Raw genomic sequence first — 72,089 nt, forward strand, 5'->3', positions numbered from 1 at the left:
TGTGATATATAATGTGTGAAGATGATGAATAAAATTTTTCTATTTATATATATAAATTATAAAGAAATCTCTTAGCTAAAGTTGCCTCAATTCAGGCTTTCAAATCTGTCATTTCCTTTGGGAATTTGTTTCCTATTATCTTCTCAAAGACTGTCACCTCGAGTTCTTCAAAGCAAAAGATTTTAAGAGAGGTGTAGAGACTATCATTTTTCATTCTATAGTTGTGGATCGAAGAGATGGAAAATACGTTGTATGTTGCAGTGGGAGAAAATGTGAAAGAGAGCAGAGCAATCCTGTTGTGGGCATTACAAAAATCTGGAGGAAAAAATATTTGCAACGTGGCTGTCCCGACAGCAGTGCACTGAGAGAAAGAGAGCGAGAGAGAGAGAGAGAGAGAGAACGGTGAGAGAGAGAGAGAAAGAGAGAGAGAGACACTAGAGAGATGAAAAACGGTGAGAGGGATACCATGTGAGATGCTCACCGAGGCAGCAAGAGATAGCAACAAGGTGGTTGGGGCGGCAGCAGATCACGGAGTCGTTGGGCGTCAACGCCACTGGACATCCCCTGCCGTGGCTAGCGTCACCGAAAGGGTTGAGTGGTGCTCTGTTTTTGGCAAGTGAAAACAGAGGCCTCTTAGCTTGCGATGATGGCTTGAGTTTCACGGTGAAGGGTGGCGGCAAAGTGGGTGGAATCGAGGGAACGTGGAAGGCTTGCATGGTGGTGGTGGTGTGAACAAGGCAATGGCTGGGTCGTGCAAGTACGTGGGGGTTAGTGGTCTGCAGGGGGGTCTCACAATGACAGCGTGTGGTTTTGGGGTTGAGAGGGTGAGCAGTGGCTCGTGTGTCCATCTGCGAAAGCCACAGGTTGGCGTGATGGTGGCCATGCGGAAAGGTTGGCGATGCTGCAGCAATGAGTGATGGCCCTGGGCTACGATGTCTGCATGGAGGTTTGTAGTGAACGAGAGAGACATGGATAGAGAGAGTTTGTGAGATTTGATATAGAAATGCACAGCAAGTATAAGGCAATAAAAAGTAGAGAGGGAGAGACCTGAATGATGGACAGAAACGAAAAAAAAGAAGAGAGCTCAGAAACGGAAAGGGAGTTCAAACTGCCTAGACGTGGGAAAAAAATGGAAATTTGGGTGGAGGAATTTTCGGGAGTGCAAGAACTAAAAGTGAAAAAAAAAACCATCGGAAGGATAAAATGCATGCGGAAAGACGAAGCTCTTGACGTCGTGGCTGCGTGAAAAAATAGGGAAGAAAAAAAAAATTGGGGAAGTTTATCGCTGGGGGAGGCAGGAGGGAAAAGAAAGAGAAGGAAAAAAAATATATTCAAAGGGCCGGGGCGTTACAGATACATTTCATACTGAGATTGACCGTATTGAGAAGGAAATTCTAAAACTGATCTCCAAGCATGGGATCAGGGAGCTTGTTATGGGAGCAGCAGCCAACAAGCACTATTCAAAGTAAAGATCAAGCCAAGAAATTTTCATTTTTTGTGTACTTACTATCTTGTTCCCTTTTAGTTCCATTTAAGTCCAGTATGGATATCCAAACTCAACAGAGCGTTTGAATGGTTCTGGCAAATACGTTTGCAGAGTAATGCAAACTGCGTGGATAAGGAGTTCTTACTCTTAACACTTTCTACAATTCGGAGATAGATAGATATAATTTGGGAACTCTCATCATATGTTGCCCATTAAAATTAATTTACTGAGGATTTAAATTTATAATTGAGAAATAAATGGCAGACACGAGCGATCTGATGTCTGAGACAAATGGTTGGATGAATAATTAGACATATTTAAAAGGACTGTATAAGGCAGGGGCGGCTCAAAGGCAAGGCGACTAAGGCGCTTGCGTAAGGCCCCCACTCTTAAAGTCCCTAATGGTTAACGTGGTTTGTTGAAAAAAATTGATACAAATTATTTATATTCTTTTAAAAAATAAAATTGATAGAAAATAAATATTAAAAAAGGTTAGTATTGTAACCTACACATCTAGGATATTCTTTTAACATTTTTCTATGAGTTGTAAATAAATTAATAATTAATATTTCCAAGAAACACCTTAATTATAACATAAAAGCGTAGTTATTTCAGATATACAGTAATTAAGAATAGAATATAAAATTTAGATTATAATCTCAACTTTAAATAATATTAATCATGATCTGAAAAAGAAAAGTTTTATGATTTTTTTTTTCGATTTGGGGAGGTGGTTTTGAATTTCAGACCTCTATTTTGGAAGCTGAATGTTATGACAATCAAGTCACATGCCTTTAGTTAAAAAAAAAAATTAATCTTCAAACTTACACAAAAAAAAATATATATATATGGTATGTTGTACAATCAGAATATTTGTTGATTTGTATTATATTTAATTGGAGAGTTGATTGAATTATTATATTAAAAATTTATAAAAATAATCTCGTCTTAAATTCTGGCCTTAGGCCACCGTGTGCATTGAGCCGCCCCTGGTATAAGGAATAAAGACAAATGCATCAGAGGCAACTACAGATGCTTGTTTACTCTGGCCCTGAGATACACTGCACTAAGATGCTTGTTTAAGGCATGTAAGTACTTATGGTTTGATATTTACCAGCTTCAATGATGATTTTTCTGTACCATTAAATATTGTCCCATGTCGATCTTTCACCCATTAGGCCGAGATTGCTTACCTTATTGCTTCACATTGCAGGAAACGGAAGGACCTTAAGTCTAAGAAAAGCCATCTTTGTGTGCCAGCAAGCTCCTGTTTCATGTAGCATTAAATTTATCTGCAAGGGCACCTCATCTATACCAGGTTAGTTGATGCTTTTTTTAATTGTGATTTTTTTAATTTCTGGTACATACAAATATATTAACAAAGCAGATGAAATGCATGAAAATGTTTCGTTTTTATTTTGTTTAATTGTTATAAGCAAACTTGCATTATCAAGAAGTTGAAAGATATAAGGAGAGGATGAGAGCCTTGACAAAAACCAAATTACAGGTGTCACACCAGCACAATAAATAAAGGGAAATAAATGAGTAAATGGGAAATGGAGCCAAATTAATGGTTTTTGGCAACTTGCAAGTGCTGTATATAGCTGTGCCAATGCATTGGCCTCATATGCTAATGGAAATGAGGTGGGGATGGTTGGGGTGAGGCAAGTGTGGCAGTAGAAGCGAAGGATCCGGGTTGGTGCATAAGGATCACGAGCGACATAGGTGACATTGAGGTCCACACGTGACATAGATTGGAGTGAAAGTGATCGGAGATGTTAGATCTGCTGTTGTGGAACTCACCATGTGTAGCATGGTAAAAGCCCAAAAGCAATAGATCAATCCTCAACCATCCAAAAAGCATTAAAAAACAATAATAGCTTAAAGAATATGACACTTAGGCTTTGTGGGGGAGGGGGAAGGAAGAAGGTGTCCCTCCCCTATTTGTCGAGGAGTGGGGACTCAAGATTTCCTAGTGACAAGGTCTCCTTGAGAGACGAAAGTTGTAATTTAAGATGGACTACCAATGGTGTCAGACCATTGGTGAAGGGACCTGCTGAAGTTGCACATAAAGGATCACCAGAGGTGAAGCGACTTGATGTCATACCATCGGAGATGACTAATGGAGTTGTCGAGGAGGTACGGGTTTTGAACATGGATTTGGCATTGGTGCAATTGGATACTGTGTCTGGGGATATTATGGCTCCCCTAGTCTCTCTTCCTCTAATAGCGGATTGGATTCTATCTAAAGTTAACAAGATTCAGCAGTTCATGGGAATTTCACATGGAGGAGGTGAAGACCAATTTAAAGAACTAATTACTGCAATCGAGGCAAGCCACGTGCTTGAAACCAAATCAAGTTTCAAGAAAAGTAGGAAGTTACAGCTTCTTTTTTCGGGAATCAACTACGACGCTAAAGGTGTTGGCTCATCTAGAGGGAAATCTAAAGGGAGGGCATTGTGAAGAAGGGAAAACAAGGGGTTGGGGTGGGGTTTTTGGGTAGAGTTTTAGTTCTAAGGGAAGCAATGGGTTGGGGTCAGGATTGCTGTATTTTGGGTTGTTTTTCACGGGCTTTTTGGGTTATTAGGGGTTTTCTATTATGGGCAAGGTGTTCTCTTGTATACATTCAGTATACTTGGTTACTCCTTTTGATATATATATAATATTTTTACTTATCAAAAAAAAATTTGTTTTTAAGTGTGTGTGTGTGAGAGAGAGAGAGAGAGAGAGAGAGAGAGAGAGAGAGAGAGAGAGAGAGAGAGATGGTACACTTTCAACTAATCAACTAAAGCTAGCAATTCAATTCAACTTTGACTCTATGTTAATTGCTAATGCAAGGGTCATATCCATATAGGGAATGTATCCTAAATACTACTGATGCTGAGATCAGATCCTCGTGCTGGAAGTAAGTCAAAACACTAAAGATGGACAGTCCATGGAGTGGGCATTATCATCATCTGTGGGGCAAAAAAACCAAGTAGTTCCCATCAATCCAGACCAAGACTCATTCTGCATTGAAACTACCAATGGAATCAGGGCAGATATTTCATCTGCTAATTGTGCTGAAGAGCTCTCAAGTCCATGGAGCAGGTTGAATGAACAAGGGAGTTCTGATGACTGTGGTAGGCTTTCAAGTAGGTATCCTCCAAGTCCAGGTCATTCTGCAAGCCAATCATGTCAAGTTATTGACATCGATATGACTCCATCTTTGAGGGTTGAGGGGGTTGAGAATGGATTGAAGTTAAGTTCGTTTACTGAATCCAAAGAGCATTTTCGACATTCATCCCCTCTTACTGTATGTTATGTCAATAGCTTCCATAATCTCAGGTTAATTTTAGATTTTACAAGAAGTATGTCACCTTTCTCTCTAGCACTAATCATCTGTATTGATTTGGTGACCATATTATTTGGGAAGATTTAAGTTCTTAATTGTTTGGCTTATTCTACACTACAAGGAATAAACCTATTTTCGGCGACGACTTTCGCCGCAAATAGAGGAAACTATCGCCGGAATAAAGTAATTCCGGCTAACTAAGCTTGCCCCAATGCCGCCGCTGTTAACCAGCCAAGTAAGACGTTTTGTGCCGAGTTCGAGAACGGACAGAAATGCTTTACATTTCTGGCGATATATACTCGCCGGAAATATTGTATATATCGCCAGTAAAGATCTTTAGCATAGTTGCTCAAGTCTATTCCGGTGACTAAAAATCACCAGAAATACAATATTTGCTGCCAACTTAACTTCGCCGCAAAAGTTCCATTACTGGCGATAGAAACACTAGATGATTATTTCGGCGATGAAATAGTCGCCACAAATAATCCTTACTCGCTGCATTTATTTTCGGCGAGTTACGTTCGCCAGAAATGGTATTTTTTTTATAAAAAAAAAAAACCAATTATGTTTGCTTGTATTTTGTCGTCCTGTTATTTTTCCTGATATTTGTAATTTCATAACAGATAATTGCTTGCTAATAAATTATAAATACTAAATTTGGATAAATTTATATCTGATTGCACATATAAATTATATGTCAACATCATTCAAATAACATCAACGTACATATTTAAAATTCACCAAGATTTAAGTGTACGTTTTACATAATACCATCAAACGTATCACAATGGAATATAAATTTACAAATATTTTTCGTTCAAACTATAAATGTCTAACAGCAAGTTGCCTTCATGAATGCACCAGCTTCTTCATTGCAAGTGTTTTTCTTTCTAATCACCATATTCCAACAAGTATGGGAAGAACTGAATTTGGTTCACCGATTTGACTTTAAGTGCTTCAAAACAACTGTAAAGAAATGCAATATATTTCTGCAAAAACATAATATTCAAGGCCCAAGTTACAAGGCATTCAATTAATAAAAGATAGCATCTCTTCTTTTTCCTTTGCATCTCTAACTAAAATATATATATTGTATATATTATGTACATATATAGAACACGTAGAAACTCTCTGACAATTAATATAAGGGTCTCACCTGAAATTGGGGCTACCTTTTACATGATTCAGAAGACTAACGAGTCCATTTCAGAAAGTCTCTACGTATGCTAGCTCTTTAGTCTGGTAAAAAGCTAGCTTCCAAAATCACAGTACCCAATGTGAGAAAAATCCAACACTTGGCAATTTGATCCTACCAAACAAAGTACGCACTAAAAAGAACAAATTATATGGGTGAAAAACCATATGCACTTATGATTTTTTATATGAGAAATACATAATTTGCATTTATTGGAACTAATAAATACCAAGTCCGCTGCACTCACCCAAGGTGATTTCCTCTATGATATCTCGCATTCAACAACTTCATTTACCAAACAAAAAAAAAATCAGAATAATGATGAAACAAGTTATTTATTCTTAGTCATATAGATGTTGAAAGATACATAAAAAGCAACAATGTCAGAACAAGAATAAATGAAAATTTGCAGGTCAATCAGGTACTAATAATATTATTAAAAGGCTACGTATGTACTGATAACTTACCTTACTGTAGCAATTTCATTGTACATTGATGGCCAAGAACTTCCAATGTGCATGTTGGTGGCAAAAGCAACGTACATCTCCAGACAAAAGCTATAAAATATCCTCAAACCAAAAAATATACTACCTACCCCACACCAGTAACTGATGTACAAAAGAGGAGGTTCTGGAGATATGGGAGAGATTTTGTTGTTATATTATTTTAACTTTCATCTCCTTACCAAAATTGACAAAAAATTGTTACCCTCAAATTTAGTAACTGGCTATGCAGGTCCCTGAGTCTCTTTATGAGACTCTCCCTGGGTCTGCCTCTCTAACTCATATCTCTCCAAAAACTTGTCGTACTTATCTTGTTTCTCCATTAATAACATGACATTCACTCGTAAGTCATCATGTAAAGCCTTATAATGTGCAGTTTCTTTCTCACTTCTTTCTACACGTTCAGTTAATTCTACTATTCGAGCATTAGTTGATTGTCTAGATGACTAGGGAATAACCATCTCGCCAAGACCCGTACATACCCTGGCCTGTGGCCCAAAACTTCCTTAAATATTGTTGCAGCAACCTCCTTAGTTCACTTCTCAGGCTCCAGCTCTGCCATCTTTGATGCCCTCTCATTCTATCAACCATTGGAAAACATCACACAAGTTAATTGCTCGTAATATGTACTTAGCACTAAAAATATAGACATCAGTTTATCTCAAACATCATGGGATTTTACTTAATTAACACTCACATATTTCTCTTCCGTCATGGGAGTCACAAATTTGTCATTCTTCTTTGACCACCTGACTTATTTAAAGAAATCAACCAAATTCTCCTCATTCCCAGACTGCAAATAAAATAAATTACACACTAACTTAGATTGAATATATGAACACCATTATGGAGTACAAATTAAAAGAGTACAAGTAGCTAGCATTTATAATGGAACTCAAATCTGCAAGATAAAACTCTCATTCAAACTATCAAATTAATTGTTGGGATTAGACTTACAAAGTACAAACAATAACGATTGTTGAGTGTTTTTTCTGTTTTTTCATAACTAAATGTGCAAGTAATTATATTAGTCATTGATATATAGAGAACTCAAAGGAAATACACAACTTTGAAGAAGCCTAACATATCACGCAGCACAAAAAAATAATAATGTTACATATAGTCGGTGTGCATCTTGCAACCAAAATGGAGACTTACCCTCATCTCCATTAGCCGCACAAATGACCTTCGTCCAGCTGTGTGATTGTTTTGTTGCTTCTCCCTATTACTTTATTTCGTTCAGACATCCACTGCAATCACATAGGACATGATATACATCCATTGAATGTAGAGGTGTCAAGAGGATTATATGACTAAAAACATAAGTGGATATAGTTTACTATTTTAACAAAAACTAACCGTTCTAACTAACATTTAATACAGGTGACTATTTTACCAAAAAATTTCACAGCATGTTAATTAAGTATACGACTGCCAACTTATCTTAAAGTCATCACTTGAATATCGAGCACATAACTTTATCCAAGTGGCTGGTGTCACCGACGGTGGCACATTCGCAAGTGCTTCTTCATTGCTTTCATATTGCTTGTAGGTTCTATGTAAATCATAGCGAATATGATTAAACCGCTTGCGTAGTGTCTTCGTAACCGTATCACGATGGTTCTTCTTGGTCCAGTCAAGAAATTAATTAAGAGTATTAATTATAATCTCCCAGCCCCACATGAAAAGAAATTAATTTTTTAATAGTAGACCCCACTCTTTTTCAAAACGACTGCACGGCGTTTATGCATTCTACGACTGTATGTAGCATTGCTCATATTTGAATCTGTAACTACAAAGCCCTATACAATCCTCATATATAGGACATCTTCGTATCAATGAAAGTTAAGTTTCGCATCTTCTATAGGGTTATTGAATGAATTTTATTATTTTAGAGAGTCGAGTGACCACCTGTCGCATATATTTTGAGATAACTCGGCCAGATCCCATGTATGAAGACTGAAGAGAAATAAAATAGAGGAAAGTAGAACAAAGAGAGACGTTCGTGTGGGAAACACTCTAAGCCATCTCAAATCGACGCAGACGGATCGATGTCCATCTCGGATTGGATGGACACTCTAAGCCATCGGAACCAATTTTATCTTTTCCGCTATATCTCTCACATTTCCTTCAAGAATACATGTTCATTGAATTCTTGGCCTCTACTGGAAAGTCAACAAAAATTCATAGCATTTTGTCTTGAAATTTGTCATCTACGACTCAAGCTTTGCTGCGGAATCCTTCCGAAAGAATTTGCCATAAAATTTAAGTATAATCTATAACGACCTGTATCTAGAGGGTTAGAAAATTAGTTCATATCATTTAAAATCACATCCAAACTATACATGAAGTATAAACTCCAAAGACTCTATCACATAAAACTCAGTTGTTCAAATCAAACGTATACATATTTCTACAAGAACATCAATGACTACAACATAATTAATTAAGAACACGGGAAAGTACTCTCAATATCCCAAAATAATCATACAACATTAAAAAAAAAATCATGGAATCATCAAATTAAAGATGTAATTTTTTAAGATTAGGACGTTACTTAATTTGTAAATTTTATTGATAAGATACAACTTACTTATGATGGAGGAATATATATTGTATTTACAATTATAAGCTATGACTTTAATTGATATCAAATTCAGGTTCTTAGAACCACCTTATAAGTTAGTCATTATAAGTTTAAATAGGAAACTATATATATATATATATATATATATATATATATATATAAAGTGTACTTCATAATTTAAAAGATGGGTAAGCAAACTGATTATCTAGTCGACCTTAAATATAATGTTCTTAATTGAAATACTATATATGTAAATCACGAAGGTCCTTCATAATTAAATATTAAGCTCTTTTGCATTGCCCTTAGATATATATATATATATATATATATATATATATATATATATATATATCTAGTTAGAAGAAAAAAAAGCCGAAATGGAGCTATTGCTGCGAGATAGTGTAGCCGAAAAAAAATATTTCCCATTAAATATTATTGTCGATACTTAGTAATTTCGCCGAGATATAATCTGCAGAAATGAATCAATTCATCTATAATATTTTAGCTTTAACTTGCCGGAATGAATTGAAATATTTTTTCTGTATACAATTCAGCCTGATTTCAACATCATTTTAATCTATTAAACCATCTGATCAATTATATTTCCTAATAAGCATACAATATCATGAATTAATCATCATTGAAATATATATATATATATATAGATGGTTTAAACATCCCCAACATCATACATTACTGAAAATTGTTCAAATTGAAATTGATGATAGTTTAGTCTAAAGTACTACTTAACACCTCACAATATATCAATATTGTTTTACAGGTGTCCTCCTCTCTTCAATATAGGGTAACTAGAGTTTCCTAAGCAAGCCTTGATCATCCCTTGGAAGCTGCTGGCCTTCGTCATGATCTCAAAATTGCCTTAATCTCAAAACTTCATTCTTCAACTCTTCTTCTCAAAACTTGATGCATTCTTCATTGATGTTAATTGCTGCAAACATATACATTCTTTTTTAGTTCTCAAAGTCAACCACAATGTACATTCATCATTTTCTTTATTTCTATATACATTCATCATTTCCATAATGTACACTCACTTTATTAATGCTATAATGGCTGTATTAAATAAAGGCAGCTGGCAAGCTGATTACATTAAGTGAAACAACATTAAATGTATATGATTCCTAAGCAAATAAAATTAACACGAGCATGTTTTTTTTTAATGTAAAATGCATAAAGGAAAACATTAAGTGAAACAAATTTTGAACTAATGTTGTGAGATCTCAAGTTTTCAATTAACTTGTCTACTAGGTTTTTTTCCATGTCTTTTATCTACAATGTGTAAGCATAGGTGCATGTATACATTAATTTTTTAATATAACTACCTATAATGCAGTTAATTGGGTAACTCATCTAATCACCAAAAGAAATGATAACACATCCCATCTCAGCCTCTAGGTGCAGCATATAGATAAAAATAACCAAGTTAAAGCAATTAAGTTAAAGCAATTCATGTCTAGCAATTGTATCAAAGTCATCACAAATATAGAACATAAGCAAATTAGCAATATGGATTGGTGAAGTTTACATACCCTCAGCTTAGAGAAATTATATTGCACAGTCCTTATGAGAATAATGACCATCAGGGAACCAAGAGATTTCTGATGAAGGAGGCGTTATTTGTACCATGGAACACCAGGCAATATCTGTCCACATCATCTATGTTAATACAATCCCTTTGTAAAGCATAAATGACAAATAAATATAATCCATTTATACATTTTTCTGACCTTAACACCATACCAAGCATCTTGAGGTAGAAGAAGGAACACAATGGGAAGAGTTTGTTAAGGCCTTCCAGATCAAAATCATTGACACCACATAAACTTAACATGACAAAAGTAAAAGCAACAAGTGAAGGACATCTTGTGAGCAACTCCAAATCAATGGAAACTCTTCAAAACATATGTACTACCCCACAAAAAACATGTTTCCCAATATATATATATATATATATATATATATATATATAGTGTACTACCTCCCTAGTTCTTGTTTACAAAGAGGACAAGAAGATGTAATTTGGAGCCATTGATCTATGCACTTGAGGTGGAAGACATGGGAACATGGCAACCTCCTTAATTCTTCCCTGTCCAAGTAATTGGTTATGCAAATGCAGCATTCCTGTCATTCCCACCACAAACACAAAGAAAACACGACAATCTCATCAGCACTTCAACTTTCAACACGCCAATATATTACAGATTGACTTAGAATCTACTAAATTTGTTATGTCCTATGAAAGATATTAGCTTATCTGTAAGTGTAAGTTGAAAGAAATGAGACTTACTGGATGATCATTTGCAAGGTTGGATGCTGGGAAGCTGGGAAGCTGAGAAATTTCCTCCTCGGATGCTCCTCTATCAATTGACCCCGCATTCATGTTGTATCCGACAAGGTTGCTAATCATTGGCACGCAACAGCATAGCAGCAAAAATAGCAGGAATAGAAATGAATAGCAAATTGCATTCCAAGCTAGCAGGGAGATGCATAGCACATGTAGTTTTGGGGCTCGATGGAAAGACCCAAATCGAGAGTCAAATACCCAAACATTACCCATCACAAACCATAATGCAAAGAACCATTCTAGTGAAGTTCGGCATTTGCTCATTAGATGTGAGATCCTGTATCCATTATAGCAATCAATTAGAAGGCTTCGAAAAGCACTTGAATTGTCAAAAACTCTCTGTAACACTTCCACTAAATCTATGGAAACTTGTTTGTGTGTGAAAAAAATTAAAAGCAGGCAATTCATGAGTTTGTATCTTATTTTTCATCATTTAAATATTGCTGCCAATATAAAACTTTAAGGTGGCCTAGTACAAAATATAGTGACCACCAACCATTATCGAATTGATTTGAAGTTATCTGTTATAACTTGAGGCTTTTATCATATCACTAAGGGTTCATCACTACTAAGTTGTTTGCATAATTCCTCAATAATTCCACACAAAGAACAAAATCAAAGACTTATCCTCAATAACTAGTTGCATGATGTTTTATAACTAGCTCACAAATCAATGTAATGATCCCAAAAGACGAGTTGTCACTATTAGTACAACGCATGGAAACCAATGATTTTGTTTAAGAGAAAAATATAAATGAATCATAGAAGTTGAAGGGGCGAACTGTATGTAAAGCTAGCATACCTAGATTCTTCACTGCCCCTCTGTTGTTCCACATCAGAAAGGCCAAAACCATCTCCATGATTGAGATGGCGCCGGTAGCGGCCGTAGAGTAGCAACAGACTAAGAACACATCCAATATTATAACCAATAATCCATATTCTCATTGGCCAAACAGGCTTCTCCTTGAAAATGGCTATAGTAGATGTTATGATGCTTATTTGAATCACCAAAACTATAAATTCCATCAACATCCAAGTGCTTGAATTGAAAGGATTCGAGCTAAGATCAGATCTTGATTCATTTTGGTAGTGGAATACTCTTCTTAAGAAAGAGAATCACCTTGCTCTGGAGATTCTCATCGCCATCCTTACCAAGGACGAAGAAGGTAGAGCACGAGTAGGCCTATGTCGGGTATTCATTTTGGATGATTTGTTGGACTAAAAATCAAATTCCAAACATTTCCAAACAATAAACTACCATTAACCCTTTGCCCATTATATCATTGCAAACAATCGAAATATATAGAATACCAGCATAAGGAAACTTCAAAATCACAAAGATGATATTGTTGAATCATGAAAAAAGTGGCTTTTGGCTAATTCGTAGTGTCATGCAATTCATGAGATTTCACAGTCAAGAGGTTTAATCAGAAGCTTTTGGCAAAGATTCTAGCTTATTTGATCATGCATGATAATCTTGATTAATGTGAAAAAAGGTTTATTCTGTACTTTTTCGTCAAAAATTAAAATGAACCAAAAGGATTAACTCAACTAATGAAATTCATGTACTTTTAATTGTCCATGAAGTTGGTAATTATTAACATATATAAAAGTTGTGGGACTTTTACCTATCCATTATTAATGATCATGGTTGTAACTACTGATCAACTCATCTTTTTACTGGTGCAATTAGATCTAAGCTGCTCATGATGTATTGGAGAGGAATGGATCATTAACATTTAAATGACTAATTATTAAATATGTATGTATGTATGTAGTAAAATTGGTAACTCCAATCATATATATATATATATATATATATATTATATAAGTCATATAATATATATATATATATGATTTTGTTTCCAACACTGCAGATATATATCCATTCTTCCATTGTAATGCTACTTATCAATCTTCTTCTTCTTCTTCCTCTTATCTTTTTAATTAACTTCAATGCCTTTTTAATTTCCCCCTATTATTCTTCCATGTGCAGTTGAATTAGAAACAGTTTTTTTGGCAAGATGTTTTGTTCTCAACCACATTATAATCTAGCTACTTCAATAGCATTTTCTATGTATATGTGCAGAAATTAAACTAGCAATTCATGCAGAACATCCTCAACTACCTGGTGAAAGACAAGAAATGCATGCGTTTTTTCAATCGATCTTCTCATGCATGTATGTGAACCCACAATTCTAGATCACTGATATAATCAATATATATAATGTTTCAACATCAACATCAAAGACATTAATTTCTGTAGCTAACTCCAGCCATTTAGATATATATGACTGAATAATCAATAATTAACAAATAGAAAGAAAAATAGGTCATTAATTCATGATAAGCCTCAAACCCACCCAAAAAATTTAGTTTTATCTAATTACTAGGTAGGTTATATAGCATATATATATGTTTTTTCAATTAATTTTCATCCTTTAATGCTTATGAGAATTAAGGTACATACGTACGTAGGTCTGGTTTCAAAATTAAAATAACTAATTAATTAAGAACACTGGTCTAATATATATCATTTCCATGAAATTATAAATTAGCATAAAGCTGGAGTTCACTATAAAAGCGAATACGTATTGGAATATTATTGCAAAAACTAAAATAGTCAGTTTGAGAAAAATTAATATTGGAGGAAAGAACAAACCTTCATATTAAGAAGAAGAAGAAGAAGAAGAGAGGAAGTAAATGCATGGAGAGGGAATTTGGAGACCTACAGATTTTATGTCAACATGGGGACCTACAGATTTTATGGATTGGGATTATTTGCATATTTGGTGGTCTTGATTGACGTTCACTTGTTTGTATGTTATATGTTTTAACCAATTTCAATCTACTTCCTTTATTTTACTTACCATAAATGTGTGCTTAGCTTATTCTTTTTAAAGTACTCTCATAAGAAAACTTGGATATGGAGCTTGGTTATTAGTAGTAAGCCTTTGCCTTTCAAAGGGTAAAATGATATATGAATTAGTTTTAAGACAGAAGTGTTAGTTTTAAGGGAATTTGGAGAAACTGAAGGCCCTTGGAGGCAAAGGGCGAAGGTGCAAATTAAGGCAAAAAAGGCAATGATTACTAGAGTGAGATGAGAACCACTTGATTAAGCTAAACAATAGTTGAGGTTGTTGCCATGTGATTCTAGATCGACCACCATTAATTATATGTGACATGATCAATTATATATATATATATATATATATATATATATAGCTAGAGTACTAGTCCAGGTAAATATATAGAAGATATTTTCATGGTGGGAACAAGCGTGCACTGCATTTTATATTATTAGTTGACCTATAAAATCACTTACAATATACACCTATATATAAGTGAATAAATATAATAAAATCACTCAGTGTGCTACAAGCAAACTAAACAGCCAGCTTGTTAATTTCCATCCTAGCTATCATAGTACTATCACAAAATGTTGCATTATTATATATAATTGTTAATATAAATATTAATTTTACTTCATGCATGTCGATTAATCTTTGAAATTATCTAATAATTAATTTGTGTGTGTGTGTGTTTGAATTGTAACATGGAGGATTGATACGGGCATGAACTTTGAGTTGCAAGCTAGCCTTAGTCGTGCTAATTAGTAGGATATATATATATATATATCCATATGAATAGAGTCTCACCTGCATTTATATATATATATATATATATATATATATATATATAGCTAGAGTACTAGTCCTCAGGTAAATATATAGAAGATATTTTCATGGTGGGGGCAAACATGCACTGCATTAAAAATGGCTGATCATGATCATCTAGCTAGAAAGCGTTAGATGGAAGATAATCTCCAACTACAATATTAATAAACTTGCAGTAAACTTTTGTCAATGTGATGAACTCTCTCATCTAAGTCTGGTAGTGGTTGAGCATGCAGATGAAAAATATCACAGCAGTTCAATGTCAAACATATGTGCTGAAAATAAAAGCTAGACAATGATGATTTTAATGACTTCTTTTTTCTTTCTCTTGTTTGGGGCTCAAGTACACAGATAACAACTTCATATACATGGACTCCATACGAAATGCAGTCATTCGGACTATGGACTGGTAAGTACTTCAAGATAAAATGCAGTAGTCATTCAGTTTTATGAAAGCAATATTACACCCGGCCCAGAAACAGATCAGTGGCAGCTTTAGAGAGAGAGAGAGAGAGATCGGTGGAGCCTAAAATAGTGAAAGATAACTCACCGGCCTTGGCTAGGCGGCGAGAAGGCAAGACAGAAACCCGAAACAACGTCCCTGCGAAGCCTCGAGTCAGAGAGAAAGAGAGAGAGAGAGAGATAGATCGGTGGAGCCCAAAATATGAAAGAGAAACTCATCGGCGTCGGCTAGGCGGCGAGGCGGTGACAGCAACCGGAAACAATCGTGCGAAGCCTCGGGTCAAGAGAGCGAGAGCGACAGATGTCGCCGTAATAAGCAAGATGGATAGGATTTTAAGTTGTTGCAACAAGATTATTAGCGGCATCATAAAATCGCCGCAAATAATAATTTGTAGCGGCGACTTTTTTCTAATGATAATGGCTCTATTGCTATACATAAGAGTATTGGGGACAATCTTATTTCCGGCAACAATAAATCGCCGGAAATAATGATTTATTCCGGCGATTTTCATATGGACGCAAAATATTTACCGTAACAGTAAAATAGGTTATTCGCGGCTAGATTTACATCGCCGGAAATAAAGATAGCCGGAAATGACTCTTTTTCTTGTAGTGCTAGCAGGATAGGAAAACTGATGATGATGCTCTTTATGATCAACTTGAAAAATCCAGGGAGGAGGCTGAAAATGTGAGGCGTGAAGCACTTCACGTGGCAGCAAAGCGTGTAAAAGCTGAAAGAGATGCTGTTAAGGCCATTCAAAGGGTAATTTTCTAGCCACTAGCACTTCTTTTGCATATACTAGTTGCAGACGTGCAAGATATATAAAATGACTAAATTTATTATATGAGAAATACCATATTGTACACATAGGCTTTCAAAGTAGATCACTTTATATCTCTTATTCTTTCTTTTTTTTTTTTTTTCATTTTACCTTACATTTTATCATCTTTCATTGTAGTCTTGAAAATTATAGTATGCTTACACAAATGGGAATTGCCATTATACAGACTAAAGTGTTGGAAAGCTTCTATACTAAGGAGTCGAATCAAAGAAAAGAAATACAGGAAATGCTAGCAAAAGAAAAATAAAAACTTGAAATGATGAAGAAACAAGAAGATGAAGTAATGGAAGAACTCCATGTCGCCCTAGATCAAAAATCATTACAAGAGAACCAAATTGCAGAAACTGATGAGATGGTAAAGGGTCTGGGGATGAGAATTACCTCTGCAGAGGAACTGCTGCAAACTTTCAAGAAAAACCGAGATGAGGAGCAGATGCATGACAATGCTTTAAAACAAGTTGAAGAGCTGAGAAGAAAACTAGGAGAAATCTTAGGTACACCAGTGCCTCACTTCTTTTCTAAGTTCCCATACTCAGAGATCAAGGAAGCAACTCAAAATTTTGATCCATCAATGAAAATTGGCGAAGGAAGGTCTAGGAGCATTTACAAAGGTCTCTTACGTCACACCCAAGTGGCTATAAAGATGCTACACAATCGAAGCTTGCAGGCACCCTTAGGATTACATCGGGAGGTAGGATGGTTATCTCCAGCAAGTGTATTAAGATGAGAACCAAGTTGAATAATTCTTCTAAATCATATCATGGTTCATTAACTTTATATCTATTCAAAAGTAAGAAAATCTAAATTATCAGGAATGTATTTTAGTTGTCAGGTTTTAATCCTATGCTCAAATTGGTATGGCTTCTGCAGTTCGGTGTAGTATGCAAGTGCAGTATATAACATAACTTTAAAAGATGTAATAGTACATGATGAATCAAAATTTATAGCTATACAAAAGAAACAAAAGTTTTATTGTAGGACTCGCACACTACAAGAAATTAGACTTTTTCTAACGATTTTAAGATTGCCACAAAAAAAATCGCAGCAAATAAGGACTTTTTTGCTGTGATTTTTAAATCGCCGCTGAATTTCAGCGTAAAGTTGACGAATTGAATGAGAGTTTACTGCTTATTTTTTGCGGCTACTTTTTGCACCTTTTGCGGCGATTTTTGTTGTCGCAATAGAATATTGTAACTGTAGCTACTTTTTATTTCCAGCAAATTAAAAATCGCTGCAGCAGATACTTTTCCCAGTGAATAAAGTCACTGCAAAAGTCATTTTCTTATTAACGGCAAATCAGTAGTGCCGGAAAAACTAACCATAATGTACATTATGGTTACCCAAATTCTTAAAAGAAATTATGGTAACAGAATTGAAATTCATTCTTGAAATAAATAAATTCTATTAGTATCCATCCTCATTGCCTCGCAGCAGTAATTGGGTGTAAATTTGCAAGTTGATATTTTGAGTAAGCTGAGGCATCCAAATCTTATCACACTAATTGGATCCTATCAAGAGGCATTTGCTCTCATCTACGAGTATCTTCCCAATGGAAGCCTTAAAGATCAACTCAGATGCAAGGACAATACTCCCCCATTATCATGGCAAACTCGAATAAGCATAGCAGCAGAGCTATGCTCTGTCCTCATATTTCTTCACTCCTCCAAACCTATAGGCATATTGCATGGTGATTTTGTTATGGAGATATGATTTGGGATATGATTTATTGTATTTTTTTGTGATAATTTCCTTTCTAGCTAGATTAGACATTGATGTAAATACTTACCTTGTATAGCATATTAGACGCAGAGAATCTGGCAACAATCTTGTATATTCTCTTCTATATAATGAAAGCAAATCCTTGGTAAAGGGCATTCAAACCAATTTGACATAGTACCAGAGCCCATACTCCGATTATCGTTTCTCTGTGGTTTTAATTTTTGAGAGTGTTCTGAGTTGCAGCGATAGGATTTTTTTTCCTTCTCCGTTCTCGATGTTGGTGAGTTTCTAAGTTTTTAGTGTTCCCCGAGTGTTTTCTCGAACGTCTGTGGGGTTTTGACTTGTGGGCTTGGCATCTTGGTGGTTGTCGGCAGCTGTGAGAGCTATTTATATGCCAGTCGGCACTTTCTGTGGTGGTTGACGGCATCTGTGGGTGCCTTTGAGGTTTTCGGCCGGCTTTGTGTGAAGCTGAGTAGTGGTCGACCACTTATGGCATGGCTGACAACGGTGCTAGTCGTCATTTTCGTCTCTGCATGCTATTAGGTTTGCTAATTTCGTTGGTTTGTCTTGCGTCTGTTCTGGGCAGGTATCACTTTGGGCAATCTCTCTCCGTTATTTTGGGCTTCTTCTCATTGGGCTTCTTATTTCAGTTGTTCTTTACCTTGGCCCATCTGTTTGTCCTACCGTGACTGTCTGAGTTTCTTTCGTTGGGTCTATTGAGAATATTTACCTTGTCCGTCTATTCTTAAGTAACTTTCATCGTGTCTATTGAGAATACTATTGTTCGTTTCATTGGCAAAGATTTTCCTACGTGGGAATTTCAATTTAAAATGTTTTTGAAATGGAAAGAATTGTCAAATCATATTGATAGTTCTGCTCGAGTTCCCACTGATGAAAAGGAATTTGCTCTATGGGTGGTCAAGGATGCTAAGGTGATCTCTTGGCTGTTGGGGACGATAGAGTCTCATCTTGTGACAAATCTTCAATGTTCTACTACAGCTCAGGCTATGTGGGTCTATATGCATCGTATTTATTACCAAGACCACAATGCTCGGAAATTCCAATTGGAATTGGAAATTAGCAATTACACTCGAGGTAATTTGACCATTGAGCAATTTTATTATGCTTTTATTAATATTTGGAGCGAGTATTCTACTATTGTTCATGCTAAGGTTCCCACTGCGGCCCTCGTGGCTCTTCAAGCGGTTTATGCTGAGAGTCAACGCGATCAATTTTTTATGAAGTTTTGACCTGAATTTGAGCCTGTTCGAGCTAGTTTATTGAACCGTAATCTGATTCCTTCCTTGGATATTTGCTTGGGAGAATTATTGCGTGAGGAACAGCAATTATCCACTCAGATGGGTATGACTTCTGAGAAAGTCTTTTCTAAGGCTATGAATGTCGCCTATGCAGCACAAGGGAGAGGGAGAAACAAGTTGTAGTGTTTCAGTTGCAAGGAGTTCGGTCACATTGCTTGCAACTGTCCGAAGAAAGTTTGTAACTACTGCAAGAAAGAGGGACATCTCATCAACGACTGTCGTGTGCGGCCTTAGAATCGCCAATCCCAAGCCTTTCAAGATGTTGTTCAGTCCTCGTCTTCTTCTACGCCCCCCCACTGTAAGCTCTGATTCATCTATTCTCACATCTGCCATGGTTCAATAGATGATTGTGTCTGCTTTTACGGCTTTGGGCCTACAAGGTACAGATCCTACCTCCACTTCTTCTTGGATTGTTGATTCGGGTGTCTCTAATCATATGACTGGTAGTACGATGGGTCTCCATGGTGTTCGTAAGTATAGAGGCACGCAAACTATTCAAATTACTGATGGCAGTACACTTCCCATTGCTGCTATTGGTACTTTGGGTTCTTCATTTTGAAATGTTTTTATCTCTCCTGGCTTATCTACCAATTTGATTTCTGTTAGACAATTGATGGATAATAACTGTGATGTTCATTTCTCTCGTGGTGGTTGTCTTGTGCAGGATCAGGTGTCAGGGACGGTGATCGCGAAGGGGCCTAAAGTGGGACGTCTATTTCCTTTACAGTTTTCTATTCTTAATGTTGTTTCTTTTGCTTGTATGGCTGCTGCCAATAATAATAAAGTCTGGCATAAGAAATTGGGTCATCCTAATTCTGTTGTCTTGACTCATCTTTTGAAACATGGTTTTTTGGGCAATAAATATTCTTATTCTTCATCTCCTGTATCTTTTGATTGTGCTACTTGTCGTCTTGGCAAAAGTAAAACATTACATTTTTCTGCACATGGTAGTCATGCTTCTACTTGCTTTGAGATTGTACATACTGATGTTTGGGGTGTCAGTCATATTATTTCTCATGGTCAGTATCGTTATTTTGTAACCTTTATCGATGATTATAGTCGATTTACTTGGATCTATTTTCTCCGTTCTAAAGTTGACGTGTTCTCTGTTTTTCAAAAATTTGTTGCACTTGTCGAGACACAGTTCAGTACTTATATCAAAATCTTGCGCTCCGACTCAAGGGAGGAATACATGTCTCATTCCTTTCAGACTTATCTTCAGCAAAAAGGGATCATTTCTCAGCATTTTTGTCCTTATACCCCTCAGCAAAATGGAGTTGCTGAGCGTAAGAATCGTCATCTCTTAGATGTCATACGTACTTTGCTGATTGATTCATCTGTCCCTTCTAAGTTCTGGGTAGAAGCTTTATCTACTACTGCTTATCTGATCAATCGTTTGCCTACTGTCACTCTAAATTATGATTCTCCCTATTCGATTATTTGACATATCTCCTGAATATCAATCATTTCATACTTTTGGGTGTGTTTGTTTTGTTCATCTGCCACATGTTAATCGTCACAAGCTTGCTACCCAGTCTATCACGTGTGCTTTTATGGGATATAGTCCTACTCAGAAAGGATTTTTTTGTTATGATGTTCATGCGAACAAATTCCGGACCTCCCGAAATGTGATTTTCTTTGAAAATCAATATTTCTTTCAGTCTCAGGTTATTTCTAATCCTTCTATTACTCTTCTACCCGCTTTTGATTATGTGTCTTCTTCTTCTATTAAGTGATTTAAACCTGTGTGGTGTATCATAGACGTCCTCCTTCAACACATCTTCAAGACATTGATCCGTCATCTGATTCTACGCTTCCTATACCTCGATGCTCCACCCGGCTTACACGTCCACTAGATAAGTATGGTTTTTCTCATACCTTGCTTATTGCCACTCTCGACACTGTTTCTATTCCTCGTTCTTATACTCAGGCAGCAGGCCATGTAAGAAGAAATCCAAGCTCTTCAAGACAATCACACTTGGGATCTTGTGACTTGTCCCTCTGGTGTCAAACCTATTGGTTGTAAATGGGTGTACTCAGTCAAGTTTCGGTCTTATGGCTCACTGGACCGATATAAGGCTCGTGTCGTAGCCCTTGGGAACTGGCAGAAGTATGGTATTGATTATGACGAGACATTTGCACTTATTGCCAAAATGACTACTATACGGACTATTTTGGCACTTGTTGCGTCGCAGGGATGGTCTCTCCGGCAGATGGACGTGAAGAATGCATTTCTACATGGGAATTTGAAGGAAGAAATCTATATGTCTCCACCTCCCGGCATGTTTACTACACCTTCCTCAGAAGTTTGTCGACTACGCCGATCTTTGTATGGATTGAAACAAGCTCCGCGTTCATGGTTTGATAAATTTCGCTCTACTTTACTTACTTTTCACTTTACTCAGAGTTAGTTTGATTCCTCTCTATTTCTTCGCAAGACTTCTGTAGGAATTGTACTGCTTCTGGTATATGTTGATGACATTGTGATTACTGGCTCTGATACTGAGTTAATTAAGCAATTACAACAATATCTCAAGGCTTCTTTTCACATGAAAGATCTTGATCCCTTGCAGTACTTTCTTAGCCTTGAGGTGCAGATTACTCCGACTGGTACATTGTTACACCAGCACAAATACACACAAGAACTGATTTCATTGGCTAGTCTCCAATCGGGTAACTCTGTTCTTACTTCCTTGGAGGTAAATCTTAAGATTCGTCAGGAGGAAGGCGAACTTCTCTCAGATCCATCCTTGTATCGACAGCTCGTTGGGAGTTTGAACTACTTAACGATTACTCATCCTGACATTTCTTTTGTTGTGCAGCAGGTCAGTCAACTTATGCAGGCCCCCCGACATATTCACTTAGCCGCTGTCTGCCGCATTATCCGATATCTGAAGGGCACCTCTACACGCGGGTTATTCTTTTCTAAGGAATCTTCGTTACAGTTTGTGGGGTATATTGATGCTGATTGGACCGGATGTGCGGATACTCGTCGCTCTGTTACTAGCTGGTGCATGTTTTTAGGCAATGCACTTATTTCTTGGAAGAGTAAGAAGTAAGACAGAGTTTTCAAGTCATCCACTGAGTCTGAGTATCGTGCTATGTCTTCCGCATGCTCTGAGATCACATGGCTTCGTGGGTTATTGGGTGAACTTGGTTTTCCTCAGCTTTAGTCCACTCATCTTCATGCTAATAATACCAGAGCTATTCAGATCGCCGCTAATCCTGTCTTCCATAAGCGTACGAAACATATCGAAGTCGATTTTCATTCCATACGAGAATTCTTTGACAAACATGTGATTACTCTTCCTCACATTTCCACCGAACATCAAACTGCCGACATATTTACTAAAACTCTTTCTAGGCACCGGCAACAGTTCTTGGTTGACAAATTGATGTTTCTTGATCTACCAGCCTCAATTTGAGGGGGGATGTTACGGAGATATGATTTGGGATATGATTTATTGTATTTTTGGTGATAATTTATTTTCTAGCTAGATTAGATATTGATGTAAATACTTACCTTGTATAGCATATTAGACGCATAGAATCTGGCAACAATCTTGTATATTCTCTTCTATATAATGAAAGCAAACCCTCAGTAAAGGGCATTCAAACCAATTTGACAGATTTGACACCCTCCAGTATCCTCCTTGATGCAAACTTGCTTACTTTGGAATCTGCCATCTTCTGCGGCATGATCAAAGTTCAAAGAATACAAACCAAGGAACTTTTGCATACATGGGTCCTGAGTTCCTTTCAACAGGAGAGCTTACATTGAAGTCAGATGTTTATTCATTGGGTATCATATTGTTGCAGTTGTTGACAGGAAGGTCAGCCTTGAGAATAATATAAGAGGTGAAGCATGCATTAAATGCAGATAAATTGAAAGAGGTCCTGGATCCTTTGGCTGGTGATTGGCCATTGGAGCAGGCTGAACAGGTTGCTCACTTGGCATTGAGGTGTTGTGCTCCTAAGCAAAAGAACAGACCAGATCTTGAGTCAGAGGTCTGGACATTGCTTGAACCAATGAGGTATTCTTGTGGAGGTCCATCCCCAACAACCCAATTAGGATCTGCAGAAGAGCATCCTGAACCTCCTCCATATCTTATCTGTCCCATCTCCCTGGTAATTTCTTCTCCTTTTCTTTCTTAAATGAGAAATATTTTAATTACAAAAAATCTCTTTACAAGCTAAAGCCACTTTATGTGGTATGTAAAACTTTTATTTTTATTGTAAGGTAGATACGGTGTCTAGCATCACACGATTCACACCATGTTAATTGTAATTTTTTTTTAATTTTTCGTAGACCTAATAGTTCTCCACTATAATATAAGTATCCTTTGAGAACTGAACAGGAGAGGCCTAGATGACAGGAAGTTGTAAGAAGGTGATAACCAGTGCTGCAACAGAGCCAGACTTGGCAAAAACAGTAAAGAAAATAGAGAGATGAGTGGATGGAAGAAGAACTTTATTCCTCTATATTGTTCTGTTTTCGTATACAGAGAGTGCAAAACATATATACAGCATAAAGTTCTAACTAACTAACCGTAAGTTCAAATGAGCTAATGACATCTATAAAGTAGAATAACAAATCAAAGAATAATGAAAAAGATGACAGCTTATGTACAAGGGATAGTAGGGACTAAACGACTTGTAGTTTGGCCTGTATCCTCTAACATCCCCCCGCAAGATGGAGAATAGAGATTAACTATTCCCATCTTGGAGAGGTGTAATTGCAGAAGGTAAGAGGGTAATGCTTTAGTGAAAATGTCAGCTACTGGGTTTGAGAGGAAACATGAGCTGTTGTAATGGTTCCTGCTTGAATTTGATCTCGAATCAAGTAGCAATCGAGTTCAATGTGTTTCGTTCTCTCATGAAACACTGGATTTGCAGCAATATGGAGGGCTGCTTGATTATCACAGAAGAGGAGGGCAGCTTGTGGATGAGAGATACCAAGGTCTTAAAGTAAATATCGAAGCCAAGTTAATTCAGAACAAGTGGCAGCCATGGATCTATACTCAGCTTCAGCTGAGGACCGAGAAACCACATTTTGTTTCTTGGATTTCCAAGAAATCAATGAGCTGCCTAAGAATACACAACAACCTGTAGTTGAGCGACGAGAGTCTGGACAAGAGGCCCAATCCGAATCACAATAAGCTTAGAGCTGAAACTGAGATGAGGAGGAAAGAAAAATTCCTTGTCCAGGAGCTGCTTTGAGATACCTTAGAACCTTGTATGCTGCTGCCATGTGAGTTGAAGATGGTTTATCCATGAATTGACTCAACAATTGAACTGCAAAACATAAATCTGGCCGAGAGATGGTGAGATATAAAAGTCTACCAATAAGCCTTCTATAAGTGCTTGGTTCAGCAAGAGAAATGCCCTCATCTTTGCTGATTTTAAGGTTTTGATCAAGAGGTAGCTTGAGAGGTTTACAACCGAGCATACCAGAATCAGCTAAGATATCTAAGGCATATTTCCTTTCAGAAATGTGAATGCCTTTGGATGATCTAGCAATCTCTAGGCCCAAAAAATAACGTAGGCATCCAAGATCTTTGATTTTGAACTTGCAATGAAGAAAAGTTCGAATGGAATCAATAGAGGTTTGAGAATTGCTAGCAACTAAGATGTCATCCACATAAACTAACAAGGCAATGTAAGAGTCTCCATCTTGCTTTGTGAATAAGCTATAATCAGCTTTTGATTAGATAAAACCAAATTCAAGTAGATGAGAGGTAAGTTTAAAATTCCACTGCCTTGATGCTTGTTTAAGACCATAGAGACTCTTAAGTAATTTGCAAACTTGATGTGGCCTTCCCTTGGTGTACCCGGGTGGTCTCTTCATATAAATTTCTTCTTGTAAATCACCATTAAGGAAGGCATTGTTTACATCAAATTGATGTAAATGCCATCCTTTAATTGCAGCAACAGTGAGTAAACATCTCACAGTGACCAACTTAGCAACTGGAGAGAAAGTCTCATGAAAGTCTATGCCCTCTTGTTGTGTGTAGCCCTTGGCTACCAACCTAGCTTTGAGTCTTTCTATAGTGCCATCAGACTTAAATTTAATCTTGTAAACATACTTACAGTCGATGGCTTCTTTCCCTTGAGGTAAGTCAGTAAGTGTCCAGGTATGATTGTTTTCCAAGGCCTCAATCTCAGCTTCCATAGCTTTGCACCAATCAGGATCCTTCAAAGCTTGTTTATAAGAATTAGGCTCAGATTGGAGAGAAAGAGAAGAAGTAAAAGCTTGGAAGGAAGAACTGAATTTATGGTAAGATAAACATTTATTTAGAGGGAATGACTTACCATTTGGAGCAGGAGCATCCTTGGAAATTGATTGTTCAGGAGGAGCCAACAAAGCCTGATGACAGTGAAAGTCTTTCAAATATTGAGGTGCAGTTCTAATCCTATTTGACCTTCGAAGAATGGGAATGGGGATGTGGGGAGAAGTAGAATGAGAAGGGAATTCAGTGGTTAGTGAAGGAGGTGACATGCTGACAGTAGAGGGGGTAGAATGGGCAGGAGTGGAAATAGTTGAAGGGATGGAAGGTGCAGGAGAAAGGGGCTGAAAATTAGAGGCAAGAGGTGGGGAAGATGAAAAAATGGGTAAGTGTGACTCTAGAGAAGGAGGTGATGGGGAAAGTGTGGGATCTTGGAAGGGAAAAATGGACTCATGAAAAATTACATCCCTTGAAATGAAAATGGTGTGGTTGGTAAGGTCTAACAATTTGTATCCTTTGATTCCAAAGGGATAACCAAGGAAAACACATTTTCGACCTCTAGGGTCAAATTTCTTTCTACCATGTAAAAGGGTGGCTGCAAAACATAAGGAACCAAATACTCTCATGTGAGTATAAGCATGTCTTTTGTTAAACAGAAGCTCATATGGAGTTTTATTTTTTAAAAGTGGGGTGGGAAGTCTGTTGATGATATATGTGGCTGTCAAAAGAGAGTCACTCCAATATTCTAAAGGCAAATTAGCTTGGAAAAGTAGGGCACGAGCTACATTAAGCAAGTGCTGGTGTTTCCTCTCAACAATGCCATTTTGCTGAGGGGTTTCCACACAGCTTTTGTGATGAATAATGCCTTTATAATTAAAAAAATCTTTCATGCAAAACTCAGCACCATTATCACTTCGTAGGGTTTTAATTTTGAGTCCAAATTGTGTTTCCACCAAGTTATAAAAGGACTTGATGCATGCTCTAGTTTCAGCTTTGGTAGAAAGTAAATAAAGCCAAGTTGTACGAGAGAAGTTATCCACAATTGTCAAAAAATATTTAGAACCATCATGTGCAACAGTGGGACTAGGTCCCCATAAGTCACAATGAATTAGTTCAAATATTCTAGATGGAATGAACACTGTCATGAAAGGGCAATCGATGAAATTTTGCTAATGGACAAATATGGCAAGGTTTTTCATTAATGGAATATGTGTGCTTGCTTACAATAGGGTCAGAAAACAATTTTAATCTAGAAACAGACAAATGACCCAGGCGACAATGCCATAGATCAGCATGAGCATCAGAATTAACAATAGAAGCTGAAGAAGTAAAATCTGTGTGAGTGTTATGAGTAGAATCTGAGAGGGATAGTGCAAGGGCTGAAGGAGAGACGTTTGTGCAGACCAAGTAGTACAGGCCATGTCTTAGCTCACCCTTCCCAATCGTTTTCCAAGAAGGCAGGTCCTGAATGAAGCAACAATTTGAGAAAAAAAGCAAACAACAATTTAGAGAATGGGTTAACTTGGTTGCTGAAATTAAATTAAATGAGAATGAAGAGACACAAAGAACATCCCTCAAAATGATAGTATTTGTCAAATGAATGGTACCAACATGTGTTACTGAGGCTGAGCTTCCATTGGGAAGCTTGACTGAGTAAGCAACAACTGAGGTAATTGAGGTGAAAAGAGAAGTGCTACAGACCATATGGTCTGTGGCACCCGTGTCAATTACCCAATTGGAAGAAGAATTATGCAGGGAACCGTGTGTGTGTGTAGAGAAGGATGTAGATATACCAGACATTTTGGAAGAATGGACAGGAGTGTTAGAGGATTGAGGTTGAGTGCCAGAGTGAAGAACATTGGCTGCAATTGAAGAATCCTGAGATTGAATCAAAGACATAAGCTGCTGATATTGAAGTTTGGTCAAACCAATCCTGTCATCACTAACAATTTCAGATTCAGTAGCATTAGAAAGAGTGGCCTGGTTAGCAAGAAAACCAGGAGGTTGCTGCTTGACATGAAACTTGTGACCAGGTGGGTAACCATTCAGCTTGTAGCATTTGTCGACTGTATGGCCAGTTAAGTTACAGTGTGAACAAATGGGGGCTGCTGCATTGCCAAGTTTGAAGCAGTTTTCCAATAAATGGCCAGAGATTTTACAGTGGCTGCAATAGGGCCTGTCCTTTTTGGAAGAAGGATTTGTTTTGGAAAATCGTGAAGGAGAAAATGGTTTCTTAATGGCCAGTGCCATGGTTTCAATGGAAGGGACAGTGGAGATCATTTGGTGGTGCCTTTCTTGTTGCTAAATGAGGGAGAAGACTTTGGTGACAGAGGGAATGGGGTCCATCAACATAATCTGGTCTCGGATGGGAGAGTAGGAGTCATGTAAGCCCGTTAGAAACTGAAGAACACAGTCTCTCTGGTATCGATCTAAAAGTGTTTTCATAGTGCCACAATTACACACGGAAATAGGGTCATAGATGGAGAGTTCATCCCAGAGAGTCTTCAGCTTACCATAATATATACTTACTGAATCATGTTCTTGAAGAAGGCTAGCTAAGGCTTTCTTGAGTTGGAAAATTCGTGGGCCATTTTGTTGAGAGAAACGGTCCTGAAGATCTTGCCAAATTTCCTTAGCATCATCAACAAAAACAACACTAGATTTAATGGAGGGACTTACAGAGTTTTGTATCCATGAAACCACCATGTCATTGCACCTTTCCCACAGGTCAAATAAAGGGTCCATGGAATCAGTAGGTTGCAAGAGGTTACCATTGATGAAACCAATTTTATTTTTCGCACGAAGGGCACGGCGCATGGCACGAGACCAAGTGGCGTAGTTGTCTGTAGTAAGAAGTTCAGAAACGAGAGTAATGGCTGGGCTATCTCCATGATCCAGGCGAAAAGGATTTGCTGGATCAGAGAGATTGAGGTAACGAGATAAGGTATTTGTGTTAAGGTCTGAATGAGGGTTGAAGGAGGTATTTGTGTTAAGGTCTAAACTGGATTTGGGGGAGGTGGGATTTTCCATCGATATATCTCTCAGTGGCTCTTTGATACCATGTAAGAAGGTGATAACCAGTGCTGCAACACAGCCAGACTTGGCAAAAACAGTAAAGAAAATAGAGAGATGAGTGGATGGAAGAAGAACTTTATTCCTCTATATTGTTCTGTTTTCGTATACAGAGAGTGCAAAACATATATACAGCAGAAAGTTCTAACTAACTAACCGTAAGTTCAAATGAGCTAATGACATTTGTAAAGTAGAATAACAAATCAAAGAATAATGAAAAAGATGACAGCTTATGTACAAGGGATAGTAGGGACTAAACGACTTGTAGTTTGGCCTGTATCCTCTAACAGAAGTCGTAGGGACTCTCTCAGGTCGAGTTTGAGTAATAATCTAAAGCGAATCCACGTAGGTACCTACAAGTTAGTTAAATACATATCATCATGTCCAAAGATTCTTATGAACTTGCATGTTAATCTGTGAAGAAGATAGCTCTGATATTGTGATCAAGTTACATCTGATGATGTATTCTCATTTAGAAACCATGTACTGCCACAATCCTAGCTACGTTTATGCAGATGCTTTAATTTACAAAAACTTGCAGGAAATCATGAGAGATACACAGGTGGCGGCAGATGGTTATACATATGAAGCAGTGGCTTTAAGAAAATGGCTGGAAAGTGGTCACTATACTTCTTCACCCATGAAAAATCTAAAGCTTGAACACTGCTATCTTGTACCAGACCATTCTCTTCGATCTGCTATTCAGGAATGGCAAAACAGGCATAAGAAATTCAAATATTGAGAGATCTTGCACCTATAAATTTCTCTTTGTTTTTTTTCACCTACACACACACACTCCTATCCAGCTTGTTTACACCTTTTTTGCTTAAAAGATTTGGCTGAAATATATATAAAGATAAAATATATTTATAACTGTGAATTGTATAACTACTGCATAATCGTTTTGAAAAAAATGAATAAAACATAGGACCTACATAAAAAAAAATTAATTTTTTAATAATAAATTCTACTTTATTTTAAAATGATTATTCGATATTTACATACTTCATAATTGTATATTAAATTCCTCAAATATAAATAGGTATCTCAATTGCACCGATCCATGTCTTTTCATTCTTTAGTGGCGGAGCTTAAAATTTTACTAGAGCAACACCTGTTTGGGCTTATTTTGGTGTGGAATCTGGTTTTGTTGCAGTTTTTGGACCAGACTTGGGCAATAGAGCTTATAGACCCAATCGGAAGTACTCATGGACAAGTCCAATGGGAATCCCGGAAAAAAAATTTGGCTCATTTTGACTCTTGATCCAACTCGACCCGTCCATCTGATTCGGACTTCGTTATTATCATTTTGTTGTGCATGCATAAGCTCTGATAAATTACTAGAGATTTCCGAAAAACAACAAAATAGAAAGAATTATTCTACATACCTTTATCCAACAATGTTTTTGTCAGGTTATATATTGGATTTGTTTGAGAAATCATCTCATTTTATTTTATTATTATAATTTTTTTAAATTTTTACATAAAATATAACAAATAATTTAATTTTTTTAAATTCTAAAATAATAATAATAATATTAAAAAATATATTCTAATAATATTTTATTCAACTCATCTAAAATCATCTCATCTCATCTTACTATCCAAATGAGGCTCATAGATAATCCAAACTTCTAATCTCTTATTGAACAAGCAATGCATATATTGTTTATGTTTCTAATTTTTAATCACAAGATCATACATAGTGACATTAGAGAAAAATAAATTATTTTTTAACAATAATACAAACATAATGAGACATAATTAGCCATCAATTTTTTCGTAAGCCATTTATTTTCTAATCCTTTGGGGATTTTTTGTCCCCTCTGATGAACCCTTATCAATATTGACGTATTTTATTCATGAATGGTATTTAATATTTTTAAAAAATATAAAAAAAAATGTCAAAATATTTTCTTTCTTAATCAATAAGTAAAAAAATTATAAAAAAATTAAATAAATAAATAGTTAAAATAAAGAAGCAAAATAGGGCAGCAACATAATATTATTATTGTAAAAAAATTTCTTGTACGTGAATTTTATCTTTTTACGAAATATTTGCATGAGATCACTTATTATATACGGAAGGCACGTACAAATTATTTTCGTGTAATATTATATTAATAAAGTTTGACGTCCGTATTGGAATGGCCACCGGTGAGAGCTTAGAATCTCGATACGCTCGGAATGAGAAGATGGTGAAGTGATGTGGCGAAGAAGCCATGGAATTCACGTACAGCTTGGCAGAAACTCGTTATTCCCTACAATTTGGCAGGGAAGTCTCCGTACGCTTGAATATTAATTGTATGTGTCGTTACAGCTCAAGACAAAAACCAGAGTCATCTTACACCAAAAACAATGGACTCTTCCTTGCAATCTTTACAAGGGCTTCATCATCTTCCGAGGAAATCTTGTTCCGCTGTCTTCTTTTTCAAAAGCTTAGTGGAAGTTTCGCTTTAAAGGGTGTTTGCTCTGGAGACTCTGAGAGTTCAATAGAGGGGTGAAAAGAGTAATGTTTGTTGGCATGGATGTGGTGAAACCTACTTCTCCGATTACCGGTGTGGTGGAAGATATGTTATATGTTGCGCTGGGAGAAAAGGTGAAAAAGAACAAATTACTCTTGCTATGGGCATTGCAGAATTCTGGAGGAAGAAAGATTTACATTATTCTCGTTCATCGGCCTGCAAAAGTTATCCCCATCAGTAAGTTGGCAACATCTAGTACCATTTGTGTATATTTATGATTTGAAGTTTTGAACTTTGATTTGTGTTCAACTTTTGATTTTATAACTTGGGTTTTTGCTATTGGTCTTCGGGTGCTGGATAGTTTCTTTAGTTGACTAAATTTATGGCAGTCCAGACTCCAAACAAAGAAAATTGATAATGGCTTGCCTCTTGATGATAATTGATTTAAGATCTTCCAGGTACTTTATATTGTTTTGAAAAACAGTGTAATAAGATTTAACTATGAGTCGAATTGGGGCAAAAGATGGAAGAAAGAGTGGCAATGGTTGGGGAAAATTGGAAAATTTAATTAGAAGTTTCAAAGGTTTTGGTCAATCTGAATTATCCATGTTTTTGTTGACGAGTTTGTTGAAATTCCTCAGAAAAATCGATATACATTCACTTAGTTAGGTTTTTTATAATTAGCAAAGTGCCTATTCCAACTTGTAATTTCTCTAGTCTTTTTTATTGTTAACAGAACCGAATAATGGAAGTTATCATGTAAAAAAAAAAAATCCTTTCTTGTTTTCTAGTGGGAGTAAAATTTCCAGCAAGCAAACTGGAAAAAAAGGAAGTCGATGCATATCAGGAAATTGAAAGGAAAGAAATGCAAAACATCCTGGATGAGTATTGTCAAATCTGCCGCGAAATGGGGGTACAATCCTTCTCCTGTCTCTTTCCATGCATTAGTATTGCTGATTTGTTTTTTAATTGTTCCTGATCTTTAGCAAGAGATACATAAGACAATTAAAGCTATACTTGGCTTCTCTTTTGTTCTGAATGATATGATTCGAATGCACTGCCATAATACCACTAGTACACAGAAGTAGTTCATTTACAATTTCCTACAGCATGTATTGAAGTTATGTTACCAAGTTGCAGAGACCTTCAATTGAAAAATATGAGAGTTGCTTTGGAAATGATTGATTTCAGCATGTTCAGAACTTTGTTATTTATTTTGGCGTCAATGGCTTCCTGATGTAGGTAGAGGCAGAAACACTATATACTGAAATGGACCGTGTAGAGAAGGGAATTTTGCAGCTCATCACCAAGCACGGCATCAGCAAGCTTGTTATGGGAGCAGCAGCAGATAAGCACTACTCAAAGTACTAACCTCAAAGGATTTTTCTGTTTTCACTATTGATCTACTAACCATCACGTTCATATTCATTGCCATTTGCCTCTGCTGTGAACCTCCAAAGGTGGAATTCCCAATGGCTATGCTGTATGTTGTACAAATATTTTGCAAATTCAGCACTTGAATAGGCAGCAGGGCAGCACCAAAAGGATACTGAATAATAGATCTTCAATAGCTTAAGAGAATTTTTCAAACCAGATATCAGACTGATAAATAGGCAGCTAAAAATCTGTCATCAGGAATGGTATATAGATGAGGCATTAATCATGTTTGTTTGCAATGGCCTCAGGTTAAGTTTCACAACGGAGGTAGCATTGACTGATTGTTCATTTAACTAATTCATCTCCTTTCCAAAGAAAGATATTATTCGTTATTCTAACTTACGAAATTGGATGTTTACCAGCCATTTTCTTGATTCTAGAAGCTGTGGTTGGTTGATTTTGCTATAATTATGATGATTAATTACCTTGTTTCATATTCACCAATGTCTATGATGGCTTACCACCATTGCTTAACATTACAGGAGAATGATGGGCCTCAAGTCTAAAAAAGCCATCTATGTGCGTCAGCGTGCACCTCTTTCTTGTCGCATACAATTTATCTGCGAAGGGCGCCTTATTTACACCAGGTTTGCTCTATGTTTATGTGTTTAGAATGTTTTGCAGCGCTGATGTATGCTAATATAAGGGAATATATGTAACTATATAAAAATATATATTTCTGAAGGTGAAGCTTGTCAGTTTTTATCGACTGCTTGGTGAATAATTGCAAGGTTGATTGAGTATTAAATCAGGGTTATTGTCATAGTCTTCAAACTGATACAAATTATTTTTGTGCATAGATGAAATTTTTTTCTTATGTACTTGATATGAATTACCATTGCTACTAATGAAATTCTTTATCAACTAAGCCATTCTGCAATAAGTTTACTGACTACTGGATCATTAAACTCTGAGAAAGGCAAAACACTACAACTGGATCGTCAACATCTATGGGATCACCATCTGAGGAGACAAATATTAGTGTAGCACCCTCCAGTTCAGCTCAAGTTTCGTTCTGCTGTGAAGGTGAAAGCAGAACAGTCATTTCTTCCTTTGATGGTACTGAAGAGCTACCAATTCCAAGAAGAAGGTTTGATGAGGAAGGGAGCTCAGATGAATGCACTGAATCTTCAAGGAGGTATCCTCCTGATTCAGGTTATTCAACGTGCTCTTCTAGTGGAGCACTTGACATGACTCGGGTTTCATCTGCTAGGTATGAGGGGAGTGTCAATGAGCGAGAGGTAAGCTCACTCCTCATCAATGAGAATCTTCATCATTCATTGACATTTTTCAATGAAAAAATCTTGTATTTGATACATTTCTATGTTAAGGAGCGTTTAACAGTTTTCAAGTTACAAGTTGAGATCCTTGGAACTAATCATCTTAGTGATTCAAATGTTTGTGGCAAGGTTTCTAAACTTGCGTATTTGACTGATTCTAGCAGCATGGAAATAGAAATGACACTCTCTTTCAACAAGCCATGGCTGAGGCTGAAAATGGTAGACGAGAAGCTCTTCAAGAGGCAGAGAGGAATGGCAAAGCCGAAAAAGATGCAGTGGAGACTATGCGCAGGGTAAACTTACAGTTATCTTGCACTTATAACTTCTTCTATGTATTGGAGTTGCTTTGAAAAACATGATGACTGTAAACTTGAAAAACCCCATCTTGTTACATCGTTATCCAATCGTATAATTTACAGGCTCGACTGTCAGAAAGATCAAGTGCCGAGGAGTTGAAGCAAAGGAAAGAAATTGAGGAAGCCCTTGCAAAAGAGAGAGAAGAACACGGAAAGGTGAAAAACCAGCTAAACCAAGTCATTCAAGACCTCCAGGTTGCTTTAGATAGACAATCATCACTGGGGAACCAAATTTCAGAATATGATAAGATGGTAAAGTGGTTGGAGCTAAAGATTGCCTCTTCTGTGGAACTCTTGCAAACTTCCATAAAAGAAAGGGACGAGATGCAGGTAGAGCGTGACCAAGCACTAAAAGAAGCTGAAGCGCTGAGAAATAAACAAGAAGAGGTCTCTAGCACAGATATGGTTCAATGCCTCTCTGACCTTTCATTCTCGGAGATTGAGGAAGCAACCCGGAACTTTGATCCATCCCTAAAAGTTGGAGAAGGAAGACATGGGAGGGTATATAAAGGTATCTTGTGTCAAACCGAGGTGGCTATTAAAAAGCTTCACTATCATAACTCAGGATTTCAACTTCAGGTAGGGTGGTTGAAATTTTCTGTATTAATATGAAATTGAGCCATTCCATTAGTATTATCCTGATAAAGGTAGATTATTCATCATTTTCAAAATTTACTGGGTATTTCATTTTTCACAACTACTAAAAGGAATCATAAGAGAGAAAAAAAAAATATCCAAAGCTGAGCTTGAATTCAATCTAACATTGAGCACTAGGTTTTTCATTGCATCACATTAGATGGTTCTATTTTAGGTTGATGCATTGAGCAAGTTGAAGCATCCAAATCTTGTCATGCTTATTGGATCCTGCCCAGAAGCTCAGGCTCTTATCTTTGAGTATCTTCCTAATGGAACCCTTGAAGATCGACTCAGCTGCAAGGACAACACTCCCCCATTATCATGGCAAACTCGAGTATGTATCGCAACAGGACTGTGTTCTGCCCTCATCTTTCTTCATTCCTCAAAACCTGTCAGCATTTTACATGGTGATTTGACACCTGCCAAAGTTCTCCTTGGTGCCAACTTTGTTAGCAAACTCTGCGACTGGTGTCCACTATCTCAGGACCAAAGTTTAAACAAGAACATAACAAGGTTTTGGAGTACCGAGCGGAAAGGCATTACTTTCCCATATCTTGATCCTGAGTTCCTCTTTACAGGAGAGCTTACTTTAAAGTCAGATGTCTATTCATTTGGAATAATATTATTACAGTTGCTAACTGGACGGCCACCACTGGGGATACAAAAGGAAGTGCAATATGCATTAGACGCTGGAACGTTACAAACTGTCTTGGATCCTTTGGCTGGAGATTGGCCATTTGAGCAAGCTGAACAGTGGGCTCACTTAGCATTAAGGTGTTGTGAAATGTACCGGAAGAACCGACCACACCTTAGGTCAGATGTCTGGACTGAACTTAAACAAATGAAGGTTTTAGGTGGATGCACACACTCATCCCAGCTGGGTTATGAAGGGTACTCTGAACCTCCTCCATATATTCTCTGTCCCATCTCCCAGGTAAGTTCTCATTTGGTTTTCCATTGTCTTAGATTCACACTTACTATATGCAAACTGTTGTCATTACGACACTGTTTCCTGGGTATCTCCGGTGGCCAGAGGTCTTAATTTTCTGAAATTGTTCATCTGAGTAAAATAGTTTTGATATAGAATCTCTGTTTCATCTTTGAAACTCCTGCCACAAGCCTACTTTGCTGGATTGCTATCATAAAAGAAATTCTACTTTTTCTTTTTCTTAACTCTTTTTTTTTTTTTCTGTGAATGCTCCATCCACAAACTTGCAGGAAGTCATGCAAGATCCTCATGTGGCAGCAGACGGTTTTACTTATGAAGCGAAGTCTTTAAGAGAATGGTTCGACCGTGGACATGACACTTCACCCATGACAAATCTGAAGCTTGAACATTACCATCTTGTACCAAACCACGCTCTTCGTTCCGCCATTCAGGAGTGGCGGCAAAGGCATTGAAATCTGAATGTTTTCTTTCTCTTTAGTTTTGAATGTAGTTTACAATGTTTTTGGTTCTGATGCGCAAAGATTGGACCAATATTATATATCAAATCCCAAGCCCCACAAACTATACGGCCAGCTGACTAGCATTAAGCCAACCATACAAACACATATTAATGTACCTCATTACTCATGAAGGAAAAAGAATTAAACACGAAATGGGATTTTCTTTTTGTTTTGCATGATGTTTCTTTCTTTGTTCAACTTCTTAATTATATGTATCTCTTTTTTTTTTATGGGAAATAGACTTCAATTCCAGTTTGTCTGAAAATATAACAAGCCGAAGTTACAGCTATGACTAATAAATACAGCAAAAAAATCTAGATTACAAGCCAAACTATTCATCTGTTTGAGGCTTCCCGCACACAAATTTATTTGTGACAGGCATTGTTTTAACTTCTATAAGCTCTCTAATGACAAAACCTTCTGAGATATGAAACTCTGTAAGAACAGAAATTTCAATCCTAGTTTTTCTTGAATTATCCATTCTGTAAAAACAAGATAACCAAAATTCACCCTTCAAATGAGGAGAGGGACAACCACCCCCATCCTCCAAATGAGGAAAGGGAAAACCACCCCCAATCCTCCAAAGGAGGAGCGGGAAAACCATCTCCTGCTATGGACAACAAGTTCAATAGCCTATTTCTTTTTCTTTTTGCCTAACACAAGCAACAGAACAGAAAAACATAGGAAAACTGAAAAAAGAGAAATACAACAAAACATAAACTTGAAATACACTGAAAATCAAAATAACGCTGAGTAGGGAGGCTGTAATGGCGCATGAAGGACATGCGCCACGCAAGGAGTGTGTCGAACCGTCGATCCTGAAGCTACCAAGATCGATGACCACAGAAACGTCGTGCATGGCGGCAATAGAGCCCTCTGTGTGGTGGCGCGTGGAGGCCATGTGCATGCTTTGACCTGTGCGTGCGGATCACTAGTCGCTCATTTTAGCGAAACCTTCGGCAATCTAAAAGATCGGCTGTTTAGGAACCCCTCGGTGGGGCGAGTGGTGGTTGCTGGCCATTGGAAAACATCAAACGCCGCTTCTCTATGCTTTAATCGGAAAAAATAAAAACAAAACTAAAACACTGACTGGAAATAATTTGTCATGAATATGAATTTACAGTGATTGTTATGATTGATTCAGGATCAAATACGAATTGTATCCAAGAAGGAATTATACCTAGTAAATATTATGAAAAATCTACTGAAAGATTATTCTTGGCTAATGGATCTCAGATGAAGATCAAGTATGAGCTTAACACTGCTCATGTATGCCAGAATAATGTTTGTTTTAAAATTCCTTCTGTATTTGTTAAAAATATGACTAACAAAGCCAAATTATGGGTTCCTTTTATTTCTTCTTTATACACATTCCTTTCAAAAAAAGGATGGATTATCGGGTCTTGAGTGAAGACTACCCCGACCTTGTGGACAAAGTCTTTTGAGGGGGAGGCATTGTCATGTGTTGGGATTGGGCCACAGGCCTTATGGTAGTGGGCTTGGTCCGTATTGAAGAATGGTGCAGCGTTCGGAAGACAGGGCTCTTCTGGGTGGCCCGTTATCAATAGTTAATTGGTTATTTAGTTATCGTTATTTGTTTAATGTGTTATTGTTAAGAGTCCAATAAATGGGTAGTGCATTTTCTGCCGAGTCTTGGGCTGCAAATCAACCTTAAGAATCTCTCAAGATCATTTTACTGTTTTATCATTATTTCCTGCATATGTTTAGTAGTGGTCATGTATGTTATTAGTAGTGGTGCTAGAATTCAGCGGATGTTGGCTGGTGGTTATTTTTCTGAGTTGTATTTAATTTATAGTTATCAATGAAAAGTTAAGTTGATTCTGGCAAAAACATTGTGGAGGATTTGGTTCCCTCGAAGCAACCAAGTGTTCTATTTCTCTACTACCATTACATTAAACGTAATAATTGTTTTGCTAAACTTGTACAAATTCAAATAGAATCTGTGTCAGTTTGATTTTGGTATCATGCATATGCGTATGATGTAGTTAATTATTCTGCAAGAATTAAGACATCCTGCAATCATAGAGAGGAAAAGAAAAAGCATACCCAGGAGATGCCGAGATTGAGAAGAATGAGAATAAATTGGAAGCCCACCGAAAGGTTTGTGTGGAAAAGTGAGGAGTAGAAAATGAAGAGACGAAAAAAGATAAAGGAAACAATTTATGGAAAGTTAAAATCAAATAAGGACAAAACCGATAGAACCATAGAAATGTAGAAAGACCAAAAAGTTAGTCGGTAGAGAAATAACCAAAACAGAACAAAGAGAAAACCTTCTGACCGGTTGGGCTTATAACCCACTAAAAACAGCTCGCCAATAATGTGTTGCCACGTACGCATTTCATCTCTGTGATGGTGTGACCGCACCTCCCCCAATTAGAAGAACCAAAGCCTTCTGTATGATTCTCACAAAAGCTAGAGCCTTCTGTGCGATTTTCACCAAGAGCCTTCTATGCGGTTCTCACCAAAGTTGATGTTTGTGCGATTCTCACCAAAGTCGTCTTGTCCAGGGATCCCTCTCGTGATGGTGCCAGTGAATACCACACCCCCTCGCAACCGTGGCAAGGAGACGAACAGACCCAGCCCCTTCTCGCAACCATGGCTTTGGAGACGGACAACACAACCGAACCCTAGACCAAGTAATGGTTCAATTTTTTGGATCCCATGTGATTCTTCTTCTTCTATTCTCTCTACTTCTTTGATTCTCTCCCTTGTGAATCATGTGATTGCTTATTTTACATAAGCTGATTTAACATTCTCCAGTTGATTTTACATCATTCCTAGAAATGGGTAACTACCTTGATATGGGATTGGGAGGGATTGAAATGGGTAATTGCTTTAATATGATTGAAATTGAATCATGGGATTGGGATGGATTGAAATGGGTAACTGCCTTAATATATATACGCATGGGTAGGAGTGGGCATTGGATTTTTTATTGGTTTCTCCTAAAAATTTGCTGATTGGGATTGTTAAGTTTTTTTTTTTTTTTTGATAGAAAAACAACTTCATCATTGAGATTAAAAGATTACAGACATTTATCAAACCATAAGGTTTGAGAAAGGAAATCTGGAATACTATCCCACCACATTTCAAGATCATCAACTCTCCAAGCGTAACGAGCAAGCTCATGAGCCGCCCTATTACCCTCCCTAAAAACATGTTTAAAAGAAATGCTTTCAAAGCAATTACAAAGTCTTTTAATTTCAGAAAATAAGTTGCCAAGCAAAGAATTCAGCATATCCTCCTTCTGCAAAGACTGAATCATCAATAAACAGTCTGATTCAATTTCAATATGTGCGATGCCCATAGAAGAACAAAACTGCAATCCTCTGAAAACAGCTAACAGTTCAATGGCCTCAGGATCTTCCACCTCTTGTTCACGTTTAGAAGCAGCCATGACCACCATCCCTGCTGCATCCCTTAAAATGACACCAATACCAGCTTGTAATAGATTAGGAAACATTGCACCATCTGTATTTAGCTTGAGTATTCCCTGAGTAGGAGGCCTCCAGCTAAAGCTATCCTTGAGCTGCACCTTAGAACAAACAGACACAGCTTTGAAACTATGCAATAGACCCCAAGAATGATTAACAACATGCCTTGGACTTAATCTGATTTTATCAAATTCAAACTTGTTTCTTCGATACCAGAATCCCCATGCAAGACAGAAAAACAGCTCCAAATTACCAGCATCGACCCCCTCCACCATTTGTAAAACCAGTTCAGTAACATTAGGAGACATAGAATTTATTAAAGAGGGAAATAACTGTAACCAAAAAGCCCGAATGTGAGAACAACTAATCACAGCATGTGCCAAATCCTCCAGAGGATATTGACAGAAACTACAATTAGCTGCTGTAATCACATTTTTCTTTAGCAACTTATCCTTAGAAGGTAAACTATCTTTGCAAACACGCCAAGCAAAGATTTTAATTTTGTTTGGAACTTTCATCCTCCATAAGGCTTTCCATAACTTCTGCTGCCTCCCCATCAAAGAAGACTCTGCTGTACTTGATCCCATATGTGCCAAGATTAGCTTGTAACAACTCCTCACAGAAAACTGACCATTTCTTTCTTGATTCCATATCAATTTGTCAGGGGTACCTTCCGGGAATATCAGAATTCTGTTGATTTCTGCCACAACCATTGGATTGAAGAGAGTTCTGAGTTTTGGAATGTCCCACCTCCTTGTATCCTCATCAATCACAGAAGCCACAACAGCTTCTCTATCATGCATTTGTACACCCACCTCGTGAGCCAAATTCTTATGCCCTGGAAGCCAATAATCTGTCCATAGATGAGCACTTTTACCATCTCCAATCCGCCATCTACATCCCTCCTTCAACCATTTCTTTGCCTCCCAGATACCCCGCCATGTATAAGAGGGACAGTTGCCCAAGCTAGACTCCATAAAATTTGACTTAGAAAAATATCTAGCTTTGAAAAGCTTATGAAGCAAAGTATCCTCTGATTGCATCAACCTCCATCCATGCTTTGCTAAAAGGGCAAGATTAAAAAATCTAAGTCTCTTGAAACCCATTCCTCCCCTACACTTCCTTTCACACATATTGTTCCAACTAACCCAATGAATCCTTTTTTCTTCTTTCTTTTGGCCCCACCAAAATTTAGACATTAAACTTTCCAGCTCCAAACAGAAATTTATAGGTAAGAGAAAACAACTCATAGAATAAGTGGGAATGGATAGGGCCACAGCTTTAATTAAAATCTCCTTACCCCCTTAAGATAGCAATTTCTCCTTCCAACTTTGCAATTTCTGCCAAACCCGCTGCTTAATAGACTGAAACGCCCTTGTTTTTGAACGACCAACAATTGGAGGCAACCCAAGGTATTTTTCATACTGCTGAATTTCACCATTACTCCATAGCAGCCGAATCTCTTCCCTTTCAACCAAACCCACATTACTACTAAACACCATCGCTGTTTTCTCCTTATTGATCTTCTGCCCCGACACACTCTCATAAGCTGTTAGAACAGCTTGTACTCTCCTATTCTCCTCAACATCAGCCTTGCAAAAAATAACACTATCATCTGTGAATAGCAAATGGTTAATATTGGGAGCACCCCTACAAATTTTAATCCCAGAAATATCCCCCCTTATACCTGCTGCATTCAACAAAGAAGTGAGCCCTTCAGTACAAAGAAGAAAAAGATAAGGAGACAAAGGGTCCCCTTGTCTTAATCCCCTACTAGGAAAAATTTGACCTATTGGCTGCCCATTCACCAAAACAGAAAAGGAAACGGATTGAACACATAACATCACCAAAGAAGTGAAAGCTGGCTGAAACCCCATCACGTCCATCACCTTTTTAATAAAACTCCACTCAACTCTATCATAAGCCTTACTCATATCCAACTTCAAAGACATGAATCCTTTCTTCCCCTTTTTTTTGTGTTTTAGAAAATGAACCAACTCGTACGCAATCAGTACATTATTAGTGATTAACTAGCCCGGCACAAAAGCACTTTGATTTTCACCAATAATACAAGGCAAAACAGATTTCAATCTATTGAAAATAACTTTTGATATCAATTTATAAGCCACATTACAAAGACTAATGGGCCTATAATCAGAAACCAAAACAGGATTTTGCTTCTTTGGAATGAGCGTGATAAAAGTATGATTTAATGATTGAGGAAAATCACCTGAATTCAGAGCCTGTAAATCAGCCTCCAAGACAGAATTGCCCACCACATGCCAATATTTTTTATAGAAAGCCGGGGACATGCCATCAGGACCAGGTGCTTTAGAAGGATTCATCTCTGACAAAGCCAACAAAACTTCAGCTTCAGTGTACTGCTCATTCAACCCCTCATTCATACTTGGAGTAACTCTTCCAGCAAGAGACTCAAGAAAATCAGTATTGCCACTTGGATTTGAGCTTTTAAAAAGATCTTCAAAATATTGTAGGAAAATTCTGTCCCTTTGCTCGCCATACTGCCAAACTCCATCCCCATCCTGGATCTTAATCAACTGGTTTTTCCTTCTCCTTTGAGATGCCTTCATGTGAAAATAGCTAGAATTTCGATCACCATCTTTTAGCCACAACGCTTTAGAACGTTGCCTCCACATCACCTCATCCCTTTCCATCCACTGCTGTACCTCCTCTCTAGCCCTCTTATGATCTTCGAACTGTTCTCCTACAGGATCAGAATCATGCAACAATTCCATTTTTTTCCTAGCCAGTCGAAGTTGCTTTTGGACATTGCCAAAACAGTTTAAATTCCAACTCTGTAACTGATAACCACACTCCTTCACCTTCTCCATAATATCCAGCATATGATTTCCCCCAGTCCCCCTACTCCATACTTGCCGAATAATATCCTCACAAGCTGGCTCCCCTAACCACATCTCTTCAGACCTAAACTGTTTTTTACCTCTTTTAAAGCCCATATCCCCTTCCGTATTAACCCATATAAGAATATGATCGGAATAAGCTTCCAATCCATGAGATACAGAAGCATTTGGAAACATATTCCCCCATGGAACATTCGCCAGAGCCCTGTCTAATCTCTCACTAACTCCAAAAGGCCTTACCCTCCTATTACTCCAAGTAAATTTGGTCCCCTTAAACCCCATATCCCGTAAAGCACAATCATTCACCACATCCCGAAAATCAGAAATTTGCCTATTCGACCTTACTCTTCCCCCCCATTTCTCATGATGATGCAAAATTTCGTTGAAATCACCAAAGACCAGCCATGTTTCACCATTTTGCCTGCCCAATGTTCTCAACAAATCCCAAGTTTTGTACCTCTGAGAAACATCCGGAAACCCATAAATTCCGGTTAAAAACCAGGACCCAATCCCAGAAACATCTTCAATCAACGCATCAATATGACATTGGGAATAATTAATAATGGACAAATTAACATCCCTGCCCCACAACAAAGCGAGACCCCCCTTTCGGCCACAACAATCCACTACCAAACAATTAGCAAAACCTAGTTTAAATTTACATACCTCAAATTCGTGCGCTTTCAAACGAGTTTCCTGTAAAAACAGGACTTCGGGAGCTTCCCTCTTCACCAATTCGCAGAGGGTTCGAATGCCCCGTGGGTTCCCAAGCCCATGGACATTCCAACTTATAAGCTTCATTGATCGCGGCGGTGCTGTTCAACAGCCACCGCCAAGTTGTCATCGTAACACTGGGTTGCCTCCGAATCGTTTCCATCGGTTAAACAAATCCGTTTCACCCTCTCTGGTTATGACCTTCCACTTTTTAGAACTTAAAGAAATTGGAGGAACATCAGTCAAAACAGGGGAAGAAATAACTGACAATCGTTTCCATCTTCTGCTTGTAAGCCCATCGGGTTTATTATTAAAAACATGGCTCATATCCACATTGTTTCCCGTCTTAACCAGCCCATCTACACTTGGCCCCATAGTCGAAATTTGAATTCCCATGGAAATACCATCAACTCCTCCGTTTAAAATATCAGCCGCTTCAACTGATTCGTGAATCTTGCTTCCTTCAGCTACTGTCCCTGAAATCTCATCTCCTTGCATATTTACCGCTAAAGATCTTTTTCTTGATGTTGCGAAAACATCGGCTCCTCCATTTATAATCTCATCTGCAGCAACTGACCCTTGAAACTCGCTTCCGTTAGCTACTTTCCTTGTATTCTCGTCCCCATGCATAGTTTCCGCCAAAGATCTTTCCTTAGACGTTGCATAACCATCGGGCTCATTAAACCCCGGATTTTGTGCCGAGTTACTAGGTATCGGTACCACGGTGTTCCCAGTGGCCGCCACCCCCCCTGAGCGGCCTTTTGGATGACCTTCTTGCCGGTTCGTTTCTCTACGGTCCCATGAACGACCTGCACGATAATGATCACCATAACTGGATGCCCGAAACCAAGCTCCATACGGAACAGATCCCATATTATCACCCTGTGCGGCAGTCTGCCTTAATCCACATTCTCGATCCCCATGTCCCAGGCAGCCACACAAATAACAGAAATTGGGTAATCTCTCATACGAGAAACGAACCCAACACGATTCGCCATTTCCCATAGTGAACTTTGTTCCCCTTAACAACGGTTTCAACACATCAAGAGTTATCCGAACTCGTAAAAACTCTCCCCAAGCCACTTCCCCCTTAGCCAAATCTACTTCTTCAACCTTCCCTATTTTCTTACCAATACGGTCCCCCACATATGCATTCCGAGCACGCAATGGGAGATCATGAATCCGAACCCAAAAAGTAGCTTCCTAGATTTTGATCTAATGCACTTGTTTACTCCCGTCGACTTCCTGCACCAACACTAACTGCTTATCAAAAGACCAAGGGCCCTCTCTCAATACCCGCTCCTTATCCCGAAGGTCTTCAAACTCTGCCAAAAATAGATTTGCATTAAGATCCCGAAAACACATTCCACGCACCGGCCGCCATGCTCGTGTCATTGTCAATTTGAACGCATCTCGATTATAAAGCTTATCAGTAAAAAGAGACAAAAACAACCCCTTTCCTTTACAAAGAGAAAGTTCTTCTAACTCACTAGCGTCCACCACCACTTCTTCCTCCTCTTGATCCGTCAACGATAACCGTTTATATAACCCATCTAGATCAGTATCCATACTAGCAGCAACACCTAAATCCCAAGCAAGAAAACTAGGGCTGCACTAGGCAGAAAAAACCTCTACTTTGCCCTCACTGCGTAGAGAGAACTAAGAGAGGGAAACTGACTTGGATTGTTAAGTTAGATGACCATATTGTAGTTAAATAACCATAATGATTGCTAATTGCTGATTGGTTGATAAGTTTTGAAAATGTGCTGATTTGGAGTGAGCTTGCTAAGTTATGAAAAATTACTAATTGTTGATTGTTGATAGGGAGTGAGCTTGCTAAATTATGAAAATTTGCTAATTTCTGATTGCAGATTGGGAGTGAGCTTGGTAGATGACAATATTGAATTTCTGATTGTAGTCATGAAAATTTGCTGATTGTTGATTGGCAATGAGCTTGCTAAGTTAGATGACCATACTGTAGTCATGTTTTTGTACTCATGTTTGGCCCTTTTTGCACCTTTAAATTTTCCTCCATATATGCACCATATATGTGAATGCTAAGTTAAGAACAATGGATTCAAATCCGTTGTGTGGAGGAAATGAGAAAAACTGAAAGTATTAAAATTCTCAAACTAGTAGTGACTTTCTACTGAAATTAAGGGGCCTCATTTTAAGGTGCTTTGCCATAAAGAAAAGCATGCCCACTCTAAGAAATTGGTTCATTTATAGTAATTCAAATATATGCATGATACATTCATTTTCATTTACTATCCTTTGTTTGGCTAGTTTATGACAGAAAATGAGAAGTTTCGGTTCTCATTCCGGCTCAAGTTCTTAGACTGCAAGAGGGGAAGATAAAGTGCCAGTGGAGAGACCATTTTGTTATTGTGGCATCCAAGCGAAAGTACAGATTTCTGGAAAGGCCCATAATTTTGGTAGAATATTTTACAATTGTCCAAAATTATAAGAATAAAGCACAACGTGAATTTTTTGAATGGATTGATCTTCAAAGTGATCACAACAACTGCTATAAGATGATGTTAGAGTTAGCAGAATGAAGAAATGAGAGGGTACTTCATGAACGTCCAGGCATCGAACAATCCAAATTACAAGTAATGGAGAAAAAGTACAAGGGAATGTTGAAAATGTTGTTCATATCAGGGTTATTTTTTTCATATTTTGTATTGTAATTTTGATGTTGCCAAAGAACGACAATGTATGTTGGCCAATGCTGCAACTCATATAACTCGCTGTAATTTGTTAGTGTAATGGACATGAAGTGAATGTAATAGACGTGTTTGGAACATTTTTTGAAATTTTATGTTGTAATTTGTGGGTATAAAGTGAACAACTCAAAATTTTTGGGACGGTTACTAATAATGAAGCTGAGTTACGTGCAGTGGTGAAAGGAATAAAATATTGTCGTCAGCTAGGGCATTTTTGTATTGATATTGAATGTGATTCTTTAATTGTGGTGAAATGGTTGGGGGAAAAATGTACAGTTTGGTATCTCTGTAATTTTTGGGATTAATTGTTAGCCCTTTTGGACGGTTTTAATTTTTCTATTAATCATTTGTATAGAGAAGGTAATAAGATAGCAAATGAGTTAGCTAGAGGTGGTGCTATGGGAAGAGAGTGTTTTCTTTCTGATGTTGCCCAGTTATCTCAAGAAGTGAGGGGGTTGCACAAGCTGGATAGGATGGGAACATGTTATGTTAGACGGAGGTAATAGTGTTTTGGGGTAGGATTGGTTTGTTGGGCTGTATTTTTAGTGAGATTGAAATTGTTTGGTGTATTGTAATAATGTGGTGTGTTTGTAAGAATGTTTTTCCTCAGCCACAAGTGAGGGTATTAATAAAATTGGAGAAGAGTCGCTATTGGACATGTGACCCTAACTCTTTAAAAAATAAATAATTAAAAAAAAAGTGAATGTAATAGACGTGTTTTGAACATCTTTTTGAAGTGCCTGTCTCTTGCATTGAAAATTTTTTGGATATTCACTTCAGATGCTCTTATCAATAATCTTCAAAATTTGTCCAAAATATAGGCACTTCAAAATATAGGAATGAATCACATAACCATGAAGATTCAACACCTTCTTCATAATCATTCTTCATAATTACATCCAAAATCATAGTCTTTAGAATCATATAAAAATAAAATAAAGCTTCAATACATTCTTCAGAATTACATAGTCTAAGGGCATAGTTGAGGTACATTCAATTACATCTACTCAAAATAAAGAAGACGGAGACTCTTCAAAGTGCACAATCCAATCTTCAAAGCGCACAATCCATTGCATTATTCTCTGTTACAATAAAATAAAGACGGGTTAAATTAACTTTGCAAAAAATTAACTGTCCATCTTATAAGATAATTGTCCATGACATGACAAAAGACAAAAAAAAAAAAAAAAAACAACAAACACAAACTTTTTGTTATACTTCAAAAATAAAAACCAATAAACCACAAATAATTCCAAAGTTGCTATACCTCACTGAAGGGCAATTGTTTCTAACATGTCCCACATTCTTGCAAATGCGACAATGTCTTTTCTTTGTTGTTTGTGTTTCTTTTGGATTTTTCGCCCTCAAAGATTTTGGTCGACCTTTTGTTGGCACCCGAAGAGGATCCTAGACCGTTCATGAAAAGTTCGATACAACTTGACTTCTTAACATTTGGTCATCATTGGTTGACTCTCCTCTATTTGGAAAGTGTGTTTCCTGAGTGTCTACATGATCTTACATTGCAAGTAACTCTTTGTGAACTTTTTTCCAATGCAAGTATGAGATGCTTGTGTTTTTTGGTTGACTGCGACCCAAGTTCAACAATGTCATAAAGCTGTATCATGGACTTATTTTTTCTCAATGTAGGATCATCTAGTACTTGTCGAAATTGCCCTTCAGAACATGGTATGTCATGAATGGGTTTATTTTTAGCATTAATAGTCCATCTTTCTAGAACATAATATTGTGGCAATATATCTAACTTCGCTTTCTTGCCAAAGATACACAATATGCCTACAAAGAATCCCTATAAACTCCCACATAGGGCATGTACATGTTGCATGTCTGTCCTCACCCTCCAATGTCACATGGTAAATAGGTGTTTCTTTACCATAAGCTGTCACTCCATATGTCTTGGTCTCACCCTCTTTGGACAATTTTCTTGCTTGGTACCGTAGACTATCGAACAGCTCATCTTGCAAGATCATGAATGACTTTTTTGTATAAACCATTGTTATCTCCTCTTCAATTTTAAGAGGTGTCTTCATTATCGCCTGTGTAGATTTTGTCCGAACATCTTTCTCTTTCTCTTTGAAGTAACGTGCATCTATAACTTTTTCATGCTGATGCACAAAGTCATTAACCATAGTGCTTGAACGGACATAGTATTTGAAGAATTTGTTCATGCTTTCACTCCTTAAAGTTGTTGACATACCAGTACAAAATGTTCCACGCAAGTAAGCCGGAGCCCACTTATCCAATCGGATGTAAAGATTTTGCAACTAAGTATTTTCAGTTAACTCATACTTCACTAATATCGAAGTCCACTCAGGTTCAAACTCATCAATAATAATTGTCTCATGGAAACAATGACAAAAAAATTTTTGAAATTTTGAATATTTGTTATATACATGGGCCAAGTGTTCGGAAAACTTTTGTAAAATGTGTCACACACACAACCTATGAGTTATACTCGGGAGTACCTCTAAAATGGCCTTCGCCATCACCTTGTCATCGTCGGTAATGATAGTTGAAGGGGCATGCCCAAACATTGCTTCTTGTCATGTTCTTAATAACTATGTATATGATTCGGCTATTTCATTAACTAATGAAGCACAACCAAGCATTATGGTCTGATGATGATGGTTAACTCCAGAAAATGACACAAATGACATCTTAAAAATGTTTGTCAGGTACGTGGCATCAAATGTGACAACATCCCTAAAATATTGGTAGGCCGCTCATGATCGAGCATCAGCCTAAAAACAACTTCTCATACACCCATCCTTATCAACTTGTATAGAGAACACAAACCCAGGTTCTTTCTGTTGTTGATCAAGAAAATAGCAATATAACTATTGTACATCCCTCTCTTCAAATATTTTTCTCATTTTGTTGCCCGAGTAATTTTTGACATCCTTACCAATACAACAGACATTAAAATCACCACCTTATTCTTTACACAAGACTGACATAATCTTTCTTGTTGATACACCGGACTCATTCAAAATTATTATTAAGTATTTTTTTAGACTTTAGTAACTCCTCTATGTCCACGGAGGAAACTAGTACTTCTCGTTGTAAGTAGAATATGGTTATGTCCAATCACAATTTTGTTGACTATCCATTTTTCAACATCTTTTTTTATACCCATGAAAGTTTTACATCCAATATTTGTCTCTGCAGGTTCAAGAATTAGTCGTTCTTTACCTTCTCGATTTGCCCGCCGAAATCATTCCCTTGTGCAAACATAGTCTACTACACATAGTTTTTTATCATCTTTCGACAACCGAGTATGATTTGCCCCAATTGTAAAATCTTATCGTCTTGCATATGCCTTGTAAAATGCTTGTGCGTCTTCCACATCGTCAAATAGCATACCAATGAATGGTTCCAAATGACCACTATTCACATTGACTCCTCCATCCACATTCACTCCATCTTCGACATTTACCTCATCTTCAACATTCACCACATCCTCAACATTCATACCATCTTCAGCATTCACCCCATCATCAACATTCATCTCATCCTCAACATTCACATCACATTGAACGTCTACATTTTCTGCCTCAAGTTCTTCACTATCAAAACAAGAGATTTGTTCCTTCTATATAAAACCACAACATTAAAAAATCATTATTTAAAATATGTGACGCTTCCAGAAATAAAAAATGCTTCCAAAATATGCTTCCAACCCAGTAACATATCAATTGAAATTGGAATATGTGATGCTTCCAGAAATCAAAAATGCTTCAAAAATATGCTTCCAACCCAGAAATAGAGCAATTGAAAATGGAATATGGCTTTCAAAAATTTTAAAAAAAAAATGCTTCCAAAAATATCATTCCAACCCAGTAACAGATTAATTGAACTAATAATATATGTGATCCTTTCATAAATAAAAAATGCTTCCAAATAATCCTTCCAACCCAGAAACAGAGCAATTGAAAATGGAATATGGCTTCCAAAAATCAAAAATACTTCCAAAAATATGCTTCCAACCCAATAACAGATCAATTGAAAATGGAATATGGAAATCGAATAGTCTATCAAAAATTGAATAAGTGATTCTTCCTCCAGAAATCGAATAGTCTATCAAAACTCGCACAGCCTTCCAAAAATCAAAAATGCAAAAATCAAATATGTTCTTTTTTTTTTTCATATTTCAAATACTATTATGTGAGAAATTAAATATCATGATACTTTGGACAATACCTAAGCAACAGTTGGGTAGATATTGTTAGCCATGAACAACCGTGTGGGCATGCAGGGAGCAGGTCTCAATGAGATTCCGATGGAAGAGATGGCAGAGATTCTAACGGAAAAGATGGCAGTGTCTCAATGAGATGAGTTTCAGCGGTGGTGAACGAAGAGATGTGGCTCGGTGAGATGAGTTTCAACAGGGGCAGGGCTTGCAATTCTAACTGGGTTTTTTCGAAACGTGACCTTTGATCTTGTGTGGCTACGTTTATTTCTCTTTTGGTTTGATTTATGACGTGGCACTTTCTAATAAGAGGGTTGTTTTTCTCTAATAAACGGCCGGACTGCTTAGAAGCGGCTTTGCAAAACAAAATGGAATTTCTTCATAAAACTCGGGGCAAAACAGGAAAAAAAATAATGGATGAAAATTTATTGTTCATCTTAGATTCGCACTTATTTAATAGAGATAGATATATTTATTTGAGTTTGTCCGTTATTCCTTGGTTTTTTGTTGTTTTAGGTACGATGAAGGTTATCCACCGCATTACGTTTTGGACATGATCTCCAACGTCCTACAAGCACGCACGCCATCGGCAACCCAAGTAGATGATCAGGAGATTCATGTCCTGCCTCAACGCAGCACCATAGACACTGACATGCACCATTCCGTTCACATTCCCAGCCTAAAATCTTATGGATCCCACCATATATAGCCATCCTTCTCCTACAGATGCATGTGGTCATGTACCACACTCGCCAATTTCACCACCTGGCACCTTTACACCATTTGGCTATATTTGGACATTGAGATGAGTTGAGTTAAGTTGAGTTGAGTTGTGAATAGTAGCATTTTGTAGATCTCAATGAAATAAATTTAACGTTTTTAGATTGAAATGTATAAAATAGATAGAGATGAGTTTAACTTTTAAGTAAGATTAAAAGGCGTGATTCATGAGTTGATCAAGCCTAATAATCATAATATAGAACCCGGCCACATTGAAATGAATTATATAATTTCTTACACTCATAACCTTAAATTCATAGCTATTTAAAATTATCTGATAGAAGTTTCCCAAACCAGCTCTTAGACAAACACAAAAACACAAACAGTAAAATTATGTATCTGTCCATATTTTGGGCCTGCAAGTATCATAAGTACTAACTTCAAACTCGATTTTTCAACCCTTTTGCATGAGTTGCATGAGTTGCATGAGTATTATCATCATTCAATCTCTTGTCACATGGCTATATAAACTAATTTTGAATCTACTGCATTCCAACATTTTGATTGCTACATGTATTATCAATGGAAAATGCATGTGGGAGACTTTAACGTGAAGCTTCCTGGAAGTTCTGCTACAACAGATTAGATGGATAAGCCTAGCAATAGTAATAGTATAGCTCTGCACAATCGTTGGATTGAATGTTGATTTCCAAGATATGGAGTCTAATCAGCAGAAAACTAAGGGAAATTAAAACAATCCATGTATCCCTAATTCGCAGAGAAGAATATATATATTTTTTCTATATCCTTAATTTATTGGTCAGGCTCACCATAATTTCCAAGATATTTGCAGAAATGCTGAAGTTTACTACAAAATAATTTACGTTCAAAACAGTTAACGATGATATTGTTCAACAGTCCAAACTGCGTCTTAAGTAATTAATAAATTAAGAAAAATATATTTCCAATCATGAAGTGCATAAGTATTATGCAATCCTTTTAAAAAAAAGTAAGTAAATATGAAACTCACACGAAAAAAATAATAATTTTTTAAGAAAAGTGATAGTTACAATCGTTAGTGTGCAAACGCTGTTCAATCACTTTGAACAAGTGAATAAATACGGGATCCACATTAAAAAAATAATTTTTTAATAATAGATTCCACTTTTTTCAAAGCGATTATACGGCGCTTGCACAATCCATGATTATATTAGAATTACTCATTTTTTAAAGTATACTACACTCTTTTTTAAAAGAATTGCATGATACTTGCACCCTCCACCACTATATCTAGCATTACTCATAAATTAATGTTTGTTCTACATTGGGACGCTAGTCTCACATTTTGTGGTTTTATAGTCAATCATTTTAATAAAATAAATAGAAATGATTTTTAGAAACCTCATTCATGCCTTCATAAAAAAGTAAACCGCACTTAAAAAAGTGTAAAAAAAATTATTCTTTATTAATGAAATCTATTTTTTTATAAAATGCTTGTATGAGATTTGTTTATTTGAAGTTTGTATCTAGCATTAATGTAAAAGAAATTACTAACATAAAATCCAACGCATCAATCAATTGATTTAATTGAAAATAATAAAATCCACAATGAAAATATAATATTTCTCTTATATAAAACGTCACATTTTAGCGTCTAGAATTCTATCGAGGGATTCAGTTGAATCCAAACATTTTCCACGTATGAAAAATCAAATTACAATGACTCTAAAATTCAAGATTATTGCAATATAGTCCTGTGTTCTTTGAAATTGAAAATCAAATAAAACATAGGAGTAAGACTTAATTATTAAGGTTTTGTCGGGTCATTGCTTAACGGGTGGTGCTAGAGTCATCGCTAGTCGATATCAAATTTGGTACCAACAGTAAAGGAGTTTTTCTCATTAGGATACTCAGTCATTTACTCATATAGTCTCTCTTTTAATTTAATGCAAGTTTGACAAAAAATTAATAAAAAAAAATATCATCATTAGATCTCTTCAATCTCACGAGGCTATATCTATAGTCTAGTTTTTAATCTATATACATTCCAACAATGTGACCCATCATTTTCCTTACATTTTGATTGCAACATTCCCATGAGTGGAAATGCATGCATGGAGACTATAAAATGCAGCTTCGTGGAAGTTCTGGTAGCTACAAGAAAGATAAGTCTAGCTATAGCCCTGCACAATCCTTGAATTGAATGTTGATTTTCAGGATATGGAGTCTTGTCAACAGAAAACTAACTAGGAAAAAAACAATTCGCGCGAGTATTCTCCAAAAGAAAATAATCTTTCTATATCCTTAATTTGGTCAGGATCAACATAATTTCCAAGATATTTGCAAAAGTACTAAAGTTTACTACAGCCTGGTCATTTACGTTCAAAACAGTTTATGAAATTGTTCAACTGATCACAAAGACTCGATATAACCTCAATACACGTGTTTCTTCTTTAATTTCGCCGACCGCATCTCATATTAGTCCAAACTTTCAACAGTCCAAACCGCGTCCAAGTAATTAATATAAAATGCTTCTTCTATTTTGGGACAGTCTCGCTACTGCTTATTCTTCGAGAGATTGCTTCGTCTTCTACATGAGCAATGAATGTTTCAGAACTCAATGAGGTTAAAATTGTATCTAATATTATTCAATTAATATACGATTCTATATCACATTAAACTGAAAAGGCCAATTTCTCCATATCTTTTATTTTTCTCCCTATCGGCCCTTAAACAAGAGAGATCATCGGGAAAGTAAGTCAGAGAGTCCGGCCAAGCGTAATGGAGGCCAACGACCCTCCTCTAAAAGGAGTTAGTGGGCCTTTGCAAAGTACTTGGCCTATGAGTAAAACCCACCTATGAAGTAACCCATGCGCAGAGAAAGCAGGAGGTAGGAGTAGATGGGACTCGCTGCCCTGACACCACCTCGATAACACCCTGCCCTCGAGAACTTGCATAGGATGGTGGGCGGAAAATATGGAGAATCCTTAATCTCCTGACAGCAGACATGGAAAGGCTTAACAGGTAACGTCTGCAGGATAAAGTGAGTCTGGAAATCACGCCGCATTAATGGCACTACTACCCGGACTCCATGCCGCATTAATGACACCGCCCTAGAAGCCACGCAGCATTAAAAGATTCTAACAAACGAATAGTGGAAAGAAGGTTCCTCAAAGTCAGGGATGAGCTGTCCCCACCAGAAACCTAGTATAAAAGTTGATCCATAGGTACAAATAACTATCTATGATTCCTCTAAGTTTACGCATAAATTACTAAGGAGATATACTAACTTTAGCATCGGAGACTCTTTGGCAATCACCAAGGCCCTTCACTCTTCGTATTTGCTTAAGTGTGCAGGTGAAAGACTGAAGACTCGAGTTGTTGGAACTCGGTTCAAAGGAGTACGAAACACAACGTTAACAGTGGCACCGTCTGTGGGATCTCTATAGACTTCACGTGTCCTTCATATGCCTACGACAACCTATTCTTCGACAATTCGGGGACAAGAAGAAGAAACGTCAACAAACATGGAAGCGAGGTTCGCCGCAATGGAAAAACTGGTCAGAAAGCTAACTATCGAGATGGAGCCCTCCGAAAAGAGAACGAGACGCTCAGAGTAGCCACCAACGAGCCAAAAAATAAAACAGAACCAAGCAACAGCGAGCACGTGGGATCTAGAAACGCAAGAGAGGGAGGTGATACAAAGGAAAAAAGAAAAAACATGCAGGAAGAGCTGCATAACCTTAAAAGGAAGTACAAAGAAATGGTAAAGAAGATGGGCACATTGTCATTAGTAGATCAATTGCTCACCAGTACGAGCCTACCCTACAACAAGGAGATGATGGTCGTGCCCCTACCGCCAAAGTTCCTAGTGCCCCTCATGGACATGTACGATAGGACTAGAGATCCTCTTGAACACCTGGAAACCTTTAGAGCCCACATGATTCTGCATGGTTTCCAGGGAGAAATGGTCTGCAAGGCTTTCTTGCTGACCTTGAGGGGGTCGACAAGAGTATGGTTTGGTCTTTGGTACTCGGGTCCATAGATGGCTTTGGGAAGCTGGTCCACCTATTCCTCACACAATTTATGCTAAGTTGGAGAAGGAGACGCCTCGCGGCGTACCTCCTCTACATCAAGCAGGGGGAAGACGAGAGCTTGAAGACATACCTACCTAGATTCAACAAAGAAAAAAAGACTACAGACGACTAGGGCGAGAAGATAACTTTGGTGGTGCTCTTGGAAGGAGCGTGGCTCGATCTCAGTTCATGGCAGAATTGGCAAGGAGAACTCCTGTCACGCTACGGGAATTCATGGGTCAAGCTGATAACTTTATTAACGTCAAGGACACATTTCGGGCCTTAACCGAACCAAGGAGGAAAGAACTAGAACAAGCGGAAAAGAAAGGGAAAGCGCCAACCAGAGGCAAGGCTCGCGAGAAGCCGGAGAAAGGGTCACGTGACAACAGGAGAGAATAAGCCCTTATGAAGGTCCTGCGGCTTCGATTTGACCGGACGGCGCTCGTCATCTAGAAAGACGACCCCTAACCCACCCAAGAAGACTACTAAAAGAGCAGCAGTCGCCGCTATTGCACCTACCATTAGTCCAACACTCATAACACTGAATATTGTCTTTCCTTAAAAGATGATATAGAGCAAGCTGGGTGACCAAGGCCGCAGTACCCTCCCACCCAAAGGCCAGAGTAGGAATGGAGGAGGAGGTGGTGGCAAAGAAGTGCAGAGAAAATCAGAAGACCAATGAGGGAAGGGTGCCAAACTACCACCACACCAGACTCCTCCAGGGGCTCTACACTACATTGATCAAGGCCCGAATAGTCTCGGTGGGCCGGAAATGACTATTTCTCCCCTTCCAGTTTGTTGTGCTATTTTTAGACGTTAACAATCATTTTAATTAATATTGATACTTAAAGATTTTAATTATATGATATGTTATGATAGGATAAAAATGTCTTACAACCGCGTTTGTTTTGGAACATCACATCTCTCTCTCTCCAGGAATTTTTCTTCCAACTAAAAACCAAATATCCCATCTTCTCCGCCTAGCGGGGGTGGAGCTTTGGCTCTTCCCTCCCTCCTCTCGTCTACTACTTTCTAGTTTATATTGTGTTTTCCAACCTTTTTTTTCTCGGATTTTATTGTGTTTTCCATCCATAACAAGGAGAAGGCACAATCTACTGCTTTCCAACCCCCCACGATCGCCATGCACCCCACCACAGGACTCCCCTACCACCGATCTTTAGACAGCCGAAGCAGAATGTCGAAAAGAGCGGTGCATGCTTCACACGCGCGGTTCAACCTACACGTGAGCCCACTCACCGCCACATCAAGAAGTACCTATTGCCACCACATGCGACATTTTCAGGGCCAGCGACCTTGGATCCTTTAGATCTGACCAACCTCTACTTTCCTAGAGTGGCGCGTGGCCTTCATGCGCCTCATTAGTTCCTAGCGTTCATCTTTCGGTGATTCGATGCATCTCTTATTTACTGTCTTTCTATGTTTCCGCTTCTCCTAACCAAGGATCGTAGGAAAGAATTAGTGGAAGTCTTATGCAGCCACTCCGGACCAGCAAAATGCAACACAACTCACTTCACTGCGACTCTCAATTATAGTATTATAATTCATTTACCAAACTGTATCAAAACAGATACAAGTGGCTTCCCGTTGTGGGAAATGGGTAGGGGGTTAAGTCATTGGCTTTAGAACCCTCTTTTTTTTTTCTTGTGTTGTATTTGTTGATTTGGGATGAATGTTGACACCTCCCACCTTATTGACTATTGTATCACGTAACTGTAAAATATAATTATAATATACTTGCTTAGGAAGAAAAAAAAAAGACAAAAATGTCTTATCATTCGTCTTCCGGATGTAGTTAATAATTTTTTTTTTTTTAACGGAAACCCAAACCTTTCTTTATTATTATAGTCATAGTATGACAGTGTATCCAACTTATATTAATAAAACAGACCCTTCAAAAAAAAAAGAATACCATATATAACAGACAAAATACATTATTGACAGGCGTAACGTTTACGCAGAACGACCTGTAATATTTATAAAATAAGCAAATAAATAAAATCAGATTTTTGTAGCTTGTCAGTTTGCTTATGTAGGCAAATACAGATTGCATAAAATACTTTGTGATAATTTAATCGTAATTTGTAAAAAATTAAAAATATGATATCGACTTGAAGACAAAAACCTCAGACGGATCCCAAAAGAATTAATAGCAGTTATTTTATTCATTTACTTGTCCACAATCGGAGACTGTTGGTACCGTAGACCTGTCGGGGAGAACAGGCAAAACTAACGGTCAGAAAAACGCCACGTGGAAAAAGTAGCGGTACGTTTAGTGTATCCTGTCTGGTGAAGTGGCACAGCTCAGGTTCTACCGTTGCGAAGAGAGGATCAAAAAGGCAGTTAAGAGTATTTTCCTCCAAAAGTTTGGCCCCTAATTCGTCATATTTGATTTTTTCAAATTTATGCAATCATAATTATATAAACGATATTGTCAAGAACAAGTTTCAAATGCACAAATTTTATGTAAAATTTTTGTAAAAAAAATAAATTTTACTAAGAAAAAGTAAATTTTTCTTATTTTTTTTTTATCTTGGTTTATACTTTTTTATAAAATACCTATGTAAAGTTTATACATTTGAGATTTATATGTAGTATTATTCTTATATAAATAAGTAAATTCTCGGATTGGTTCAAGCGATAAGAACGAGAGGTTTGGATTTAAAATCTACCTTAATTCATCTCATTTCATCATTATAATTTTATCAAATTCTCACACAAAATATAATAAACAATTCAATTTTTTCAAATCTCAAAATAATTTTTTTAAATTTCTACACTAAATATAATAAATAATTTAACTTTTATTCTACTATTCATAAACTATCTCAACCCATCTCAACTCATCTTTAAATCCAAACATTTCCATCTTTGACACGTTCTTTTTAGGTTCATGGTTTAAACTCTTGGGTGCAAAATTTTCTAGAGGTCACGTCCTATCGATAAGAGATATGATGATTTACATGATCTGTATAATAAGAACTCATTACATGAGTTAAGAGTTTAATCGGGTTAAAGCCATGTTGCATTTTGCACTGTCTCCAAGTTTCGATGTCAAAAAAAAAAATCTATATATATATATATATAATAATAATAATAAATTAGAGTACGTGTGATACAAGAATTATCAGTAGAATTTCTCTCCTTAAAAAAGTTCTGTACAAATGCCCGCGGACGTACGTCGAAAGAGCTCAAGCCTCAAGGTGATAAATAGGCATGTCAAGTCAACCCGGCCCCATGCAAGCTTCTCTCCAAATTATCGATTTCGAATAGGATCGGGCCCCGCTCGCTCGTCCTCGGAATCAGGCAAAGTAATATATGTATCCTCATAATCAGACTACGCAGCATTAATTGAATTTAAAAAAAGTGCAAAAAGAAGTAGAAAAAAGAGAGAGGGAAAAGAAGACTTCGCATCATTAGGCCTGGATTGTAGACCGAGTACCTTAAAATAAATTAATACACATTGATCTAATTATGTTGTTTCTGGGAGTCTCCTTGTCGTTATGATGCAAGTCAAGCAATCCATTTTGCTCCCAATGGTATAGATTATAGACCTCACAAGCCAACCCCACCTGCCATCTTCCACTGCTCTTTTCAAAGACTTCATTTTCCCTCAAGGTTCACAAGTGTCTCCTCAGAAGATCTACATAAAAAAGTGAAGGGCTTTAATTCGAGAAGATAAGAGGGGGTTTTAAGGGGATGATTTTGTTTTTATTTGGGTAAGATTGTTTACAATTATACTCCAAAGAGAGTTGAGTTTGGCTTGGGTGTGTCCTAGAGGGAGAAGAATGAATTGTGCAGGTAAAAATTTTGAGTCACCAAGTTAGTTGAGGAAGATCATTAAAAGTCTTGGAGAGAGGAATTTGATTGGTTTGGGTTCTAGATGAAGAATGCTGAATTGGGTTTTTCTGAGATGTTGATTATCAAGTTCCTGAATTGAAGATTTTTTTTTTTTTTTTAGTGTCTTACAAATTGGAAGGTGGTTTTTAGAGGGAGAAACTTGAAGGGGTAGTTTAATGCTTTGTTTGGAAAGTTCCCTAATTGGAGAAGAGAGAGTGTCTTTTGGGGAGGGGGAAAGAAGGAATACAACGGGCAGATTTCTTAGCCGTGTATGATATTAGAGTTTCAGGAGCTATGTCCAGTAATCGAGAGATTGCGGAGGAATCGGTGGCGCCCATGATTGATGACATAATATATGTTGCAGTGTCAAACAACGTGAAAGAGAGCAAACCAACCTTGTTGTGGACATTACAGAACTCGGGAGGGAAGAAAGTCTGCATCATTCATGTTCATCAGCCAGCACAAATGATACCTTTGAGTAAGTCTGCAAAATACGTATGTTTTGAGGGGGGAGAGAGAGAGGATTTAGATTTTTCCGTCGGATTGAATTGGCAGAAAACTTGGACAAAAATTGATTATAAGTGAGAGAATAAATTTTGGGAAATTGAATTGGAAAGTTTAGAAAAAAATGATAAATTTAATAATTTTATTGAATTGACTCGAAGTTCTAGACTAATAATCTAAAGAATGAAATTTAGCTGAAGAGTTGATAGCTGAGATTTTGGTAACAATTTTTTCTTGCAGTTGCCAGCATTTTTTTTAAGGGTTGAAGTTTCTGAACTTATTAATAGCTTTTTTTTCTTGATATTTAGTGGGAACAAAATTTCCAGCAAGCTTAATGAAGGAACAGGAAGTCAGGGCATACAGGGAACTAGAGAAGCAGAATATGCAGAAGATCCTGAATGAATATCTTCTTATCTGTCTTCAAATGGGGGTATCTATACGTCTTCCGTCTCTTTCTGTAGAATTTTCTTGGTTTTATTTAATTTCTAGGCCTTTGTGAAAATTCTGCTTTCAAAAACAGATCAGGTTTATTGAATTCTGTCATGAACTGGCTATGAAGACTATCAAGCTAAATGTTTGTGCATGCCTGTACTATGATAGACATACATGACAGGATTTGTGGCCTTTTTTATATGCGTGTGTGTGTGTGTATATACATATGTATGTATGTATGTCTTCATACATAGACATTGTCATCATCGTTTTCCAAAGTTAGATTGGAGATGTGGGATTTCTAATATGTTTTGGCGTTGGTGACTTTGAATTTAGGCACGGGCTGAGAAACTGTATATAGAGAAGGATTGCATTGAGAAGGGAATTGTGGAACTCATCTCCCGTTATGGAATCAGGAAACTTGTCATGGGAGCAGCTGCAGACAAGCACTATTCAAGGTAATATATACATTAGAACTTTTTCATGTACTTAATCATGATGTCTGTTTTAGATACATCCATTGCGGATCAAAAGAGAACAAAGAAATTGTGTGATAATGTTGGATGCTCTATATGCTACATATTTTTGAACATTCAGCAAGCACACCTGGGGAATAGGTCCCAACTGTATTAGCTGTGACAGGAAAGACACAATGCAATCAGACATGCCTTTCTAAATATTTCTTAAGGGCGTTGGTTTTGATTGGTAGGCTCTGCCAACTAGTTGTTTCAATATCCAATTCAATGGAAAAAAAAAAAAATACTCATTATTCTTGTTGTTTATATGTGAAATTGGGTGTCCAAGATGTTTCCTAGTTTGTAGGAAAATACGACTTGTTTCTTTGTGGCGTTTAAGATTACTTGTTTCTCTAATGGTGCTGGTGTAATCAACATACTGTTAGTCAGAGGTCAATCTCAATAAAGTAGCTTCTGAAATGAAACTTGTGTATTCACATGTATACTAAGATTGTTTGCCTCACTTGCAAAAGCTGCAGGAAAACAATGGACCTGAAGTCTAAGAAAGCCATTTATGTAAGCCAACAAGCACCTTTATCCTGTCAAGTTCAATTTGTCTGCAAGGGGCACCTGATCCACACCAGGTTTGCTTGCTGTCTTTGCTATTACATTTGCAAAGCTAATGTGTCCTGACTTTTTGAGAAAATATGTACTAAGAATAAATGAAGTCACGGTGGAAAAGCTTTTAAGCCTTTTTTTTTTTTTATGTCGGGGAACCTCTCCAAGGCAGGGCCCTTCGGACCTACCCTTGCAGAGTAAACACTAGTCTCATGCACCGCACCCTCAGAAGTTTCCCTACACGGAATTGGTTAAATCATTGGCTTTTTACCAGGGGATGTGGCTCCAAATGATTGTTTACACCCATGAATTGTTGAACCTTAGACCTTAAAGGGAGTAATACCCCAAGACCAAGGCCTTCACCACTTGGGCCAACCCCTTGGGGTTAGCTTTTAAGCCTTTTAACTGCTCTGAGATTTGATGGTGTTGTCTATGCAAGTGAACTCAACTCAACCTAACCTTGCTTCCCACCATGAGTACTAACACAAATATCATACCAAAACAGGGAAGCTAGTTTACATGGAGCTTATGCAGAGGTTACTTCATTGCTACAAGCAAGTCCAGACATTGAGAATGGACAATCAAACCATTTGCCATTACGATCACCAACAACAAGGCATGATCTCCGGGTAGAACTTACTAATCCAGCTCAAGATCTATTGCAAGAAGTAAGGTCTGTCAAAATTGAGAAATTTGGAGGTAGCCGAACAGATGTTTCTTCCCCAGTTATCACTGAAGGGTTCTCAATTACGCGTACAAGTGAAAGGAATGCGATATCTGGAAGAAGTTTTCCTTGGGGTTTTACTCATTCAGCATGCTTTTCTAGTGATATAGCGCTGGTTGCATGTGGAGAGACTGAGGAAAGTGGGAATGGATTAGAGCCGTGTGCACTTCCTCAGTCTAAAGAGGATCTTCATCCCTCATCTCCACCCAGCGTACTGGTATGTGCTCAACTTATTGTGGGATGAACATGTTTATTTTTATGGAATATATATATATATATATATGTTTTGAGGTGGGAGTTGTGAGTTTGGATAGACTGGATTTAAAACAATCACAGTACCTTTCTCTTTCATCAACTGAATGCATCACTGACCAAAAAATAAAAATGATTTTTAGGATTGGACTTTTTTGCAGGACGGAAGTATAGATGATACTCTTCCTAACCACCTGGATAAAGTCATGGCTGAGGCTAGAAAAGCAAGACAAGAAGCATTTCAAGAGACAGTCAATCGTGGGAAAGCTGAAAAAAATGCTGTCGATGCCATATGCAAGGTAAATCCATTTATATCCTTGAGATCATTTTGTTTAGTTGGATTGGAAATAATTACAAAAACAAAAAAGTCAGAAATTCTCTATGTTATAGTGCCCATAGTTTCATATAATGTCATTGATTAATGTTTTTTTCCCTAACATGGGCTACAGAGATTTTTATTGAGGTTAATAAGAAAGATGTAAATCTTTAGGCTTTGCATATTGTGGAGGGCCATATCGCATCAACTCCTTGTGCTTTCATTTTCTATCATCGTCTCTTTCTTTTCGTGTCTGAATATCTCAGACACTCCAATATGTTGTGTCCTCCAAGATAGAAATTAACATGTCAAAGAAAGATGATATTTACATCCTACTTTTGTCTATGTTGGGATAAACCGGTTATCAAAGGCTAAATTTGAAGTATTGCAGCGGAAATAAACAAAAGAAAATAACGACAATCACACACAGAACAAAGTATCGAGCTAAGGTTGCTTGAGCCAAGGTCGAGCCATAGTCGAGCCAAGCCTCAAGAATGACATTTTCAGTAGAAAATCAAGCCAAACTCAACAGTCTACATAGACAGTCCCTGCACTTGAAGATCACATTCACATACCCTAACCATATTTTGGATAAGAAGATGGAGAACTGTTAAGTGGACTGAGTGAAGGGCATTCTTCCCTCTTTAACATTGCTTCTTACTGTAAAAGTAAGTTGGATCTAATTAGAATACTTCCATGATGGTCCATCTTAAGAGTAGGAGTATATACAACATTATCTGAACCAATGTTTTAGACTAATAATGTATGAAATATCTGAGAGTGTAAACTTGACATTCTCATTATCTGATGCAAATTGCAAATGTGCAATTTACAGGCTAAAGCATCAGAAAGCTTATATGTTGAGGAGTTGAAGCAAAGGAAAGAAATTGAGGAATCACTGATGAAAGAAAAAGAACAACTCAGAAAGATGAAAAACCAGCATGACGAAGTTATGGAGGAGCTTCAATTTGCCATAGGTCAGAAATCATCACTGGAGATGCAAGTTGCAGCATCTGAACAGATGGTAAACGAGTTGGAGCAGAAGATTATCTCTGCGGTGGAACTCTTGCAAAATTATGAAAAAGAACGAGATGAGTTGCAGACAGATCGTGACAATGCACTAAAACAAGCAGAGGAGCTGAGAAAGAAACGAGGAGAGGCATCAAGTGAGAGCATGCCTCAGTTTTTCTCCGAGTTCTCTTTCTCAGAAATTGAAGAAGCAACTCGAAACTTTGATGCGTCCCTGAAGATTGGAGAAGGGGGATATGGGACCATTCATAAAGGTGTCCTCCGACACACTGAGGTGGCTATTAAAATGCCTCACTCTCATAGCTTGCAAGGCCCACTAGAATTTCACCAGGAGGTGAGATGGTTTGAATTTTGTGTATTTATTGGGAAATAAACTGAATATTTACTTAAATCATAAATTTATTGTGCTGATTGCCATGCTTTCTTGTTCAAGAGATTTGGGATCTAAAATCTTCATGAGTGTAATTGGCATTTTTGCATCTGAATATTCGATGTATTGATTGCATTTACTACACTTGTTTCCTACATTATGCATAGGATCAATAGTTCAGCTTAGCAAATATTACTTTTTATGGAAGGCTTCATTAATCCATTTTGTTCAAGTGCGATTGAACCCATTTTTTTTTTATGAATGCATGTTATAGTGATCTGTTGGCCTATATTGTGTTTTATATTATATGGATTTAAATTGCATGTCTTAATTTGTATACATCTATCCTTTTCTACTTCTCAATTATCCGTTGTTATTTGTATTAGATGTGTTAGTTTATCTTCAGAACTTATTATGAATGCTTGAACATGTACCATATTTTAGTCCTAGTCATAGATACAACCCTAGGTAGCAATCAGCTGTAACTGTAAGTAGTTTGATGCAACATATACCACCAAGGGTGACGGCTCAATGGTCTTTAGGTTACTCCTAAATGGTTTTGCGTGAACTAGGTCCTAAGTTCAAATCCGAACTTAGAGTCACCTTAGACTATTGGTATAAGCCACCTAAGGATTCTGAGTTCCTTACTGGGGTTGGGGTCTAAGCTATAGCTCAAACCTGACTTGTGGGAGCGTCTGCAGTATCCCGCCATCTAAGCCAGGTCCGGTTCCCAACAGGTAGGGTGCTACTATGGTCATACCTAGGCAAGCAAGTCCCCCAGCTGCCCCCTCCTACCCTTTTTTGCCCAGGAAAAAAAACATTAAATTATCTATAATAGCTTGTTCAATTGGTTTCATTTTTATTAAAGCGTGGGGCTGTTAAAAATCTAAAGAATTGGACATGAAGAAAATTATGTGAGTAGTACTGAAAGTTTGTCTGCCCTCTGAGGACCTAAATTTTCATTCTTATTCGACAGGAGGCTTTTGTTTTTTTTTTATTAACAATATTCCATAGTAGTTTTTATTTTCCCCAATTTCACAAAGGAATACAGAAAAAGAGAAAAAAAAAATCTGGATCTACTCTTTGAGAATGTAACCTAATTTTATCACAAGATTGGCAGTGTATGACTTTGGTTTTTCACTTGTATTTCAGATTGATGTGCTGAGTAAGTTGAGGCATCCCAACCTTGTTACACTCATTGGAGCTTGCCAAGAAGCATGGGCTCTTATCTATGAGTACCTCCCCAATGGAAGCCTTGAAGATCGACTCAGCTGTGAGGACATGAATAGTCCTCCATTACCGTGGCAAATTCGAGTACGCATTGCTGCAGAGTTGTGCTCTGCCCTCATCTTTCTTCATTCATGTGAACCTAACAGCATAATACATGGTGATTTGAAACCCGCCAATATTCTCCTTGATGCCAACTTGGTTACCAAACTTAGTGACTTTGGTATCTGTCGTTTATTCTCTCGAGATCAAAGTTCTAACAACTTGACACAGCTTTGGAGAACTGAGCCAAAGGGCACTTTTGTGTATATGGATCCCGAGTTCCTCTCCACAGGAGAGCTTACTTCAAAGTCAGATGTTTATTCTTTTGGAATTATATTACTTCAGCTGTTGACAGGGAGGCCGGCCATGGGGATAGCAAAAGAAGTGCAATATGCATTGGATGCAGGAAAGTTGAATGCCCTGTTGGATCCTTTGGCTGGGGATTGGCCATTTGTACAGGCTGAACAGTTGGCTCGTTTAGCATTGAGGTGTTGTGCTATAAACCGAGAGAGCCGACCAGACCTAGAGTCAGATGTCTGGAGGGTACTTGAACCTATGAGGATTTCATGTGGAGGCTCATCCTCATTCCAAATAGGTTCTGAGGAAACGTTGCAGTCCTCCTACATATTTTATTTGCCCCATTTTCTGTGTAGGTTCTTCAGTTCCTAACATATGAAAACAGCTCTGATTTGAAATATTTCAAGAAACTCTTATATTGCAAAAGAGTGATGTTACATACAATCGTGGAGTGTGCAAGTGCCGTACAGTCGTTTTGAAAAAGAGTAAGGTCCACTATTAAAAAAATAATTTTTTTCACGTGTGTTCTGTATTTATTCACTTTTTTCTAAAATAATTGCGCGACGCTTGCACGCTCACGACTGCAACTATCATTTCTCATTGCGAGAATCCTTCTTTACTAGATTAATCTTATTTGCAAACTTGCAGGAAGTCATGCAAGACCCACATGTGGCAGCAGATGGCTTTACTTATGAAGCAGAGGCTTTGAGAGGATGGCTAGGTAGTGGGCGTGATACTTCACCAATGACAAATCTGAAGTTTGAACACTGCAATCTTGTCCCAAACCATGTTCTTCGCTCTGCCATACAGGAATGGCTTCAACAGCAGTGAAATCTTTGTCGTTTTCCTTTCTACTGAGTTGGAGCATAAGTTTTGGTATTCTTTCATTTTCTTTCTTTGTTAAATATGATAGTTTCCAGCCAAAAGAATATCATATTCCTATTGTATAAAGGACACACAACTAAGTACATGATATTTTTTATCCTTTTGTATATACCGCCACTAAATACTCTTATCATGTATCCTTTATATGGTAGCATATGTAATTTTCATCCAGAGAATAAAGTACACCTTTCATTCTCTTAGGTTTGCTGTGGCTCAGAGAAATATTCTAAAACTGTGGGGTTTCCCTTTTCTGGGTTTTGATTGGCGGATTGACAAGATTCCTGTCTTGTTCTTTTCAGAGTGATGTGGTACTACTCGAATCTGAGGGCAAAGTTTTCCTCATGATATTTGTATGAAACTCAAAATATTATATAAATATATATATATATATATATATGATGAAATTGTAATTTTGGACCCTTTCTATGGAAGAACAAGAAACAACTACATCTAAATTAAACTACTCCAGTGGAATTAAACAATCAATAAAATACACACCTTAGGGAAGTTTAGATATTGTTTTTGCAATTAATAATTTTTATAATTCAAGAAAATATAGACAGAAGATTTAAATTAAATCTTTTGACACCGCCACACGCGGCACCATCAAGGCTACTGGCTTCAGATCTCTCAAATCCAATCTTTACCTTCTTTCTAAGAGTGTCGCATGAGCTACACGCGCCTCCACAGCCAGTGACGATCGTTTGCCGACGAATTGACCCATCTTCCGGTTGCTACTTTCTTATGTTCCCACTTAGCCTAACCAAAATCTCCTTCAGCCAATCCAAACTAGCAAAATGTAGCACACAACAATCCACTGCGACTTGTAGTCATAGTGTTATAGTCTATTTATCAGACTATGCTAAAACCGCTTCAAGCGGCTTTCCTTGTGTAAGAAATAGGTAGGAGCCAAATTTTTTGCTCCAGATCCTTCTTTTTTATTTTGCTTACGTTGTTTTTGTCTGTTTTGAGATAATTGTTGAGAGCTCCCACCCCTATTGAATTTAGTATTTTGTAACTACTTACTTTATCTATGAAATGATTGATTAGAAAAAAAATTAAACAATATTTTATATGGATTAATTTCTTCATTCACATATTGTGTATATCTCTAGTAATTGTATGATGTCTAATAATTCCATGATGTGTCTATAACAAAGAAGAGCGATGCTACTCCCACCAAAGGTTTCTACTGAAGAGTGTATTTTTTTCAAATATTTTTTAAAGTATTTTAAACATTTTAAAAAAAAATAAAATTTACAAATTTATTAAAAAATATTTCTTTAACTATTAAGTAAAATAAATAATAAAAATACAATTGGATAGAAAATTTCGGTGGAAGTAGTATTTCTCTACAAAGAATGAAAGAAACATCCTATCTAAATCTATTCTGGTTATGTTTGGGTAGTGAGGTATTTTCAGGTATTCTATGAATAATAGTGAAAAAATAATGATAAAATATTAAATAATAGTGAAAAGTAGATGAAAAGTAATAATATTTTGGTTAGACTTTTTTTTTTTATGGAAATAGACTTCATTTCATTCAATGAATCGAAGTTACAGCTACGACTTATTAATACAGAGAAAAATCTAGACTACAAGTCAAACTAATGCATCTGCTCTGGAGCACCCACACACATAAATTTTTTTGTGACAAGTATTATCTTAACTTCTAAAAAAATCTCTTCTAATAGAGATTAACACTCTGTAAAACAGAACTAAACACCCCATCTTCCAAAGAAGAAAAGTATTATCTTCATCCTCCCTAAGAGGAGGATTACTATCTCTCCGACTCCTCTCAAAGGAGGAACGGGACTCTGGTACTATGGACATTAAGTACAATAGCATATTCCTTATTATTTCTTTTTTAATATTAAACCACATACATAGAAAAAACTAATAAACACATCTAAAAACAAAAAAATCACATGGGTTGAAGAAAACACATGGCCCAGTTCCAAACAAAAAGACCAGTCTATCTGCAAGTGGGAAGGCCCCTTAAGGTTTCATCTTTTTCAATTGCTCCACTCCCCTTTCTTTTTTCTTTTTTCTTTCTTTTCCTACTGCTCCTATGCCCGATCTTCATTTCTTTCCCTCTGCGTGCGTCACCCACCACGATCGGCCACGAGCGGCACTGGCTTGCTCTCTGCACACAAGCATTGTCTCTGTCGACACTGGCACCAGCCTTTCACCACGAGCATCAACACCATTGAAGCGCTGTCGTCGGCATAGGTGCTTCATGTAGGTGCTTCCTGGTCTCCATAGGCGGCTCCGTCTCTCCCATCACCACCACACCACAGGCGACTCTTCCACCGTTCCTCACCGTGCGACTCATTTGCTCATCTCCTAGTCCGGAACCGTGCATGCATAAAGTTGGGTTGTGGGAAAAGAAACGGACTTGAAACGAACGTATTTCGCAGGAATCTAGACTAGATCACCGGAGAGTGTTCCTCCTTTATTAGATCTAGACAAAAAAAAAAACAAAAACAAAAACAACGGCAAGAAAGAAGTGGGGCAAAATATTTTTCCCCAAAGCCTCGTTAGACAGAGAAGAAGCTCTGCCTTCTCTCTAGAAAGAAAACAATCCTTCCCAGTGCCATCACCGGAGAGGAATGAGTGAGCCTCGACTCCACCTTCCTCTCCATTTCCTTTTCTTTTTCCTCTTCCTTTCCACTACCAATTTGTGAATATGCTTTTATGGTAGTGTTTTTCTATCGACATAGATTTTCTCAAATCTGCGGCTCTCCGGCCATGAATAGTCGACACACACCCCACCACGACGTTCCCCTCCAGCCGATCTACTAAGACGATGCGGAACAGCGCCGGCGCGTGGCCTTCACGCGCAATTTGTTTCTACGCATGGTCTTCACGCGCCACCGTACTCTGATAGCTTCGCCGGCTACACGCGCCACACCAGTAGACTCCCACCATCCGATCCTTCAAATCGGCTAGACGCCTCCTCCATTCCACCAGCGCGTGGTTCTCACACGTGGGTTGACTGTTCCTCCACTGCAGATCTGCTCTTCCCATGTAGGTCTGTCCAGGTTATTACTTTCCCTAACCGGTGATCTTGTGAGAGAGACTAAAGACCTCACCAATAAATATTTCAAGACTTTCAACTACAATGCATCCATTTGCACCGCTTCCAGCGATGGTTTACCTTCAAAATGTCTTTTAAGACGGTTCCCTTTTAGTAGGGCTTGGATAGAGACCAGGAAATTGGTCTTAGAATCTCTTTTTTTTTTTCTTTTTTTCATCACATTTGCACTGTGTTCTTGTTTTGGGGTATTTTGTTGGGGAACTCCACCCCCTCTAACATGCATCATCTTTTATTTTAATAAAATTTACTTGCTTAAAAAAAAAAAAAAGTGGGAGAGTAGTCAAAACTCCCACCCCTTCAAGCTGTTTCGAAGTTGTGGAGAGCTTGAATTTCGAAGTTGAGGAGTTATTTTTTGTTAGGACTTAGGAGGAAGTTGGAGGTTCTCTCTCTCTAGAAGTTAATTCCGTCTAATAGGGAACCGTCTTAAAAGTCATAAAATTGATCTTAAGTGATCTAAAGTCATAAAATTGTGAGGTGAAAACTCTTCCTCATGGGCGTGGCCCCCAAGTTCTAGGTTCAAACTTGGTAGGTTGACTTGGGAATCCTTCGCTAAAGGAAGTCTCCACTCGCCACAAATCTGTTAACGCAGCAATAATTCTATATATTTATATTTATAAGAGACATAAATGTCAATTTCAATCATGGCTTGTTTGAAAATTAATTGCATTATTACTATTATTATGGGTTCCACTTAATTATTGTGTTTTTCTTCTCCTTTTCTCCAACCTTTTCAACTCTTCATTTTTATTGTGAAAAATTGACTTAAAAATAAGATTAATATTAGATACAATTATAAATTATATAAGTATAATATATTTCTTTTTTAGTATAAAATTTATTATTAAAAAATGAAATTTTTTTTATATAAATTTTATATTCATTATTTTTTTTAAAAAAAGATGCGTACAATTATTTTTCTAAAATTAATATTTATCTTTTTTAGGCGGGCCAAAGTTCAAAGTCATGTCGGTTGTTCACCTCACTTACCAAAACCCAACAATACGTCGGACTAAAATCAATAAGAAGAGACAAAAATTTTCTTAAAAAAAAAAAAAAATTAAAACTCTGCACTGAAAGTCAGAATCAAAGAACATAATATTGTATTACGAGTAATGATATATACAGTTATAGAGTATGTAAATATTATATAATCGGTTGAAAAATGGTAGGATCTATTATTGAAAAATTAATTTCTTTTATGTGGGTCTCATATTATTCATTTTTTTCAAAGTGATTGAACGGTATTTATACACTCACGACTGTAACTATCATTTCTCTTGTATTAATTATTCAATCAAATGCTAACAACTTTTTGTAATAATATTTTAAATTGGACTCATTTTTTTTTTTTTTAACAGGCAGAGATACATTACAATATAAAAGTATCCATTCAATGTAGATATGGTCGACGTACGAATTAAATCAATTAAAATTACATCAAATTGAAAGTTATTCAATGTTTTTTTTTTTTTTTTTGGCACATGGAGTTTGAAACATTCAAGATCAGGTTGTTTCTTAAAGTATTACAGCTTCTCATAAATGGAAGGTAAAATCCCATTTCTTATCCCAAATTACAAAGTCATCTTTATTCTTCTAAATAAATGATTAATTGCATCATCAGAATCTTTTGAGACTTGCATGCACTTATCACCAAATTATTAAAAATAAATAAAAACAAAAAAATGTGGTTCAATCATCTCTTAAGTTTGCGTTTAGGTAGTGAGGTGATTTTAGATATTCTATGAATTATAATGACAAAATAATAATAAAATATTAAATATTAGTAAAAAATAATAAAAAATAAGTGAAAGATAATGATAAAATAATGATACTACCAAACGGAGCCCAAGTCTTGGAATTCAAATGACAAGTCAGAGTGAGTTTTTATGAACCTCTTACAACATAGGTTAACACTACTATTCACAAATAGTTTACTACTATTTTTTAATTTTTTACTATTTTTTCATTACTATTTACTAATCATCCGAGATCACCCCAGCATCAAAACGTAGCCTGCTAGGTTTGAATACAAAAAGTATTTTATCTCATTATTACAACTTTTTCAAATTTTCATATAAAATACAATAAAAAATTTAACTTTTTCAAATTTTAAAACTATAATAATATTCTAACAATATTTTTATTAACTTTCAACTTCAATCTCAACTCACTATTTAAACCTCCATTTAATAATAATAATATACTCATATAAATTGGCTTAAAATAGCCAATGAAAAATGCCATGTAAAAGCTAAAGGACACTCACATAAATTGGCCTAGAGCAATCTCAATGGATTAATTATATTTAAATGACACTTTTAATTAATGTGAGATGAATTTAGTTTTGACTATTTCATTTACATTAAGTCATCACATTGGAATAGGCTTTGGCTTTAACTTGCTCGAAGACAATTGTGATGAGAATAAGAAAGAGAAACAATAATAAAATATAAATTTAATCTATGTACAGTAACAATTAAGTTTGAAGTTTATTTTGAAAGTTACAATAGTTAAAGTCCAATTTTTTTTTACCTTAGCTAATCCATTGCAATCGATTTTTATTGTCTAACAGCTAAATATATGATGGATTTAATTTTTAACTAATTCATTGAAGATGCTCGTTATGAAAAATACCTAAGATTAGATATAAGAGTATGGGTAAACAAATTCTATGAAAAATGTCATGTGTGATTCTTTTTTTTTTTAGTTCGTTTACTTGGAAGACGGTGTGCAAAGCATATCTTCAATTTTATTGACATGACAATACTTGATTGAAAAGAGATTTTAGT

The 72,089-nt window shown here is 37.0% G+C and overlaps 1 protein-coding gene, 1 long non-coding RNA gene and 3 pseudogenes across 3 annotated transcripts; 4 read left to right on the forward strand and 1 right to left on the reverse strand.

The window, feature by feature from the left end:
- Positions 1-11,100: 11,100 nt before the first annotated feature.
- Positions 11,101-12,670, reverse strand: LOC109019880 (annotated as a pseudogene).
- Positions 12,671-15,548: 2,878 nt separating this feature from the next.
- Positions 15,549-29,530, forward strand: LOC108990867 (annotated as a pseudogene).
- A 1,408-nt stretch (positions 29,531-30,938) lies between these two features.
- LOC108991062 (U-box domain-containing protein 33-like) lies at positions 30,939-36,562 on the forward strand. Of its 2 annotated transcripts, none has more exons than XM_018965209.2 (9): positions 30,939-31,490; positions 32,045-32,166; positions 32,496-32,617; positions 33,173-33,277; positions 33,610-33,931; positions 34,132-34,263; positions 34,390-34,905; positions 35,138-35,896; positions 36,181-36,562. In XM_018965209.2, the coding sequence occupies exons 1-9, from the start codon at positions 31,301-31,303 to the stop codon at positions 36,361-36,363; spliced, it is 2,451 nt and encodes an 816-aa protein (XP_018820754.1). In that variant the 5' UTR covers positions 30,939-31,300; the 3' UTR covers positions 36,364-36,562. The 2 variants fall into 2 exon arrangements, with proteins under 2 accessions (XP_018820754.1, XP_018820760.1); XM_018965215.2 differs by having other exon boundaries at positions 34,135-34,263.
- Positions 36,563-38,864: 2,302 nt separating this feature from the next.
- LOC108991040 lies at positions 38,865-46,268 on the forward strand. Its single transcript, XR_001996094.2, has 2 exons — positions 38,865-39,068; positions 45,749-46,268. It is a non-coding gene; the product is annotated as an uncharacterized LOC108991040 (long non-coding RNA).
- Positions 46,269-58,690: 12,422 nt separating this feature from the next.
- On the forward strand, positions 58,691-66,523 carry LOC108991098 (annotated as a pseudogene).
- The last annotated feature ends 5,566 nt before the right edge of the window (positions 66,524-72,089 follow it).

The sequence above is a fragment of the Juglans regia genome, chromosome 7 (assembly GCF_001411555.2).
Source record: "Juglans regia cultivar Chandler chromosome 7, Walnut 2.0, whole genome shotgun sequence".
In the NCBI taxonomy this organism is placed as follows: Eukaryota; Viridiplantae; Streptophyta; class Magnoliopsida; order Fagales; family Juglandaceae; genus Juglans; species Juglans regia.

Excerpts from the sequence above, each read along its gene's own strand:
- LOC108991062 (XM_018965209.2), top strand. The coding sequence starts at position 31,301 with ATGTTTGTTGGCATGGATGTGGTGAAACCTACTTCTCCGATTACCGGT. Across the intron at positions 33,932-34,131 it reads GGAGTGTCAATGAGCGAGAG|CAGCATGGAAATAGAAATGA; the intron begins GTAAGCTCACTC and ends GACTGATTCTAG. Across the intron at positions 34,906-35,137 it reads ACTCAGGATTTCAACTTCAG|GTTGATGCATTGAGCAAGTT; the intron begins GTAGGGTGGTTG and ends GTTCTATTTTAG.